At 35.9% G+C, this 72,089-nt stretch overlaps 1 protein-coding gene across 1 annotated transcript; it reads left to right on the top strand.

The window, feature by feature from the left end:
- The first annotated feature begins 48,902 nt into the window (after positions 1-48,902).
- LOC108472124 (uncharacterized) lies at positions 48,903-49,313 on the top strand. The gene has a single exon (XM_017773637.1). The coding sequence runs from the start codon at positions 48,903-48,905 to the stop codon at positions 49,311-49,313; it is 411 nt and encodes a 136-aa protein (XP_017629126.1).
- The last annotated feature ends 22,776 nt before the right edge of the window (positions 49,314-72,089 follow it).

Raw genomic sequence — 72,089 nt, 5'->3', positions numbered from 1 at the left:
GGGGTTACCTGCACGGATAAAGTTAAGGGGTGAGTTTGGAAAACTCAGTGTGTAAAATAACCCAACCATAGTCCAGATCAGTTCAAACCACAGAAACAGATTAAGTTGGGCCTTAGCCCTATACAGAATTCAGAATGAAGCCCATAGGCCCATAATAGAAATAGAACAGATATATCTTGTATGCAGAAAACCCAACCCATATCCATCTGTATACACCCCCATGCCAACCTTACACCATGTGGGGAGACTACTCGACCCACCCATCCGCTACACGTCACAAAATTTGTAGCATGGCTGCCAGAATAGATCTTGTGACAGAGTCACCAGACACAGATATTGTGGCAGAGCCACCAGAAACAGATATTTGTGGCAGAGCCACCAGATCAGATATTTATGGCAGAGCCACCAGAACGCTTCCTCCATCAATATAACCCATATCCCATGCAACATATATACATGTCATGGCATACAACAAATAGAATCAGAATATCATGTATTTCAGTCAAAATTAACCCTAGGGGTATAATGGTAATTTTACACCTAGGGATAAAATGGTAATTTTCATACTTAGGGTTATTTTAGTAAATTTAACTATTTTAGGGTTGACACTCATATTACAGCCATTAACACATTAACAGAAACACTTACCGAGCGTTTTTACCGAATTGAGCCCGTTGGCCCATTAACCCGATTTCGGCCCATTAAGCCCAAATATACCGAAGTGCACGAAATAGCGCACTCTGCAATCATACTGCTTGTGATTACCAAAATTAACAACCAAACCATCTCACGAGCGCTCGCACGCTCGCAAGTTCACAAAATGCCTGCTTTTCGACATTTCGGCTTTTTGACTTTTGCTGATCTAGTCTATGAGTGGGTGTCGTTTACACACCCGATTTGCAACAACTGCTATCGAAATCTCCCACGATATCCTACAATCGTCACTAGACATATCAAATCCAAAATACAATGGCAACCATCATAAACTTACTATAATCGGCCATCAATACCTATGGCCCTTGAGATCCTACCTTTGCCAAACTAGAGACTAGATCTAGATCTAGTCATTCCACTTGTCCAAGCCTTCGATCAAAAGCCTCTGGATCACACTAACACCAAAACAAATCAATTGTTACAACCCTTAGAGCCTTAAGCTCCAATCGACCGCCTCCCTATGCCTTTAGGGATTTTGGCTTTTCTAAAACCCAAAATAAAGAATAGATTTGAGTATCTACCTCAGGTTCTTTCAACCAAAACGATTCCACTTCAATTTCTACTTAGATCTGATGCAGATGCAGCCCTTAAACACTAGCAGAAATCGAATCTTAGAGATCTAAAGATTCGACTATATGTCCCTAAAAACTATGGTGTTCTCGGCTTTTGGAACTGTGAAGAGAAAGATGATTTGGTATGGTGGTTTTTGCAGTGGTATCGCCGACAGGGGTTGAGGTTTAGAGGATGTGAAAATCGGCCAAAAGAGATGAAGAAAATAGGAGGATTTTGACTAGAAGAAATCAGTACAAGAAACAACTTTTAGGATTTTGGCTTTTATGGCAATCGGCTATAGAGATTTAGAAAAGAATGGGAATGAAAGAGGAGATGAGTAGAATGGTAGGAATGTTTCGGCCAGAGAAGAAAAGAAGGAGAAAAAATAAAATAGAAGAAGAGAGGAGAAGAGAAGAAAGAATTCGACACTCAGGAGATCTGACTTTGTGTTTTTCGGCTTTTTGCGACATTGAGAAGAGAATAGAATGAAAGTGAAGGCTCTAGGTGGGTAACCCTAATTCGGCAAAACAAAAAGAAAATAAAGCTTGCCCTAATGGCCATTCAGACCCACGGCCTAACCTTCCTAAAGCCCTAGCCAAATTTCCACTGAAGCTTTATCACATGCCCAACATATGCACACAAAAATAAAAGTAACAACATGTTTACCTTGTGACTTGAACTCTGGCTCCCCCTAATCATCCACACGTCACTCTCCAAACACTTAGGTGGTGCCACATGCCACTTTACCACAGATCTTTTTGTGTCCTATTTTACCACCTCAATTTTAAAAGCCTATATCGCTAGAACCCTCTCTCTAAAATTAAAATTCAGGAATTGCCTCGAATTAAATTTACTCTTGGGCCTTTTAAAGGCCCACCAACATACTCAGACCCACACCAGATAATCGAAACACAGTATTTCTAAAATTCATTGAAAATTACAGAAATCCTAAAAATCCCGAAAATTGGGGCGTTACAATTGTACGTTTCTTAAAGAAATTTCATCCTCGAAATTTACCTGATTCAAACAGATGAGGGTATTGTTGTCGCATCGCCTCTTCTAGCTCCCAAGTAGCTTCTTCTCTGCCATGATTACTCCAAAGCACTTTTACCAAGGGAACTGACTTCCTTCTTAGAACCTTAACATCACGATCCAGTATCTGCACAGGCTCTTCCTCGAAAGTCAAATTAGGCCGCACTTTAATCTCTGCAACCGGCACGACATGAGTAGGGTCAGAACGATATCGCCTTAACATGGAGACGTGGAAAACATCGTGAATCCTGTCTAACTCCGGAGGTAATTCCAATTGGTAAGCCACAGGACCTACTCGCTTAAGAACCCGATAAGGCCCAATGTACTGCGAACTCAACTTGCCCTTCTTGCCAAACCTTAATATCTTCTTCCAAGGTGAAACCTTCAAGAAGACCATCTCATCTACTGAATACTCAATCTCCTTACGCTTCAAATCTGCATACGACTAGGTGATACTCAATTGAACAGTCATAATCCTTAAGCAACTTTATCCATCTCCGTTGCCTAAGGTTAAACTCCTTCTGAGTTAGCAAGTACTTGAGACTTTTATGATCCGTGTATATGACACACCTTTCTCCGTACAGGTAGTGTCTCCAAATCTTAAGTGCAAAGATTACTGCTACCAATTCAAGGTCATGAGTAGAATAGTTCACCTCGTGAGGCTTAAGCTATCGCGATGCATAAGCAACCACCTTACCCTCTTGCATCAACACACAGCCCAAACCCACATGTGATGCGTCACTATACAAGATAAAATCCTTCCTAGACTCAGGCTAAATTAATACAGGTGCCTCAGTCAGAACTTCCTTCAACTTCTCAAAAGCTTCCTGTTGCTTATCGGTCCAAACAAACGGTGCTTCTTTTCTTATAAGCTTTGTCAAAGGTGCTGCTAACACAGAAAAACCTTCTACAAACCTTCCGTAATACCCTGCCAAACCCAGGAAACTATGAATTTCCGACATTGACCTAGGTGGCTTCCACTCCAGAATAGCTTCAATCTTTCGAGGGTCCACCTTGATCTCCTCAACAAAGACAACATGACCTAGGAAGGTTACCTCCTTCAACCAGAATTCACACTTACTGAATTTCGCATAAAGTTCCCTCTCCCTCAATACTCGTAGCACAATGCGAGATGTTCATCATGTTTCTCTTCAGTTTCAAAATACACAAGAATATCGTCAATAAAAATGACCACGAATCGATCCAAGAATAGTTGGAATACCCGATTCATCAGATCCATAAATGCTGCAGGAGCGTTCGTCAACCCAAATGGCATAACCAAAAACTCGTAATGACCATACCGAGTCCTGAATGCCGTCTTATGAATATCTACCTCATTGACCCTTAATTGATGATATCTAGATCAAAGATCAATCTTGGAAAATACCGAAGCTCCTCTAAGTTAGTCAAACAAGTCGTCGATTCTTGGCAGAGGGTACTTATGCTTAATCGCCAGTTTGTTCAACTGCCGATAATCGATGCACATCCGTATCGTCCCATCCTTCTTTTTTCACAAACAACACCGGTGCTCCCCATGGGGACACACTCGGCCTAAAAAAGCCTCTATCCAACAACTCTTGAATCTGTGCTTTCAGCTCTACTAACTCCTTTGGTGCCATCCTGTATGGTGCGATGGACACTGGTGCCGTTCCAGGCAACAAGTCAATTCTAAACTCGACTTCTCGGTTCGGAGGCAATCCCGAGAGCTCTTCAGGAAAAACATCTTCGAACTCCTTAATGGTTCTAACTTTATCCACCGTCAGACCTTCAGTCTCCGACTGACTCGCAAATGCCAGATAAGCCTCACAACCCTTACGAATCCACTTCTCGGCTCTTAATGTCGACACCAAATTGGACAAATAATCCCTTCGCTCACCTATCATCATAACCTCCTCACCCTCAGCGGTATTTAACACCATACGCTTAGCTGTACAGTCCAGAGTTGCCCTATGCTTAACAAGCCAATCCATCGCCAGAATGAGGTCGAATTCTTTGAACGGTAACTACATCAAGTCTCCAGAGAAAATCTTTCCTTGAGTTTCTAAAGGCACGTCTCTATACAGTTTGTCTACCTTAACCGAGTGGCCTAAAGGACTTAGTACAGATACCCTACTCACAGTCTCCTCAGAGTGCACACACAACGACCCAGATATGGCACATGCAACATACAAATGAGTAGATCCAATATCTATCAAAGCAGTGTACGGCATGTTAGAAATCAAGAACGTACCAGTTATGACGTCGGGTGCATCACCCTCCTCTCGAAGACGAGCTGCATACACCAACGCTGGCTGTCGAGCCTCAGCATTTCTGACCCCTCTGCCGGGTACTCCTCGACCCCGACCATTTCTATTACCGCCCCTACCTTGTTCATGTCTTCTCAGTGGTTGTGGTCCACCTCTCACCGGTTGAGCAACCCTCCATTCTGCAACTTGAACCTGATCTATTTTCTGCGGACAGTCTTTTACTTTATACTCCATAGATCTGCACCGAAAACAAGCATCAGAACGTTTCCTACTCTCGCCTAGATGTACCTTACCACAGCCCCCACAAACTTGTGGTCTAACAACATTCATCGAAACTGTCCGAACTGGCTCTTCTACTCTTGCCCTTTTAGCACTCCTATTTGCACCACCCGAGGGTCCCGAATCCCTCAAAAATCGGTTCCGATCCTTTTCACGATTCTGTCTTTCAGTACGCTTCACCTCCTCAGCTATCTTAGCTTTCTCCACCAAAGCAGCAAAGTCTCGCTCCCTCTATGGAGCAATTAGCACCCTAAGTTCATCTCTAAGACCATCTTCGAAGCGCACACTACGTTCATACTCCGTAGCAACTATCCTAACAAAGATACCGGCTCAAATTTCGTAAACTCAAATTTCATACTCAAAGAACTGTCTCACCTCCTTAAACCAGATGAAATTCTTTCTGCATGGCCCACATAACTTGCCCCAACATACTTTCCTTGAAGACCGCCTTAAATGCTCCCAAGTCACCCCACATAGGTCCCATCTCTCATAGTAAGCCATCACTGATAAGCCTCATCCCGTAGCAATGATATGGCTCTCTTCAGCTTCTGCTCTACGGAATAGTCTAAGTCGTCTATAATCCGTTCCGTAGCCTCTAACCAATACTCAGCCACATTCGGGGCTACACCAGATATGCCCCTAAAGATCTTCGCCCCATTAGCCCGAAGTCGTTCGGAAATAGATCATCGAATTTCGTTACCTGTACTTGCCCCGGTAACCCTTTCTAAAACACGAAGCATTGCCTGAGATAGAGCATCATCCCCGGCACCTCGATCACTAGACTCCACTTCTGTTGTCGGTGGTACCGGTGCATCTGCCGCCGGCATATGTCCTGAAGATGAAGACCTAGCCCGTGTACTACCTTAGCCACGTCCACAGCCCCTTCTATGAGCTACTCTCATACTCATGTTGTATTATCTGATTACAAATTTTATGTATCAATTAAATATTTCAGTGTTTATTATAGATGTTTTATGAACAAACAGTAATTTAGAGTTTTGGTTTTCGCGAAATCATAGCCTAGCTACAGTCTTTAGTCTACTTATCCAAAAATTTCTACAGTTCCATCTTCACCCTAACTAGAGTATCATAATAAGGTTTCAGTACAGGCATATAGCTGATTATTCAGAAATATTCAGAAGAATTCAAAATGATACTTACAGACTTGGGCCGGAGATTCGGTGCGCCATTTACTCAGAATCAAATTTTAGAAAACCGGATATGCTACCCTTGAAATCATTTATTTGTGTGAAAAAAATCTAAAACTTTTTTTTTGAAACCCATTTCACAGCCGAGTTGTTGCAACTTGGCTCTAATACCACTAAATGTAACACCCCAAACTCGGCCCAAACGTTACGGTCGAATCCGGTGTGTCACATTGAAGCATTACTGTATAGGTCATGTCTTATCTAAAATCTTTCTTAGTGATTTAAAGGGTATTTTCGTTATAGATTAAAGTGAATGGAAGCTGTGGACCAGATAGGATGACGAAAAAAGAGGAGGTGAATCTATTAGACTGTTTAAGTACCAAGCTCTCCACGGATCCACTACAAGACATGCACACAACCATTGCCACACTTTAACTGAATGATTATTCAGGAAAAACCATTTCATTTTAAGCCTTTGAAAACACTTATTAATTTTTGAAAACGTTTTCATTTTTGAAGCTTTGTCTTGTTTCACGATATTTTGGAATCAGGTAATCTCTTTTAAAAACGCGCCCTAGAGCTATTCAATTTCACACATTTAAATCCATATCATGCCTAAGCTAATAATCATACTAAAGCAATTAAAAATAATTAAAGCGATCTTATTACAACTTAAAACCCAAAGCAATTAAAGTAAACGAAACTAATCTAGTCATAAGAAGAAAATTGAGCTTGCAAAACATGTGGCCACTCCGAATCCCTCTCAGCTCCAAGTCCACTATGGTTAGGGGTTACCTACACGGATAAAATTAAGGGGTGAGTTTGGAAAACTCAGTGTGTAAAATAACCCAACCATAGTCCAGATCAGTTCAAACCACAGAAACAGATTGAGTTGGGCCTTAGCCCTATACAGAATTCAGAATGAAGCCCATAGGCCCATAATAGAAACAGAACAGATATATCTTGTATGCAGAAAACCCAACCCATATCCATCCGTGCCAACCTTACACCATGTGGGGAGACTACTCGACCCACTCATCCGCTACACGTCACAAAATTTGTAGCATGACTGCCAGAATAGATCTTGTGACAGAGTCACCAGATACAGATATTGTGGCAGAGTTGTAACAGCCCGATTTAGACCCCAATTGGAATGGTGGTTTTGGGACCACGAATTCGAGTTAGAAAAATATTTAAAAATTATTTTCTGTGTTTATTTTGTGTGAATTGATATCTGTGAAATTTTCGTGATTTAATTTTATCGTTTGAGTGTCCAATTAAATAAAAGGGCTTAATCGCATAAAATGAAAATTTAGTGGTTTTTCTAAAAAGGGCTAAATTGTACTTGGATTTTTAAATGAAAGCCTTAAAGTTGCAATAAGCCCAAAATTAAGTGTAATGGACTGTATTAGACATAGATTATGAAATTTCATTATTATTTCATTAAGGGTAAAATGGGAAATGAAATATAATGTTATAATATAACATATTATAACATAAAAATAAACCCATAGTCATCATATTTCATCTTCTAATTGTGAAAACCAAAGAGAAGAATAATAACCTAGGGTTCGGCCATCTATTTAGCTCAATCAAGGTTCGTTTTCTTGTCGGTTTTTGATAATTTCTACGTTTTTAAGATCGTTGCTTAGTAATCTTCAAGACCCATGCTTTAATTTTTGATTTTGATGAATATTTTGAGTTGTGCCATTGTTGATAGCTTGTGATTTTTTTTGTTTGATGATAAAATATGAAAGATATGTTTTAGATTAACATGTTTTGTATTGGAGTTTTTGATGATTTTGAGTAATTAGGACTAAATTGAAAAAATAATAATTTGAGGGACTAAAATGTGAAATAAATGAAATATATGGACTTGTATGAACAATAGGGATATTCGGCCAAACATGGGTAATTGGAAATTTTGTGTATTTTGTGTTTTGTGCAATAGGGATTAAATTGTAAAAATTGTAAATGTCAGGGTAAAATGGTAATTTTCCCATTTATGTGTTTTTGGACTAAATTGAATGAAAATATGTTTGAATGAGCTTAAATTGAATATGTTTAGATCAAGAACCAAAGAAATCGAATTTGGATCGGGGAAAAATGAAAGTTGTCGACTAGCTGCCTGATTTTGTTTTGTATCATCCGAGGTAAGTTTATAAGCAGATAGACGCGTTTATTGATAATTTAATGTTATATATACATGCTGCTATTGATAAACCGTAAATTATACATAATTTTTACCCCATGTTTAATTCATTTTATAGATGATTTCTCATTAGAATTGGTAAATTCGATGCTCCTAGTGCTTTAATTTCATGTTTTGTACTCAGGAGAGCACCAAGAGTCAAAAGGAGCCAAAAACCAGCCAAAAAGGAACAAAACAAACCAAATCGAAAAGATGACACGGCCTAAGCCTTGCCACACGGGCAGCTCACATGCCCGTGTCTTTCGAGGGTGTCGACCAAGGCTTTCACGATTCACACGGCCTGACTATTGACCCAAACGACCATTTGCAATTCAACGGATCGAACACTGCCTGGCAATCATGTCACACGACCGTGTCACACGAGCGTGTCCCTACCGAGCCCAAGTTAAGTTCAGTTCAGAAAAGGCCACTTTTAAGGGTTTCTAGGCATTCCAAAGCCTATAAATACACACTAGAGGGGGAGGAAAAGGAGACAGAGGAGGGGGTAAGGAATTACCCCAAGGAAGCCGATTGATCCATCTCAGAAGTCAGATTCGTCATCAAGACTGAAGATCTCTCCTCAATTTCCCTTCAGGAGTTTTGGGTTTTCTTTATGTTTTGTATTCTTTATTCTTCGAAGATGTTTTTTTATTTAGTTATGAACTAAACCCCTAAATACCTAAGGGGAATGAAACCTAAGACGAATCTTGTTATTATTTTCTGAATCGTATGATAAATATTTAACTTGTTCTTAATTATGTGTTCTTAATTCTTATTTTGATATCCCAGGATACTGATTCAAGACAAGCTCTTATTCAGAGAAGGAATAGACCCTGTCTAAGAGTACATTTGTCATAATTAAGCAGAGTTGATTGCACGCCTAGAAATAGGGTGACAAGATTTTGCCGAATTAGGGTGAAACCTAATAAGGGGATCCATAGATCGAGTTAATGCAACCCTAGGGTGTTAATTAGAGAAAAGTCTCAGTTATTCAATCTAGGGATTAGACATTATTAGTCTTGAATAAGGATAATAACATAACTTAGGGATCTCTATGGAACCAGTTGAATGAATAAATCGTCCGATTCGGAGCTAGAATAACAAGTAAAGTCTAGGTGGATTTTTCCTTAGGTATTGTCTCAAGTCAATCGATTTTCCAAAAAACAATTCTTCAATTCTTTTCTCTGTGCGTTCTTAGTTTAAATAATTAGTTAATTAAAACAAACCCTTTTATTCTTAGGCTAGATAATAAAAAGATGGTTATTACTAGTACTTTTGGTTCCCTTAGGTACGATATCTCGGTCTTGCCATTACTATACTATTGTTCGATAGGTGCGCTTGCCTTTTCGTCGTGATAATAGTTAGTCTAGGTTTAATCTTCATTATAAATATTTATTACTTGTTACGAATCACGCGATCAGTTATGAAATGTTAGAATTAAAATACACTATGGCCGAATATGTTTAAATTTGGCTATGACACTTTCGAGTTTGATTTGACTGAGATACGATGTCCGAAAGCCCCGTATTAACCTTAGGAATAGCTAGGATACATATGTCATGACATAGTATTCCGATATATGTGTGCGAGTAAGTCCATGACATCAATTTGTGGTTACATGTATGACCACATCTGGGACGTTGGCATTGTACGACTTATGTGAAGTTTTCGAGTGTCCTGTCCAATTTTGAATAGTTCATCGAGCAAAGATAAGTCGAGTTCAAGTGTGTAAATCGTGCTAAATGGCCAGGTATGAGTTAGTTCGATAATTACTAAAAATAAGGTAAGTGTATTCGGCCTATTGCACATTATTGAATGAGTCTTAATTTTATGTATGTATGTTTATGTGTATTCGACCAAAAGACTAATCTATGTACATGAGATTATATTTTGATCTTTGAGTTTATATATTTATAAGGATGTGAACTAGGTACTTAATGAATATTCCGCATTGAAGGTTAAATAATAATTTGTTAATTTTGGCCATATAAATATTTGGTTAAGATGATAATATAATTGTATAAAATGTATATGATTATATGTATGTAACATGAATGTGTAAGTGCCTGGATTTAAATGCGAATTGATATAGTAATCTAGTTTAATTTAGCTAAGTTAAATGAGTCATTGAGTTGTTTATTTGCTTATGACTTACTAAGCTTTGATAGCTTACTTTCTGTGTTATGTTTACTTTGTTTTATAGATTTTGAAGTCAAGCTACAAGTTCGAGGGATCGTCAACAAAGTCTATCACACTATAGATCGTTTTTGGTACATTATAAGTTTGAACTTGGTTTTATGGCATGTATAAGCTAGGTTATGTCTAGTTAAATTTGAAGTTGTGTATATATATTAAGCCATGTGAAAATGGCTAATATGTTAAGTGATTATATGAAACTTTAGGCATGTTTATAGGTGTTATATGCTATGAAAATGGTTGGTAATTTTGGATGTGTATGTTTGATGGATTCGACTATGGATAAAAGTATATGTGAATTTTGTTGATATATTTTGTTAAGATGTTATTATGTGATTTGGTGATAAGAAATATTCAATTAAATTTGAACATGGTTGGAGATTAATTTGGTATGTATATTATATGATGTGTTTTATACTTATGATTGGTTTAATAATTTTAAATATATATATGTCCATTCGAATGTGCAATAATCTTTATATTTGGGTTGTAATGAAAATGTATAAGTATAATTTGTCTAGTGAACTGAGCTTGACTTGGTAATGAGGTAAATTGATGAACACGTGGTTGACTGGGTAGTGGTTAGTTTGATACGATTTGTTTGGTAAGATGGAAGCATGTTTTATGAATGAATGGTTGGTTAATTAAGCTAGCATAATGTGTATAATATTCAAGGTTAAATAATTATGAAATGGTATATTTAGTTAAGGTATCATTACGTGTGGTATAATCTTGTGTGATTAAATTGATAGTTGAATAGATGAGAAGTGAATTGGTCATGTATATGTAATTTAACATAATGTTTAGATATAATTCTTAGTTTGTGAATTATAATATGACACAAATTGTTATTTGTGTCCGAAAATGGTTAATGGTGATATGATGATTTGTGTTTAAACGTAGTAAAATATGGTTGTGCTTATTATATGTTAGGTTGTATATTAATCCGTAAATATGACTTGCCATAATGTTTTGTTTAGATATGATTATATATATATATATATACATACATACATCCAAGTGGATGTTTTAATTTTGCATTAATATACGAAATAGGTAAATTCATATTAACTATTATATTAACGCTGCATAAGTGATTGGTAAGTTTAATTTTGCAATTTGTTTTGGTTAATGTATAATTTATACCTATGCTAAAGCCCTATAATGATTGGCTACTATTTCAATTAATGAAGTAGGTGATTTGTTATATATTTGTATATATATATATATATATTTGTTTTGATATATGTTAGATGAAATTTTGAATTGTGAAAGGTAATGAATGTCTGCATGAACTGTGATATGATCGATAATACCTCAAAACCCTAATTTGGCGACAGATACGGGTTAGGGGTGTTACTTGGCATTTATAGGCTCTTGTGCTATTTTGGTTAATGTTTGGCTTATGTAAATATTATGTGTAACACCCCTTACTCGCATTCGATGCCGGAACAGGGTACGAGGTGTTACTGGACATAAATTGACACAATCATACAAAACCGAGATAGGAATTTCCATCTAAATTTAAAAATTTTCATTCACATGCATATCGTTCCTTATTTGGGCCCTCGAGGCCCAAAACATTCATTGGGTGTGGTTCGAGACTGAACCGAGAACTTTCAGAGCTCTCATATCACTTAGAAAATTTTTCATCAAAACAGGAGTCACATGCCAGTGTGGGTAGGCTGTATGGTCACAGACGCCCGTGTCCTCAGCCCATGTAACTCTTTGTTTATGACATCATCAACACAATTAGGGTCACACAGCAAGTCACATGCCTGTGTGCTTAGGCCGTGTGGCAAATTAAATTCCAAAAATCAGGTGCAGACTTCACCCGGCCAGGGCACACACCCATGTTGTAACACCCCGAACCCGAGACCATCGCCGGTGTCGGACACGAGGGGTTAACAAGCCAAGTTCACTTGCTTTGCCCATCCATTTGACATTTTCACTCAGGCTGGAAAACTGCGTCACTGTCGCCTTAAAAATCATATCTCGAGTTTCAAAACTCGGAAACTGGTTTCGTAAATTTTCCCTGAATTTAGACTCATATATCCATCCATGGATTTATTTCTAGAATTTTTGGTTGGGCCAATTGGTACAGTTTATTAGTTAAAGTCACCCATATTACAGGGATTGACTGCTCTGACCTTCGCGCGGTATAACTTGAATATCTCTCTGTACAGGGCTTTAATGCTGGTGTCGTTTATTTCTAATGAAACTAGACTCAAAATGGAATCTGTACATATAAGGTATGTCTCCTAATTATTTTTGGATAATTTATAGTAAATTTTTAAAGTTGCGACAGGGAACCCAGAAACCGTTCTGGCCCTGTCTCACAATAGCTTTAATATCTCTTAACATGTAACTCCTATGACCATTTCGTTTCTTCCATATGAAAATAGACTCATCAAGGTTCATTTACATAGCTTATTCACTATTTAATTCCATTCCTACGAATTTTGGTGATTTTTCACATTCACGTCACTGCAGCTGGCAGCATCTGTTTTAAGGTAGGTCTTACCTATTTGGTAGTCACCATGAACCAACTAGTCTTGCCATACATAGGTTCATATATGATCATTTTAACCATGCCAATGGCTGATCATATGACCAACATTCCCATTTCAAGCCATAACCACATCATGACACCAAATATATACATACAAACCACAATTAGTCTAAGTTCATGCTTCCTTTTTGAGCCATTTTCGCATGGCCGTACATATATACATCACAACATATTTAACCAACAAGGGTAGTCCTATACATGCCACTTCAAGTTCAACCAAAATTTATACCAAAATGGAGGCTTGATAGTGTGGATGACTTGACTTCAACGATCCCAAATCCGATTGCTTGAGCGAAATCTAGAAAACCGAGAGCCAAAGCAACGGGTAAGCATTTTATGCTTAGTAAGTCTCAAGGAATATAATCAACTCTAATTACAGCAATACATTCACATAGCCAAATGCATCATTTCATTAATACACATTCTTACTTCACACTTCATCATTGTATAATTTCACAAAGTATCAATCAATTCAATAACTGAAATTCATTAGTCGATTGAGCGAATGTTGCTCAAACATGTCGACTTTCCAATGCACATATAACGTACCTTATCCTTTGGGCTTTTCGAGTGTACTAATTGAATTCATTACAGCAACCAACACTCACCTCCAGCCCAAGATTCTTAGGAATATAACCGGATATAATCACGCACAAATGCCTTGGTCTTAGCCCGGATAGAATAACTCGCATACGAATGCCTTGGTCTTAGCCCGGATATAGCCACTAGCACAATTGCCTTGGTCTTAACCGGATATAATTTCCAGCATAATTGTCTTCGGGCTTAGCCGGATATTATTCAATTTCTCATGTACACATACATCAATAATCATTGGACATACATATTTCATTTTCGTTACTAAGGCTCAAACGCACACATATATTCACAAGCATATTCGCCTTGGACTTAGCCCGGGTATCATTCAATTTCTACACACATAAATCAATAATCATACACATCCATACTTCATCTCACATAATTCAAGTAAGGTCACTTCTTGAGGACTTACCTCGGATGTTGTCGAACGGCTTTTTCGGCTATTCGATCACCTTTTCCTTCCCTTGTCCAATTGTGGCCCTCTTAGCTCTTGAGCTAATTCAAACAAATTCAATTTATTAAAACCTCATTGTGCTTGCTTATGGCGAATATGACAAGGAGTTTTAAATGGTCATATGGCCACTCTTTAGCTTGAATACACAATGGTCATGCACATTTTATACTACATCAAGCAATTCAATACAATTTATTTGAGCATCAAGGAAAAGCTAAGGCCTTCAATAGGCTACCCAAGGCCGAATATTCATGTACATGTTGAGGTCAATTTTGCACTTAATACCTCACAAAAACAGCATGCATTTTACTAGTTAATGCTTTGCACATTGTGGCCCAAAACTTATAATATAGCATCAAGCACTTATATGTGTGCTAGGTTAATTGTGCTTGCAATTTCACAAGCATTCTTCCACATCTTCTTCTTTAAACCAATATATTCATCACTTACTTCATAGCCAAAACATCATGTGCAAACATATATATACAATATGAGCATGGCCGAATTTCAAGATGTTCATAGCCATCCAAAAATACAAATTTTAACTAACATGCAAGAAGCATGAACCATGTTCATGAATGCATCATGGCGAATATGAAAATCATGCTCCATTCAACTTCAATCATGGTTAAACACAAAAGAAAACTCAAAATCTTACTCAAGAGTAGACAATCCATCATTGCATGCATCATCATCAAGCTTCACACTTAGCATGCAATGGCTTTATCACCATAACAACTTTGGCCAAATACCATTTCCATGGCATAACAAGGATTTGAGCCATGGCTAACATGCACATCAAATTAGCAACCAAACCATGCATGAAACTCCCAACACAACCTCATACATACCTTAATCTTGATGTAAACTTAGCCAAATCTCCTTCTAGGTCTCTTCCAACCCAAGCATGAAGCAAAAATCCTCCCCTTTTCCCTTAGTATTTTCGCCAAGAAGATGAGAAAGGATGAACAAATTTTCTTTTCTTTCCTTAGGACATTCGCCAAGCCTATGGAGAAGAATGAACACTTTTTTTTTTTCATACTCTTATTTTATCATTTCTAACATCATCCATTAGTAAAACATGTTGGGAACATGTTTCCCCTTGCCCATAATTTGTCATGGCCGGCCATCCACCTTAGGGAATGGGATAATTGACAATGCAACTCCATTTATTTCACTTCATGCATTATTAGGCCACTTAAAAATACACCTATCACATTTTCAAGTCCTAGCACATGGGTCCTTTCTTATAAATTAGCACCTAATTAATAAAAATCGAGACACGAAATATTTACGCATACCAATTCCACATACAATAAGCACGGAATATAACACTTAATTATTCTTGTGACTCGGTTTCGTGGTCCCGAAACCACTCTCCGACTAGGGTCACATTAGGGGTGTCACACATGTTATGAGGCCATGTCCTTCACACGGCTGAGACACACGGTTGTGTCTATGCCCGTGTGTTTACTACTGAGCATTCTGTTTGGACTAATTAGGGTGTAAGGGATACACAGCCAGATCACATGCTCGTGGGGGCAGACCGTCTGTCACACACGGCCTAGACACATGCCCATGTGTCTACCCATGTGGACAACTATAAGGCTATTTTCAATCCTTTTGCCACCCTTAGACACTCACATACTTAGACATATTTCATGGCACACAACATGTCACATTTTGACAGTCAATCATTCCTAATCAAGACTAATTCATGCCCATGTAATGCTGCCTTTTCACATACTCAAATTAACAAGCTTACTTAAGGCATTCCACACCAATTTCATATCAAAGCCATATTATTAATCTACTCTCAATTCACACATTTAAACCATGATCATAGTCATATCAATTTGTCATCATTCATTCATCATACTTGCATGCCATATAACACCATTTATCATTATCAAGATTTTGACACATGCAAGCATAAGTAATTAGGTTTTCAACCCAATAATCAATATGAGCCACATCTCATGGCCTTATACAAATTGGACCATAAACCATTCTAGGCTAACACATTTGGCCCTATTAACAATGACATAATTAATCAAAAGAAAAATTCCCTATACATTCCATAAACTTGAAATACTTGTATTCACTTATACCCAATGATAGCTTGATAGTTTGATGGCATCTTTGGCAGCCTCCAACCCGAGCTAGCTAAATTAACCTATAAGAGATGGAAAAGAAAAGGGCAGTAAGCTTAAAGCTTAGTAAATTCATATGAAAATAATAAACAACTATTAACATTCATTTACTTTATTCATCCATAAGGGTACTATTATTACAATTTGCATTAAATCTAATGATTTCCACTTATTCATTCATAGTGCTTACTCATTTAACTTATAAACACCATTTACATGCCTTGGCATTAGCCTAGCCACCATGGGCTCTCCATTATAACATATCACATTAATTAACAAGTTATCTCCATCCTCTTAATCACATGCACATTATTTGTGAGTAATCATAATTTCAACATATAGTTCAACCACCTTTCACTTGTCTAAGCTCGTATCTTACTATATTCTCATAATGACTTTATTCGACGATTATGCCTGTCTTTTCTTTCTTCATATCCAATGAAACACAATTTAAATAAATGAACTGTACTATATCACAAAACAAAACAATTAGGCTCACAAGCCCATCACATGATCATTATCAAAACTTATCATGCAACCATTCATCATAAATGTAGATCATTTGTCACAAGGTTGTCAATGTTTCACAAGCATAACTTATTCTTGTACATTTTTACCATGAATCATCATATACCAAATTCACTTTACATGAGTTCTGTATACATACTTGTACCACTCGAAATGTAGCCTCATACTTTCTCGTTCTTAACATACCCGTTGAAATACAATTTAAGCACAAAAACATATTAGATCACATTTCAATTCGGCTCAAAAACCTAACACGTAATCATCATTTATATTTATCATATATCCAACATCACAAGTATGTACACTATCAATTACAATGGATAATAAACAATTATTTCCACAATAATCATGAATTTAGAATTATAGGCTTATGTACATGCCTGTTCACTCGTAGTAATTTCATTCTCATACTCATATTTGATTTTCTTGTTGAACCACATGGAATGGAATACTATCAGATACATGGAAAGCTTGCACATAGTGCTTTATATGTAGCGACATGCTACCTCATGTCACATATCACACATAATCTCATGAGCTCATAATCACATAGTTCCTAGTGACATGGCACATTGTATCCTAAATTATTCCTAAGGTTTAAACGGGATTTTTCTCGATATCACATATTCGTCGAACTCATTCACAATGTCATTCTCATTGACCATAATATCGTTCATACACTCATTATAAAAATCAAACATAGAAATTCATACATTGATAGGGCATTAAAATATAATACAATATTGCATTATTTACACATGAACTTACCTTGACACCAAAAATGGTAAAGAGGGACCTAACTGTCAATTACTCATTTTCCCTCGTTCTAGGCCCGAATCTCATTTTCTTTGATCTATAACATCACATTTAGCCCACTTGTTACTCACATTATTCAATGTGACCCAAAATTCATACTATGGTAAAATTACATTTTTCCTCTAAAGTTTGACATATTTACATTTTTGCCCCTTCATACCGTTTTCTAAAATGTCCAAATGTTTTCGATTCAGTCCTAGACTGTTTCTTTAGTATTTTTAGGGCCTTGAGGGCTCGATTAAGGAACATTATTGATGTATTTGAATGAAATTTTAGTATGTTTGTATTAATGTATAATTTGAATGGTTTTTCTATTCTATTTGTCTGATAATACTCTGTAACCTTGTTTTAGTGATGTAATACGGGTTAGGGGTATTACATTTAGTGGTATCAGAGCTATGGTTTTGTTGATTCTCGGACTAAACATAGTGTGTGAAATGCCTAAAATAACATGCTATATAAATCTGCAATAGTGTGATGTGTTTGATTCGATCTAACTTTCATTTTCTTATAGATTGTAAAGATGTAAGACGGATTTGATCGTGCTGACAATGATGAGGTTCACAGTAATGTACCGACTTCTGATCATGGGACGAGTAGTAATGTTCTAATTCCTCCGATTCAAAAATATGAGCTTAAAAATATGTTCTTTGGGTATATGAACCAGTGGTTCAGCGAATTTATGCAAATGAAAAATCTGGCTTAACGATCTCCACCCCATATTGTACCCTCTATTATACCACCTATTGTACCTCCACTTACACCTCTACCTCATTTAGTGATTGAACCTAGTCTACGTATTCAGATTGGGAAACATAGAAAGTGTGGTGCTGAAGAATTTTAGGGCAGATCAGAGGATGATTCAGTTAAAGTTGAGTATTGGCTTCAGAATATCTTACGGTTTTTTGAAGAAATGGCTTGTTCTCTTGATGACTCTCTTATATATGTTGTTTCATTATTAAAAGAGGAAGCGTATAATTGGTAGTTTACAATTGTAGCTGTGGTTCCTAAAGAGAAAATTTCCTAGGAATTCTTTCAGACAGAGTTTAAAAAGAAGTATGTTGGGAAAAGATATCTAGACAAGAAAAAGGGAGAATTTCTTAAGTTACGTTAGGGAAATAGATTGGTAGCTGAATACGAGAGAGAATTTGTGTATCTCAGTAAATATGCCCGAGAAATTATGCCTACTGAATAAGTGATGTGTATCTTGTAACAACCCGATTTTGGGTCTAGTCGAAACAGTGGTCTCGGGACCACAAATCTAACGCTAAAAAAAATTATTTTTATTATACTTTTATGGTCTACAATTTTATGGAATGATTTCTTGAAAATTTCGTTCAAAAATTTTGACATTTGGGCACTCAAATTGGTCAAAAGGACTAAATTGCAAAAAGTGCAAAACTTGAGTTCTATAAGATAGAGGTGTCTAATTGTTATGAAATTTTAAATTTGAGGTCCTTAAATGGTAATTATATCATTGGTTAAGTTAGTGGACAAAAATGAACATGGTTATGTATGTTTCTAAAGTTTTTCATTAAGGGCATTTTAATAATTTGGTAATTAAATGAATTAAAAAGCCAAAATAAAAGCCAAATTTTTTGTCCATCTACCTCCCATGGCCGAATGTACTAAGAAGAAACCATGGCAAGGGTTTTTCAAGCTTTCAAGCTCGATTGTAAGTCCATTCTAGCCCTGTTTTTAATGATTCTTATGTTTTAAAAATCCTTGTAACATGATCTATCTATTTCTACCACTAATTTAAGAAATAATTGAAGTCTAAAATTTTACCCATGATGGATATTTGTGTATTTTGATGTCTAATGGTATAAAATGTATGTTTGGTGTATGATAAACGACTTTTGCTAAGTGATTTTTTGATAAAAATGCCAAAAAAGGACTTATTTGTAAAAAATTGTAAAGTAGCTGTTAAAATGCTAATAAAAGAAAAATGTGGGCTGCTATAAGCATGTATAAGGTTCTGCTAGGCATGAGTATTGAAGAAGTTGAGTATATTTCATTTTACAAGCCTAGAGACTAAAATGTAAAAATGTCAAAGTTTAGGGGAAAATATAATTTTTTCCATAATGTGATTTTGGGCTGATTTAAATAGTATAATGATTAAATAAGTTAAATGTGATATTATAGATCAAGAAAAACAAGGTTCGAAATTAGAACGAGGGAAAAAACGAGTATTTGACGGTTAGGTCCTATCCGCTATTTTTATGCTGAGGTAAGTTCATATGTAAATAATGAATTGTTTTAATTATGTTTTAGATGCTTTATTATTGTATGAATTGTGATTGACCCTTTGACGTATTCGAAAAAGTTTCAACAAGCGTGAAATCCGGTTAAACCTTAGGAATAGATAGGATACAAATGTCAAGACATTAGGGTTACTAAGATTACGTGTAAGACCATTTGTGTAAGACCATAGCTGGGCTATTGGCATCAATACGAGATTTCATGTAAGACCACATCTGGAATATGGCATTGGTATGATACTATGTGTACGAGATTCCTAAGTATCCTTTAGTATTCCAAGTGGTTCAACAGGAAATTCAACGGGTAATTTAATGGGTATGTCAAAGAAAGGAAAGAGCATGTAAGTATTATGAATTAGTATAGGTATGTGCATAAAGTCTATAAGCATTGACTTCATGATATTGTGAATTCATGGTTTCCACGAGAATGTTTTTGTGAAAACCTTGTGATTATTGGTCTATATTTGTGATGTACGAAATACATGGTAAATTCGGTTGGCGATTGTGTAATTGGTTTTTAGGCCAAATTGAGTTATGATATAACATGTTTTATTCACACAAATTGTGATTTATCAGATATGAGAAAAAGGAATGATTGGCATAATTGCCTATTAAAATGGTATGGAAGTATGGGAAGATAAGAGCTTTAACAATTGAAAGATGTTAAAATATATGCTTGAAAAGTGAATACTCATAATTAATGTGTATGTTTATTATGAGGTTTGAAATGATTGGTTGATTATGGTAATCGATTATAATGGAGAGATTATGGTTGTTAGGCTAAAGTCAAGACATGTTAAATTATGCTTGCAAATTGATATAGCAAACAATGTGACTGAATAATTTATAACTATTAGATTTATAACAATTTATACTATTTTGCTTTGTATTTATATTGTAGACTTGGTAAATGATTGGTAAGAGTTGCTTATTATGTTCATACGGACTTACTAAGCTATATAACTTACCCCCTTTTCTTTCCCATGTTTTATAGTGCCGTCAAGCTAGCTCGGGTTGGAGATCACTGGAGATCCTATCACACTATCAAGCTATTATTTTGGGTATTGATGAATTCAAGTATTTTGAGTTATGGCATGTATAGGGACTTTTTCATTTTGTTATATGCGTCATATGATTCTAACCAATGTAATGGATTGTAATTGTCAAAGGCTTATTTTTCTATTTGACCATGTAAGTTGGCTTATAGTGGCAACATGGTTGTAAGCCTAAGTATATTCATATATGTGTCAATGTCTATGTTGATATAATCATGGTATGCTTGGTGAATGTGAAATATTTTGAAATGTGATTTATGGCATGATTGTGTAATGTTTGGAATTGTGATCTATTGATGATATGAGGAATTTGAGTATGATTTGGTAACTAGATAGTAATTGAATGAAGCCTTATGAATGTGAGATTTGCATGTTTGATTTTGGGCTTAATAAATGTAGTGTGTAACACCCCCTAACCCTTTTCCGACATCGAAATAGGATTACAGAGTATTACTGGTACTATAGTTTATAACACGAATCAAATAAAATTAAACATTGTATAGTTTAGTAAAATAATTATTAACCCTTTTTATGTACATTCGAGGCCCATAGAAGATGTTTAGAACAAATCGAAATTCAATCAAAAGCTTATAAACTTTTTTCATAAAATTTCCAAATTTTCTCTTAATGAACAGTACCACACACCCGTGTGGTTTAGAGACATGCCCGTGTGTCTCTATGACACGCCCGTGTTGTCACCCCATGTGACTCATACGGCTAGAACACCCCCGTTTCCCCTACCCGTGTACTTTTTTGACTTGTTACTCATGAACAATTTAATTTTACATGGCCAAGACACACGCCCGTGTGCTTAGCTCGTGTGGATTTATATTCAATTCGAGCCTAGTGCAGTATTCACACGGCTAGGCACATGCTTGTGTACTGTGGCCTTGTACTTCACACTGCTGAGATACACACCCGTGTCTCTGCCCGTGTGGCCATACCTGAGCATTCTTTTTACCAAATTTTAGATACAGGGGACATAAGGTCTACTCACATGCCCGTCTAAGGGCCGTGTGTCTCACACGGTCTGATCATACGTCCGTGTGCCAGGTCGTGTGGACTCAAAATGAACCTTATAGTTCAAGTTTACCAACCTTGCAAACTTCCATAACAAGCAATTTAAAATTCAATCTTTCAACCAATTCAAATCATGATTAAATACATCCATTTCACATTAAAATTATCAATGTTACGATCTAATCTGAGTATATTAATAAGTGTTTAACATAAAACCTTCAGACAATATACTATGGTATCATTCAAAAATCAATTCAATTTAAATTATGAAAAGACCATATTATATTGCATAGGTCTATATATATATGTAATAATAACTTTCATACTCAAAATAACCTCAAAAAATAACCTAGGTACATGCCATATCTCAAAATAAGATACATCACCAAATATTTGAGTCTGGGCTTGGCTTGGATGCTGAGTTGTTAGCCACTTTCATACCTAACCTGCTCACGGAAATAAATCGTATGCTGAGTATGCACTCAATGGTATTTCTATAAACCAACACCTAAAACAAATATTATTATCACAAAATGCATTTATGTTATTAACTTCAAATCTAACAACATTATTTATATTCAAAGTTCTTTCTTAGTGAAACATTTAGTTCAATAAAATATCAATCAATAACAGTAGATTTTCAGTACAGTAGCATAGTCATTCAGTTGTCCAGTATAGTAAATTTACCCTTATTAACATAATTCGGACTTTTGCAAATACACGGATCCAACCAACACACCAATAAGGCACATTGTGCCTCATCGGCTTTGCCGAAGTATACAGTAGCAGTACGATACATAATACCTCATCGGATTAAACTGAAGTAACAAGTAACAGTACGACACACAAAGTGCCTCATCACAAAGTTGAAGTAACAGTACGAAACTATTAGTGCCTCATCGACTCAAGGTCGAAGTATCCCTATACACTTCCAATCCTATGGCATGCCAATTATATCCAACCTAGCCCGACACTGTTAATAGGGTATTCAATTCACTATCAATTTTCAGATAACAGTCAATTCACACTTCGATTCAATATTCATAACTTATTTCGATCCAATACAAAAATTGCAATTCTTACCTCTATCTCTCTTACCATACACATTAAATAATAAAAGCAACAATTAATTATTAGGTTCGATTTATAGAAATACAAACCGTAATTCTCAGTTTACTCTTCGTCAACCTTCTCTTTTCCTTTCTTTTTCGATTTCTCCGGTACTATGTTAGCTACGGAAATTAAACAATTCATCCTATTAATACAATAATAATTCAAAATAAATAATTAAATTTCTATTCAATTCAAATATCAATTTTCAATTTTAATCCTAATTAACATTTTTACTTCTATCACTCAATTCATACTTTATCTTTATTCAATTTTCTATCATATTCACATTACCCATTAAATATTCATGTAAAACCCTAACCTCAAATTTCTTTCAATTTAATCCCTCAAACATAAAACTTATAGCTTCTTTTACAATTTAATCCTTTAATCAATTCTAACTTGAAATTTATTCAATTAAATCCCTAATTCAACAATTTGTTCAACATAACCCATGTCTAAAAATCATCTAACTTTCAAAATTTCCACTTACATCAAGTAATATTTGTCTCTAGGACTCCAAAAACATCAAAATTATAAAGAACGGGACTTAATTGACTTACCAAATTAAGCTTGAAGCTTCAAATCCCTAATCTTCCCTTTTCTTTTATTTCTTTTTTCCTTTCTCCTATTTCGTTTTCACTTCCTTTTCTTTTTCTTTCTTTCTTTCTTTTATATTTTATTATATACTTTATTATTATTATATTATATTATTTTAATATATACATTATTATATTAATTTCTTAAATACTAATTATATAATATATGTATATTATACATACACATGGAGTAATATTTTCCATATATTTTTATGGGTTATTTACTAATTTAGTCCCTTCACTTTTCTTTAGTCTATAATTAAACTTTTATACTATATTCAATCTAGTCCTTACACTAAATTATCCTTAATTCAAGCTAATTCACTTGACTAAAATCTAATTAATCACTCAACTAGCTTTGTAAATATTTCTAACCCGATTTTTTGAAATAGTAAGCCAAAAACACGATTTCCAATACTCGAAAATTTCAAGTCATTACATAGTGAATATCTTAGATAAAGATATAAAGTCGGTAGGTTTTAACCATGAATGTGGATGTTTTGGTTGCCTAAGTATGTATTGTTTTGTGCCTTTGAATTGGGGTAAGTGTATGTGTGAATAAGGCTTGGCAGATGGTACACGGGTAGACACATAAGCGTGTGCTAGGCCATTTGTGACACATGGTCAGCCCCATGGGTGTGTGATCTGGCCGTGTGTCCCCTGCACCTAAATTGTTGCAAAACAGAATGCTCAGTATCAAGCACACAGACATGAGACACAGCCGTGTGTCTCAGCCGTGTAAAGGACGCGGTCTCAGGACACAAGCATGTGTCTTGGCCATATGACTTCAATTTATTCTTGGGTGACAAACAGAGAGTTACGTAGGTTAGGGACACAGGCGTGTGTGACCACACGGCCTACCCACACGGGCATGTCTTAAGCCACATGGGTGTGTGACCCCTGTTTTAGCAAAAACTCTCTAAGTGTCGTAAAATTTTCTAAAGTTCTCAGTTTAGTCCCGAACCACTTCCAAAGCATGTTTGGGGCCTCGTAGGCTTGTTTTAGGGATGATGTGATTGATTGTTAAGAAGTTTTAATTTGGTGCCAAATTTACAACTCGGAATGTATGTTTGCTTGTGTTTACATCCGGTAATATCTCGTACCCTGTTCCAGCGTCGAATACGGGTAAGGGTGTTACATTTAGTGGTATCAGAGCTATAGTTTAGTTGATTCTCAGACTAGCCTAGCATGTGTGAGAGTCTTACTATACATGCCATATATAACCTGTGATAGTGTGATATCTCCCGGCTCTGATGAAATTGTTTTGTTGAGACAGAGATGCTTTCCAACTGAGCTGCTTTCGAAAATGCTGAAAGTGATACTAAGATATTTGAAAATGTGTTTGTGATGAGTCGAAACTTGGAAAGATATAAATAAGAGTTCATATGTATGTGATGATGTACAAAATGAAATAACCATAAGTTGAGAAATATGGGCAAAATGTCATTGTTCCGGTTGAACATTGTGTTTCGATGGATTATGGTGATTTTATGAAACGAAATGAAAATTTATATTGTGATAAGCATCTATTTATGTGCCTGACTTGTTTGATTAAGTGAATGCGATAAGTAAACTTTGTAACACCCCTAACCCATATCCGTTGCCGGAATGGGGTTACGAGGTATTACCGGACGAGACACAAAATTTCAAACATTCACAATACACATATGTTATATTCACATAACTAAAACATAAATCTGTTTAAACATTAAACACATAATTTAAATCATAATACAAATATCAATAAAAATTCAAAGTCATATAAAATATATAGGTATTGGCTTTTGAAAACATAATCAATATACATTCGTATATTATACCATATCACTTTATATCATAGTATAATGTTCATTATCATAAAAGATAATAGCTAGCATTACAACATGGCCAAATATACTTCTTTTACATTGCAATTTCATGCGATATTACCATATTAATATGGACCATTTTTAACACAATTACCAAATCTAAACATACAAAATTTATATGCATAATACTAACCATTTAAAATCATCTATTCGATCATTAATACACATACAAATAATTCATACAATTTCTATATGACTTAATAAACCAAATTCATAAATATTAATGCCAAATCAAAACATGCCGATTTCACAAGTTTTACATCATACCAAAATATCATACACAGGACCAATTCTTCTCTTATCTATTTGACTAGCAAAAATTAACTTATACACATTCATTAATTTTCAATTAACAAACGAATCTATATAGCCATTTCACATACAATATATACTCATTATTTTACCTCTTACTAAGCCAAATTATAAAATCATACTTGACGTTTCTCATTACTGAAACATATAACCAACACCTCAATCATATATACCTTGAGGTAATATATATATCAAACCAATACATCATATGCCTAAATATATTTATGCAAGTGTCGAATCATCAATCAAACATATTCATTACCCAAATTCAACATTTAGCCGAATACACTCGTCAACCAATTTAAACCATTACTATCAAATACACGACACAAACGAATCATTTTAACCATGAGTAACATAACAAACATAATTCATACTTATGCATATAGCATGGCCGATTCAAACAAACCACATCCAAAATCACCAACCATTTTCAATGCATATAACACATACTGCAACACCCCGAACCCGAGACCATCACCGGTGTCGGACACGAGGGGTTAACGAGACAAATCCTCTTAAAGTACCGACCAATTTGGCATTTCCAGACAGGCTGGAAAACTGCGTCACTGTCGCCTTAAAAATCATATCTCGAGTTTCAAAACTCGGAAACTGATTCCGTAAATTTTCCCTGAATTTAGACTCATATATCCATCCATGGATTTATTTCTAGTATTTTTGGTAAGGCCAATTGGTACAGTTTATTAGTTAAAGTCACCCATGTTACAGGGGTCAACTACACTGACCTTCGCGCGTTACAACTTGAATATCTATCTGTACAGGGCTTTAATACTGGTACCGTTTGTTTCTAATGAAACTAGACTCAAAATGGAATCTGCACATATAAGGCATGACTACTAATTCTTTCTGGATAATTTATAGTAAATTTTCAAAGTCGTGACAGGGGACCCAGAAACCGTTCTGGCCCTGTCTCACAAGAACTTTAATATCTCTCGGTATACTGTTCATATGATCGTTTCGTTACTTTCATATGAAAATAGACTCGTCAAGGTTCGTTTACATAACTTATTCACTATTTAATACCATTCTTACAAATTTTGGCGATTTTTCAAATCCGCACCACTGCTGCTGCCAGCATCTATTTTCAAGGTAAACTTTACCTATCTTGTGGTTTCCATGGGCCAACTATAATTTTGACATACATAGGTCCACATATGATCATATTTAGCCATTCCAATGGCTGATCATGTGACCAACACTCTCATTCCAAACCATAATCACATCATGAAACCAAATATAATTACAAGCACAAATGGTCAAATTCCATCCTCCACTTTTACGAACCATTTTCGCATGGCCGCATACATATACATCACAAAGAACTTAAAACAATCGAGGGTAGTCCTATACATGCCATATCCAAAGTTCAACCAAAAGAGTACCAAAAGGGGTTTGATAGTGTGGATGACTTCACTTCAATGATCCCGAATCCGATCGCTAACGAGCAAAATCTATAAAACAGAGAAACAAAGGAACGGAGTAAGCAATTTATGCTTAGTAAGTTTGAGCCATAATTTACACACAACCAAAGCATAGCATTCAAGTAGCTAAACAATAATTCATATGCACAATTTCTCAATGACATGCTTACTTCACAATCCCAACTCTTATATTCATACACAAATAACGGCTTAGTTAAGGCCGATAACTCATTTATCATTGGAGCAAATATTCATACGCACTTACTCCTAGTGTGCAAAGCACACACAACACATACCTTGTTGTTGGGAATTTCACAAGTGCATTAACTGAAAATTTTCCAGCAAGCTTATAATTTTCAAATCACATACCTTCGAGTTTAACCGGATATAGCTACTGTTCAAATGCCTTCGGACATAGCCCGTTATGGTAACCCGCACAAATGCCTTCGGGACTTAACCCGGATATCACAACTCGCACAATTGCCTTCGGGCTTAGCCCGGATATCATAGCTCGCACCATTGCCTTCGGGCTTAGCCCGGATATCATAATTCGCACATTTGCCTTCGGGCTTAGCCCGGATATCACAATTCGCACATTCATACACATCTTTGTTTCAATATCATAACAAAGCTTTTATGCACAATTCACTTAATAAGAAATATCATTTCGGCTCAATGGCCACATACAAGGGCACAATTTCGATTGCATATTACTTCATCCAATCGAATCAAAATCTAAGTTCCGATACTCGAAAACTTACCTTGGACGTGGTCGAACGATTTCGACGACTATTCGACGACTTTTTCCTTCCCCTTATCGGATTTAGCTCCCCTTTGCTCTTGAGCTTAATCTTGATGCAAGTATAGCCAACCTCTTCCTAATCCTCTTCCAAAACAAACATGAAGCAAAATTCCTTCCTTCCTCTAGTATTTTTGGTCAAGAGGAATGAAAAGATGGATGAACAATTTTTTTCTTTTCTCTTCCACAATGCACGGCAATGGGGGTTTCACTCACACACACACATTTTTTTTCTTTCTTTATTACCCATACTTATTTGTTTATTGTTTCTCCCTAATGCACCAACAAAACATGTTTCATGACATGTTTAGCCCATGATTCCTTGTCATGGCCGCCACTACAACTTGGGGGAATTTGACATGCAAGTCCTCCCCTTTGACTACATGCACTATTAGGTCCTTATAGATTAGCCTTTCACTTTTCAAAAGTGTCACACAAGTCCTACTAACTGAATTCACATGCAATCGGCTAAATCGGAACTTGAAGTTTTCACACATTCATAATTACATATTCTAGACAATAAATATTACATTCAAACATTTCGGTGACTCGGTTTAGAGGTCCCGAAACCACTTCCCGACTAGGGTCAAATTTTGGGCTGTCACAACTCTCCCCCACTTAAGAAATTTTCGTCCCCGAAAATCTTACCGGTAAATAGGGTTGGGTATCGCTCTTTCATAGAGTTCTCGGTTTCCCAAGTAGCTTCTTCTATCCCGTGTTTGAGCCATAACACTTTCACTAGCGGAACCCGTTTGTTTCGCAACTCTTTCACTTCACGTGATAGGATACGAATCGGTTCTTCCTCATAACTCATATTGGCTTGAATTTCAACCTCTGATGGACTAATCACGTGCGATGGATCGATCTATAGCGTCGAAGCATCGAAACATGAAAGACATCGTGAATCTTTTCGAGTTCGGGGCAAAATCAAATGATATGCAATCGGACCGACTCGCTTCGGATATCTCATATGGCCCAATGAACCTCGGGCTCAACTTGCCCTTACGGCCGAATCGAGTATCTTTTTCCAAGGCGAAACCTTGAGAAACACTTTATCCCCACCGATGCTCGATGTCTTTACGCTTCAGATCCGCGTCACGACTTCGACGATCGGAGGCTATCTTCGACTTTCACGGATTACTTTCACTTTCTGCTCAAAGATCTCTAATCAAATCCACCCGAAAATTTTGCTTTCACCGAGCTCACCCAAAACAATGGTGTACGGCATTTACGAATCGTACAAGGCCTCGTAAGGTGCCATCTTAATACTTGATTGAAAACTATTGTTGTGCGAATTCAATCAAAGGCAAATACCGTTCCAATGAACCACCGAACTCGAGGATGCAACATCTCAACATATCCTCAAGTATTTGAATTATCCGCCGGATTGACCATCGGTTTGGGGTGAAAGGCGGTGCTGAAATGCAACTTGGTACCCAAAGCTTCTTGCAACTTCTTCCAAAATCGCGAGGTAAATCTCGGATCTCTATCCGACACGATGGAAATAGGCACCCGTGTAATCTCACAATCTGAGAACGATAATTCGGCTAGTTTGTCCATTGAAAATCCGACGTCACGGGACAAAGTGAGCCGACTTAGTCAATCTATCTACCACGACCCAAACCGCATCCTTCTTACTCACGACAATGGCGGTCCGATACAAAGTCCATTGTGACTCGATCCCATTTCCACTCGGGTATCGTGATTGGCTGAAGTAATCCTGAAGGCACTTGATGTTCCGCTTTCACTTGTTGACATATTAAACATCTCGAAACAAAGTCAGAGATGCCTCGTTTCATACCATGCCACCAAAATCGACGTTTCAAATCGTTGTACATCTTCGTACTCCCCGGGTGGATTGCCATTCGGCTACAATGGGCTTCATTTAGAATTATCGAAATAAGTTCCAAATTCTTTGGAACACACAGACGACTTCTGAACCTCAAGCAATCGTCATCATCGATTTGAAACTCCGATTCCTTGTTCGGAACACACTCAGCCCGTTTTGCAACCTACTCATCGTCGACTTTCTGAGCTTCACGAATTTGACGTATCAATGATGGTTTGGCTTTCAATTCAGCTACTAACACATTGTCGGGTAGAAACGCATAAGTGTACATTCATCGCCATAAAGCAAATAGTGATTTTCGCTTAAGGCGTCGCAACCACATTAGCCTTTCCGGGTGATAATCAATGACAAGCTCATAATCTTTTAACAACTCGAGCCAACGCTTTGCCGTAGATTTAAGTCTCTTTGAGTCATCAAATATTTGAGACTTTTGTGATCCGAAAATACATGGCACTTTTCACCAAATAAGTAGTGTCGCCATATTTTCAAAGCGAACACGATGGCGGCAAGTTCGAGATCATGGGTCAGATAATTTCTCTCATGTGGCTTCAATTGTCTCGACGCATAGGCCACAACTCGACCTTCTTGCATCAATACACAACCTAACCCAAGTATGGATGCGTCACTATAAACGACAAACTCTTTGCCCGATTCGGGTTGCACTAGAATTGGAGCTTCAGTCAAATAAGTTTTTAGTTGGTCGAAACTTTTCTGACATTTCTCCGTCCATTCGAACTTAACACCCTTTTGGAGTAGCTTCGTCATTGGCGTGGCTATCGTCGAGAAACCTTTTACAAATCGTCGGTACTAACCGGCAAGTCCCAAAAAGCTCCGAACCTCAGTAATATTTTTCGGGGGCTTCCAGTTAAGTATAGCTGAAATTTTGTTCGGGTCGACTCGAATACCCGATGCAGATACCACATGCCCCAAGAAGCTAACCTCTCTTAACCAGAACTCACACTTGTTGAACTTAGCATATAACCGCTTATCCCGTAAAATTTGCAAGACTAACCTCGTGTATTCAAAGATGTTCGGTCTCATTTCTTGAATAGACCAAGATGTCATCAATGAACACGACTACGAACCGATCCAAATATGGTCTGAAGATCCGATTCATCAAATCCATAAATACCGCAGGGGCATTAGTAAGCCCAAACGGCATCACTAGGAACTCGTAGTGACCATATCTCATTCTGAAGGCAGTCTTGGGTACGTCCGAATCTCGAATTCAAGAATCGATAATAGCCCGATCTCAAATCTATTTTCGAGAACACCGAGGTTCTTCAGTTGATCGAACAAATCGTCGATACGCGGTAACGGATATTTGTTCTTTATCGTCGCTTTATTAAGCTGACGATAGTCGATGCACAGCCTCATGGTTCCATCCTTCTTTTTCACAAACAACACTGGCGCACCCCAAGGTGAAAAACTCGGACGAGCAAAACCTCTATCCACCAATTCTTGCAACTGAGCTTTCAACTCCTTTAATTCCGTTAGTGCCATACGATACGGAGCTATCGAAATTGGAGTGGTACCGGTACCAATTCGATGCCAAACTCTATTTCCGAACAGTGGTAAACCCGCAATTCTTCGTGGAAAACATCCGGTATTCACAAACCACCGCACAGATTTGGGTTTCTTTTTGACTCATTGTCATCGAGCACATACGCAAGGTACGCCGCACCCTTTTCTTACATATTTCGGGCCAACATTGCGATATTACGGTGGCAACCCTTTAAGTCCGTAGACTCAACCCGAATTATCTCGTTATTCGCGCACTCGGTCGATAGTCTTGCTTTTGCAATTTACAACCGCATCGTGCATGGTCAACCAATCCAAACCAAGAATAACGTCGAATTCGTCCGAACGGCAAAAGCATCAAGTCCGCCGGAAAACAAGAACCTCCAAATACTAGGGGACTTTTCTTACACACTTTGTTGACAAACACGTAATGACCCAAGGGTTTGACACCAATTACAAACTCGAGAGACTCAATAGGCAATGTCTTCTTGGATGCTAAGGTTTCGCATATATAAGAATGAGTAGAACCAGGTCAATCAAAGCAATCACATTAGTATCGAAAAGAGTGAAAGTACCGTAATGACATCCGGTGAGGCAAAGATCCTCGCGTGATATGGCATAAGTCCTAGCAGAGCACGAGCCTCGGGTCTTGTTGTAGCATCTCGACCCTCTCGACCGCCACTAGCATTGCCCGTATTTGGATGGCCTACTTGAGCGAAGGTAGCACCGGGTTTCCATTCGACTTACATTTTGTTCAAGCAACCTCGGCAATCCTTGATAAAGTGGTCGGCCGATCCACACTTATAGCAGGAGGGATCACGGAACCTCAGCTCCCGAATGCCATTTGCCACAATGTCGACACTCCATTCGGTTTCGACGATCATTCCCAACACCGGAGACCGAAGTGCCTCATATACCCATTGGGGTCGATCACGATCTCGCCTAAAAGGCCCAAAGCGCCTCTAGACCGGCTCACATCTTCTCGAAATCTCTTCGATGCTGTTGAAGAGACTTTCCGAGGACCTCTTCAAATTCTCCGGTTCCCACATCAACTTTTGTTTCTCCTTTCTAAGCTCTTCGACTTTACAAGCTCGCTCGACAAGTACTACGAACTCTCGATTTCGAGAATGCCAACGAACATCCTTATATCATCATTCAGCCCATCCTCGGCGCTTTACATAATAGCTTCGGACGAAACACATTCCCGGCGTATCTCATCGAGTCTAACAAATTTTCGCTCGTAGTCGAATCGACATAGAGCCTTGCTTAAGATAAAGAAATTCCTTTCGTTTTTGGTCGATGAATCTCTGACTGATATACTTCTTTCGGAACTCGGTTTGGAAGAATTCCCAAGTTACTTGCTCTCTAGGCACAACAGAAGTCAGAGTACTCCACCAATAGTAGGCGGAATCGCGTAGCATGGAGATAGTACACTTTAAGCATTCATCGGGTGTACAAGATAGCTCATCGAGCACCCGGATAGTGTTGTCCAACCAAAATTCAGCTTGCTCGGCATCATCGTCATCCGTAGCTTTAAATTCAGTGGCCCCATGTTTTCGAATCCTGTCGACTGGGGGCTTACTTGACCTTATTTGGTCAGTTACCGGAGGTATTGTAGGTGCGGGGGTTGCATTAGTCGGGAATGGAGGTTGTGGAACAGCCGTGTTAGTTCAAATGTATTGGTTGAACCAATCATTCATCACGCTATAAAAAGCTTAACTAGCCTCATCATTTGGATTGCTGGCAATAGGTTGAGAGTCCGCCGGCACTGTCCCTTACGCGGGAGCAGGCGCCACACTCTCCACATCATCAGCTATTGCTCTGTTGGGATCGGGATCCATTGCTATAAACAAACACAAATTCAAATTGTCAGAAATCTCCACACTATCAATTTATCACTTAATGGCATGTATAGCTAGACCCCAAACATATTACGGTAGTCCTAGGATCGACTAAACTGTAGCTATGATACCAATAAAATTGTAACACCCTGAACCCGAGACCATCGCCGGTGTCGGACACGAGGGGTTAACGAGACAAATCCTCTTAAAGTACCGACCAATTTGGCATTTCCAGACAGGCTGGAAAACTGCGTCACTGTCGTCTTAAAAATCATATCTCGAGTTTCAAAACTCGGAAACTGATTCCGTAAATTTTCCCTGAATTTAGACTCATATATTCATCCATGGATTTATTTCTAGAATTTTTGGTCGGGCCAATTGGTACAGTTTATTAGTTAAAATCACCCATGTTACAGGGGTCGACTACGCTGACCTTCGCGCGTTACAACTTGAATATCTATCTGTACAGGGCTTTAATACTGGTACCGTTTGTTTCTAATGAAACTAGACTCAAAATGGAATCTGCACATATAAGGCATGACTTCTAATGCTTTCTGGATAATTTATAGTAAATTTTCAAAGTCGCTACAGGGGACCCAGAAACCGTTCTGGCCCTGTCTCACGAGAACTTTAATATCTCTCGGTATACTGTTCATATGATCGTTTCGTTACTTTCATATGAAAATAGACTCGTCAAGGTTCGTTTACATAACTTATTCACTATTTAATACCATTCCTAAAAATTTTGGCGATTTTTCAAATCTGCACCACTGCTGCTGCCAGCATCTATTTTCAAGGTAAACTTTACCTATCTTGTGGTTTCCATGGGCCAACTATAATTTTGACATACATAGGTCCACATATGATCATATTTAGCCATTCCAATGGCTGATCATGTGACCAACACTCTCATTCCAAACCATAATCACATCATGAAACCAAATATAATTACAAGCACAAATGGTCAAATTCCATCCTCCACTTTTACGAACCATTTTCGCATGGCCGTACACATATACATCACAAAGAACTTAAAAACAATCGAGGGTAGTCCTATACATGCCATATCCAAAGTTCAACCAAAAGAGTACCAAAAAGGGGGTTTGATAGTGTGGATGACTTCACTTCAATGATCCCGAATCCGATCGCTAACGAGCAAAATCTATAAAACAGAGAAACAAAGGAACGGAGTAAGCAATTTATGCTTAGTAAGTTTCGAGCCATAATTTACACACAACCAAAGCATAGCATTCAAGTAGTTAAACAATAATTCATATGCACAATTTCTCAATGACATGCTTACTTCACAATCCCAACTCTTATATTCATACACAAATAACGGCTTAGTTAAGGCTGATAACTCGTTTATCATTGGAGCAAATATTCATACGCACTTACTCCTAGTGTGCAAAGCACACACACACATACCTTGTTGTTGGGAATTTCACAAGTGCATTAACTGAAAATTTTCCAGCAAGCTTATAATTTTCAAATCACATACCTTCGAGTTTAACCGGATATAGCTACTGCTCAAACGCCTTCGGACATAGCCCGTTATGGTAACCCGCACAAATGCCTTCGGGACTTAACCCGGATATCACAACTCGCACAATTGCCTTCGGGCTTAGCCCGGATATCACAATTCGCACATTCATACACATCTTTGTTTCAATATCATAACAAAGCTTTTATGCACAATTCACTTAATAAGAAATATCATTTCGGTTCAATGGCCACATACAAGGGCACAATTTCGATTGCTTATTACTTCATCCAATCGAATCAAAATCTAAGTTCCGATACTCGAAAACTTACCTTGGACGTGGTCGAACGATTTCGACGACTATTCGACGACTTTTTCCTTCCCCTTATCGGATTTAGCTCCCCTTTGCTCTTGAGCTTAATCTTGATGCAAGTATAGCCAACCTCTTCCTAATCCTCTTCCAAAACAAACATGAAGCAAAATTCCTTCCTTCCTCTAGTATTTTTGGTCAAGAGGGAATGAAAAGATGGATGAACAATTTTTTTTTCTTTTCTCTTCCACAATGCACGGCAATGGGGGGTTTCACTCACACACACACATTTTTTTTTCTTTCTTTATTACCCATACTTATTTGTTTATTGTTTCTCCCTAATGCACCAACAAAACATGTTTCATGACATGTTTAGCCCATGATTCCTTGTCATGGCCGGCCACTACAACTTGGGGGAATTTGACATGCAAGTCCTCCCCTTTGACTACATGCACTATTAGGTCCTTATAGATTAGCCTTTCACTTTTCAAAAGTGTCACACAAGTCCTACTAACTGAATTCACATGCAATCGGCTAAATCGGAACTTGAAATTTTCACACATTCATAATTACATATTCTACACAATAAATATTACATTCAAACATTTCGGTGGCTCAGTTTAGAGGTCCCGAAACCACTTCCCGACTAGGGTCAAATTTTGGGCTGTCACACATACAAACTTGACTAAAGTTTCATATACTCACATAACATACTAGCCATTTTCGCATGGCTTAATATATACACAACGTCAAACTTAACCAAATATAATCTAGCCTATACATGCCATAGGTTCAAGTTCAAACTTATAAAATACCAAAAACGGTCGATAGTGTGATAGACTTTGTTGACGATCCCCAAGCTCATAACTAGCCTCCAAAATCTATAAAATAGAAACAAACATAAACACACACATTAAGCTATCATAGCTTAGTAAGTCATAAGCAAACTAATAACTCAATGACAATATCAACTCAATTTAACCAAATCAATTTATGCTTTTATAATCACATTTAATTTCAAGCTCACAATTTCATATATAACATATACTTTCATATATAAGTTTTACCTTGGCCGAATATACATGTATCTATTATCAAAGTAACAATCAATTTCAAAACCATAGTAGCATTATATAACCGAATATACACACTCATAAGCATATACTCTTAAATCAAACTTTAATATCTCATACTTATTTATATATCATGTGGCCGATTATACTTTACCAATACACATATGTATTTACATTAGCATAAGGTATAATTTTGCATCACATTTCAAATAACCAACTTACCTTATTTTCAAATAAGTAATCAAGTATTTCATACCTGATCACTTAGCTCGATTTACACATTTGATCACAACTTATATTGCCCGTTGAACCATTCGAAATTGAATAGGATACTCGGATAATCACACATATCATACAATGCCAACGTCCCAGACATGGTCTTACATGCTATCACATATCGATGCCACTGTTCCAGACAGGGTCTTACACGAATCAAATACGATGCCGATGTCCCAGATATGGTCTTACACATAACCACATATATCGATGCCAATGTCCCAGACAAGGTCTTACACAAGAACACATATTAGAAATCCTATGTCATGACATATGTATCCTAGCTATTCTTAAGATTCGTACGGGGCTTTGGGACGTCGTAACTCGGTCGAATCGAACTCGTACACATAGCTTTCAAGCATATTCACATTCGGCTTTCATATATACATATTCACACAATTCATTTTAGCATATAAAACTCATATTTATTTAAATTTAAAAACATCTATTTGCTTATAAACTTACCTCGGACAACGATAATTGAAACAGGACGACTAATCGACAACTTTAGTTTTCCCCTGATCCAAATCTGATCTCTTTGGTTCTTGATCTAAACATATTCAAATTAAACTTATTCAAACATAATTTCCTCCAATTTAATCCAAAAACACATAAATGAGAAAATTACGATTTTACCCTTGATGTTTTACACTTTTTTACAATTTAGTCCAAATTGCACAAAACACAAAACATGCAAAATTTGCACACACCATGCTTAGGCCGAATCTTCCTTATGCTTATACAAGTCCATACATTTCATTTATTTTACATTTTAGTCCCTCAATTTATTATTTTTACAATTTAGCCCTAATTACTCAAATTTATCAAAAATTCCAATACAAAACATATTAATCCAAAATATATCTTTCAAAATTCATCAACTAACATCACAAAAATCAAATATTCATCAATGGAATAACTAAAAATATTCATCAAAATTAGAAATTCAAGCTTGGGCTTTGTTCATTACACTGCAACGATCTCAAAAATGTAAAAATTATCAAAAACCGAGCTAGTTACATACCTTAATTAAGCTTAAAAATCGCCAAACCTATGGAAACCTTATTTCTTTTCTTTTCTTTGATGTTTTGATCAAAGAAAAAAGATGAACATATGGCTTTTAAATTTTTATGTTTTATTTTATACATATTATTACGTATTTTACTAAATTAACCTTTATAAAATAATTATACAAACATTATATTCATGGCCTTAACCGTCCATGATTTATAAATATGGTCTAATTTCAACATAAATACCTCATGCAATAAAGACAACAATAATTCGACCCTTACAAATTAAACCATCAAATTTTCATTTTATACGACTAAGCCCTTTTATTAAATTGGGCACTCAAACGACAAAATTAAAATACGAAAATTTTACAGATATAAATTCACACATAATAAACATAGAAAATAATTTTTAAATATTTTTTTGACTCAGATTCTTGGTCCCAAAACCACCGTTCCAAATAGGGTCTAAATCGGGCTGTTACAAACTTACTCGAAATTTATGGAATGTATGTATAAGTGTACTTGTTTGAATAAGATAACTGGAAAGTTCATGTGATATAAATATGCATGTTAATTTGCTTGAAGTAAATTGTATAACTATGATGATATTATGATGATGATGAATGTTAAGTCACATGTGTGAATGTATGAGAAACGAGTTAGATGCTTTACGACCTCACCCCCTTACTAATGTGGCATTTTATAGTGAAATTTCACAAGATTTATGTTGAATGAGCTCACAAGTGAGAGACTAAAGAGTTTAGTAACAAAATAACTAATAATGTGGACAGAGTTGAGAATAGTTTGGCAAGTTTTGGAAAAGATGCCAGGTTATTCTAAAGATCATTTGGATTTCGCAATGTCACGGTTAAAGAAAAAGTTAGTCTCAGCTAATCGACTCATTCAGGTATGATGTTTAAAGTATGTATTTGCTGGAATTTCTTCCGGATTGATTTTCGTCAGTGAATGGAATAATATGAGATTAGTGATGACAGAATTAGTCAGAGAAATGATTTTTGAATCATAAAGAAGTTTGAGTCTAACAGTTGTAATTGAATAGAATATAATGATCTCTTTTGGGTATTGTATTCACTTATCTTCAGAGATATATGTGATTGTTCATTTTCTGATGAAATTTTTATCGTATAAGAATGATAGCTGATTATAATATTGGATGAAAGCACTGTTGGTCTAGTTGGTTGATGATTAATATATCTTATCTCTCTCTTTGGGGTTTTATTCTATTATGTTTAGACTAAAAGCTGATGGTGAAAATTTATGTGAGGCTATCCTTCTGTTTCTACTTGATGTTGTTTTGTTTTATATATATACTTGGAAAATATATTATCTCTGTTACTATTGATTCTAGAGCGCGTAAATATTATTTTTCTTTTGGTTTTCTCTAAGAAATTATCAAGATCTTTATTAGTTTTTTTATGAATTATATTCTTGGACTTGCCAGTATGGTATTGCATCTTTGATTTATTTATCTTGGTCTTCTTATCACCCTTATTTCGTAAATTATCAATCATGGCTCGTCTTTAAAGTGTGTTCTTTAGCTTATGATAATTATGTCTATTATGGGTGTATTTCTGGTTCGATCATAAGAACGTGGTGATTTTGGTATCAGGATTTCTTTAATTTAGAAGGGATTGACATCGAAAAAGGTATAGATAGTGGAAGCTCAAGCTCAAATTGTATGATGATTTCCTTTTCTCAGGTAAGTTTGATTAAGGTCGATGAGTTCAATTAGGATATTTTGTTTCCTTGAGCTAATACAGTTGTAAAGATCCTTGATTAGCATGTTAAGGGAATTATAAAAGATTGTGCGTTTGAGTTGTTTAACAACATGAAGAAAGGAGTATTTTGATATGCTATTATTTGATAGTTGAGATCGACTCAGTTGTTTTTATCTGATTGAGCTGGTCAATTGAAAGGTAATTTGAGTCATATGGATTTAAGTTTATCCTCAAATAAGCAAATAAAACCTTGTACATTCCTGAGTGAATAGAAGGACAGTTTGAAAGAAGAATTCATATTTTAGAAAGTATGATACAGAGGTATACCTATTAGATTTTTTCTAATTAAATGATGTTATTATGATTTAAAGTTGTTTTGATTGATAAAGTTATCACATTTGTGAAAGTTTGAATGGTCCGTTGCATGTTAGCAAAGTTGAAAACAATTGAAGGTTATATTAATTGAAGCACTGGTTCTCGATTCTATTTGAATTGAGTAAAGAATTCGTAATTTTTCAGTGATGCACTATCGAACGGATTGGAATGTATTTTAATACAAGAATGTGAAGTGACAGTTTATACTTTCTGATGATTAAAATCTCATTAAAAGAATTGTCCGATGGGATATTTAGAGTTGGCCACTATTATGTCTGTGTTGAGAGTTGATGACATTGTTTGTTTGATAAAGGACGTCATATGCTTCTTGATTCCAAGAGTATAAAGTATCTAATGTTACAGAAAAATCTGAAATTTAGACAACATTGATGGCCTGAACTATTGAAAGATTGTGGGTAGTTATCAATTAACCTTTGGGGAGGTAGATATAATTACAGATGATTGAATGGAAAGCCTTTGATCATTTTGTGAATGTTGATTACAAGATTAATCTTATTTGATGGAAGTCTGAATCTAACTAAATTAAAAAGCTAAAACGATATTTTCTTTGCAAGATTGAAAATATTACGAATGTGATAGTGAGTGGTAAACTAAACAAGTACGGTGTGAGACGACTCTTGATTCTGATTTCTGTTATTACTACTCTGAGATAGAATTCATGCAATGAATTATCCAGAGCTTATACAGAAAATGTTGTACGAGACTCAGTAGAAGCTCGTTTGTTCATTCAGAGAGTAATTCAGATCTTTGACGATATGCTTCAACACTGTGTTTCAGAGTTCAAAGGTGATTGAAAAGAGATATACGAGGTGGAATTGATTTGTGATTCTGAGGAAAAAGGTGAAAGTGATTCATGAAAGTTGAAAACAACTTCCGACTGACATAAATAGTATATAGATTTGAAAATTTTAAGATATTGGATTTTAGATCGATGACAGAGTGTTTCTGGAAGTATTACCCTCGAAGAGGACTCTTTGATGAGGTAGAGGAAATTTCGAGGACATTACCCTAATCTCTTTTCTGGTAAGATTTCCGGGGATGAAAATCCCTAAGGGGGGAGAGTTGCAATAGCCCAATTTTGAGTCTAATCGGAACAGTGGTTTCGAGACCACAAATCTGACACAGAAAAATATTTAGTTTTATTATATTTTTATGGTATACAGTTTTATGCAATAATTTCATGAAAATTTTGTTCAAAACTTTTGATGTTTGGGCACTCAACAAAAGGACTAAATTGCAAAAAGTGCAAAACTTTGGTTCTATAAGCTAGAGGTGTCTAATTGTTACAAAATTTTAAATTTGACGTCCTTAAATGGTAGTTAGACCATTGTTTAAGTTGGTGGTAAAAAATGGACATGGTTAGGTATGTTTCTAAAGTTTTTCATTAAGGGCATTTTAGTAATTTGGTAATTAAATGCAATAAAAAGCCAAAATAAAAGCCACATATTTTGTCCATCTTCCTCCCATAGCCAAATGTACCAAGAAGAAACCATGGCTAGGGTTTTTCAAGCTTCCAAGCGCGATTGAAAGTCCGTTCTAGCCCCGTTTTTAATGATTCTTATGTTTTTAAAATCCTTGTAACATGATCTATCTATTTCTACCACTAATTTAAGAAATAGTCGAAGTCTAAAATTTTACCCATGATGGATATTTGTGTATTTTGATGTCTAATGGTAGAAAATGTATGTTTGGTGTTTCATAAACAACTTTTGCTAAATGATTTTCGATGAAAATGCCAAAAAAGGACTTATTTGTAAAAAGTTGTAAAGTAGCTGTTAAAAAGTGAATAAAAGAAAATTATGGGCTTCTATAAGCATGTATAAGGTTCGGCTAGGCATGGGTATTGAAGAAGTTGAGTACATTTCATTTTACGAGCCTAGGGACTAAAATGTAAAATTGTCAAAGTTTAGGGGAAAAATTTAATTTTTTCCATAATGTGATTTTGGGCTGATTTGAATAGTATAATGATTAAATAATTAAATGTGATATTATAGATCAAGAAAAACGAGGTTCGAAATTAGAACGAGGGAAAAAAATGAGAATTTGACGGTTACGTCCTATCCGTCATTTTTACGTTGAGGTAAGTTCGTATGTAAATAATGAATTGTTTTAATTATGTTTTAAATGCTTTATTATTGTATGAATTGTGATTGACCCTTGGACGTATTCGATAAAGTTTTGAAAAGCATGAAATTCAGGTTGAACCTTAGGAATAGATAGGATACAAATGTCATGACATTAGGGTTACTGAGATTACGTGTAAGACCATATCTGGGATATGGCATCAATATGAGACTCGTGTAAGACCATAGCTGGGCTATTGGCATCGATACGAGATTTCATGTAAGACCATATCTAGGATATGGCATTGGTATGGTACTGTGTGTATAAGACTCCTGAGTATACTTTAGTATTCCAAGTGGTTCAACGGGAAATTCAATGGGTAATTTAATGGGTATGTCAGAGAAGAGAAAGAGCATGTAAGTATTACGAATTAGTACAAGTATGTATATAAAGTTTATAAGCATTGACTTCATGATATTGTGAATTCATGGTTTCCATTAGAATATTTTTGTGAAAGCCTTGTGATTATTGCTCTATATTTATGATGTACGAAATACATGGTAACTTCGGTTGGCGATTGTGAAATTGGTTTTCAGGCCAAATTGAGTTATGATATAGCATGTTTTATTCACACAAATTGTGATTTATTGGATATGAGAAAAAAAGAATGATTGGCATAATTGCCTATTAAAATGACTAGGGAAGTATGGGAAGATATGAGCTTTAACAATTGAAAGATGTTAAAATATATGCTTGAAAAGTGAATAGTCATAACTAATGTGTATGTTTATTATGAGGTTTGAAATGATTGGTTGATTGTTGTAATCGATTATAATGGAGAGATTACGGTTGTTAGGTTGAAGTCAAGACGTGTTAAATTATGCTTGCAAATTGATATAGAAAACAATGTGACTGAATAATTTATAACTATGAGGTTTATAGCAATTTATACTATTTTGTTTTGTGTTTATATTGTAAACTTGGTAAATGATTGGTAAGAATTGATTATTATGTTCATACGGACTTACTAAGCTATATAGCTTACCCCCTTTCCTTTCCCATGTTTTATAGTGCCGTCAAGCTAGCTCGTGTTGGAGGTTTTCGGAGATCCTATCACACTATCAAGCTATCATTTTGGGTATTGATGAATTCTAGTATTTTGAGTTATGGCATGTATAGGGACTTGGTCATTTTATTATATACATCATATGATTCTAGCCAATGTAATGGCTTGTAATCGTCAAAGGCTTGTTTTGCTATTTGGCCATGTAAGTTGGCTTATAGTGGCAACATGTTTGTAAGCCTAAATATATTCATATATGTGTCAATGTTTATGGTGATATGATCATGCTATGCTTGGTGAATGTGAAATATTTGGAAATGTGATTTATCACATGATTGTGTGATGTTTGGAATTGTGATCTATTGATGAGATGAGGAATTTGAGTATAATTTGGTAACTAGATAGTAATTGAATCAAGCCTAATGAACGTGAGATTTGTATGTTTGATTTTGGGCTTAATAAATGTAGTGAATATGTTAGATAAAGATATAAAGTCGATAGGTTTTAACCATGAATGTGGATGTTTTGGTTGCCTAAGTATGAATTGTTTTGTGCCTTTGAATTGGGGTAAGTGTATGTGTGAATAAGGGTGGAAAATGGCTTGGTAAATAGCCTTATTATTGTCCACACAGGTAAACACACGGACATGTGTCTAGGCTGTGTGTGACACACGGTCAGCCCCATGGGCGTGTGATCCGGCCATGTGTCCCCTGCACCTAAATTGTTGCAAAACAGAATGCTCAGTATCAAACACACAGACATGGGACACTACTGTGTGTCTCAACCGTGTGAAGGACACGGCCCTGGGACACGGGTGTGTGTCTTTACCGTGTGACTTCAATTTGTTCTTGGGTGACAAACAACGAGTTACACGGGTTAGGGACACAGGTGTGTGTGACCACATGGGCTGCCCACTCAGGTGTGTCCTAAGCCACATGGGCGTGTAACCTCTGTTTTAGCAAAAATTCTCTAAGTGTTGTAAAATTTTCTAAAGTTCTCGGTTTAGTCCCAAACCACTTCCAAAACATGTTTTGGGCCTCGTAGGCTCGTTTTAGGGACAATGTGATTGATTGTTAAGAATTTTTAATTTTGGTGCCAAATTTACAACTCGGAATGTATGTTTGCTTGTGTTTACGTCCAGTAATGCCTCGTACCTTGTAATAGCCAGATTTTGGGCCTAGTCAGAACAGTGGTTTCAGAACCACTAACCTGAGGTCAGATAAATTATTTTTTATTTAATTTTATGTGTTATAGCTTGTTTATATGAGTACATGAAAATTTTGGTGAAATAATTCTAGCGATTGCATGCTTAATTGCGAAAAAGGACTAAATCGCATAAAGAGAAAAAGTTTTGTTTTTCTAGAAAATAGTGTTAAATAGCTAGGGAATCATAATTAGGGGTCTTTAAAGGGAAAATAGACCCATTTCAATATAGGTGGTCAGCCATAGGGACAAATATGAATAAAAAAAATCAAATTTGGTGAAGTTGGTAGCCTATTTTGACTAGAAAATAAGATTAAATAAAACAAAAGACTTCATATTTTTCACCCCTTCTTTCACCACCGAAAATTTCAACCATTTTAGGGGTTTTGGAGCTTCAAAATTTCAGCCACTCTTTACCCTTACAAGTAAGTGATTTTGATGGCCTTTCTTAATAATTTTTGTACTTTGAGGACCCTTGTAGCATAATCTAGCTAATGAGTGGACTATTTTGTAAAATGGTTGAAAGTATAGGGTTTTTCCATGAGATTTTTCATGTTTTTTGCTGAATTTTTATGGAAGAAAATGAATCATGGTTGTTAAACAAACAACTTTTGTGAAGTAGTTTTCATGAAAATCCTAACTAAGGACCATTTTGCATAAGTTATAAATTATGTGGTAAATGTGTGAAATGATGGGAATTGTGGGTTTCTTCTAGTATAAAAAGAATTCTTCTAGGCTTGGTTAGTGAGAAAATTTGATAAAAATCAATTTATGAGCCTAAGGGTAAAATTGTAATTTTGTGAATGTCTAGGGACAAAATGGTCATTTTGCCAAAATATGATTTATGAAATGCATTCCTTAATATGATGATTAAATTAGTGAATTTTTATCATTTTAGATCAAGAAATATGAAATTTGGACCTAGACCGGGGAAAGGCCAAGCTAGTAGACTAAAGCCAATTAGTCGACCACTTTTTGTATATCGAGGTAAGTTGTACGTAAGTAAGGTAACTTTATCGTTATTATGTGTTGAATGATTTATTTTTCATAATATGATTATGAATAATGTATGATGAAATTAATGCGGTAAATTCCCAGTTGAACCTAGGAATAGATTGGATATCCATGACATGACATTTGGGTGATATGTGTGCCAGTCTAAGACCATGTCTGGGACATGGCATTGGCCACATTATGAGAGCTAGTGTAAGACCATGTCTGGGACATGACATTGGCCTCGGCATGTGAGCCAGTGTAAGACCCTTTTTGGAACATGGCATCAGCAACTCACCCTCTTGTGTAGAGCTTGTCAGATATCCTTTAGAATTCCAAATGGTTTCACGGGTTATTTTAAAAGCTTATGACAATGATATGGAATGATATAATCATGTTGTGAGTGGTACAGGTTCTTATTCGAAACCCATGAAATATGAGTCTAGTTATGTTTCCTTGATGGTAATAATGGCATGAGTAAGTTCTAGCAATGAAAATGATCTTGGGATGATATAGAAATCTTTTGTTTATACTTGTGATATATATAAGCATGTAGTGATATTTACCCATGTTCACTCAAGAATGTTATGTTCATTTATAATATGCATGGTTGATGTTTTTACTTATTTATATGCAACTTACTAAGCTTTATATTTACTCCCTCTCCTTTTCATTTTCCTATAGTGCCACCAAGCTAGTCTCGGGGATCAAGGGACGTCGGAGGCATCGATCACACTATCACCTGAAGCTTTGGTATAGCTAGTTTAATATTTTGATTTTGGCATGTATAGGAACTTGAATCTTTTATTTAGTATCTTGTTAGTTTAGCCACAAGAGTTGGCTCATATGATGGATGTGATATTCATTTTTTATAGGCTATTAATGTTGGCTAATATTAATTATTATTAAATGCATTTGATGCAAATTTCTTATGGTTGTGGTTGTTTTGGTTATATGTGTTATGCTTGGATTGGATTTGGTTGATTTTGTGTAGGTTGGTGCAAGTAAGGGTGGTAAAAAAGCTTGGTAAATAGCCTTGTTTTTGTCCACACAGGCAGACAGACGGGCATGTGTCTACACCATGTGTGACACATGGTCTGTCCACGGACGTGTAGTCCATCCGTGTGTCCCCTGCACCTCAATTTTTCAAGTCAGTATGCATGGTAGTAAACACACGGGCATAGACACAGCCGTGTGGAGGACACGGCCTAACACACAGGCATGTGCCTTGGTCGTGTGCCCTTAATTGGTTGATGATGTCAAAAATAGAATGTCAAGGTTTTTGTACACGGGCTGAGACACAGGCGTGTCATGGCCATGTGAGAAACACGGGTATGTGCCACGCCATGTGAAAACCCCTGTAGGTTCGAATCGAAAAATAAATCCACACGGGTTAGGGACACAGGCATGTCTAGATATGCCCAGGCCGTGTGAGCTACACGAGCCTTCAGCACGATCATGTTAAGATGACACTTATCCACACGAGCGCGTGCCCTATTTACCTTGAAATTTTTTAAAGATTTCTAAAGTACTCAGTTAAGTCCCGAATCTTTGAAGCGTGTTTTGGGCCTCGTGGGCTCGTATTAGGGACTTTATGTTTGGTTTTCAAAAATTTTTAATTTGGACTAAAATTTATGGCACGAAAATGTTTGTAAGCATGTGTTTAAGTATGGTAACACCCCGTATCTTGTTCTAGCATTGAACTCGGGTAAGGGGTGTTACATACCTTATTCCGGCGTCGAATATAGGTAAGGGGTGTTACATATCCAGTTTGAAGACGGCCTGAATGATGAAATCTGAATGATGATCGGAGGTAATTGAATACGAGAATTTATTGTCTTATCTGATCGTGCACAGAAAATGGAAGAAGTGTACAACCACAAGATACAATGAGATAGACGGATTCGAGAATTTCACAAGAGATGTTCTTCCAAGTCATTTTATGTATTACCGAAAAAAATGACTAAAGATTATTTTAGCCGAGCTACCTTAGTGTCTGAGCATTCGAACAGAAACAAGAGAATTCAACATGATTTCAGAGTACCTACTGAACCAACTGATAGTGTGGGAAGTGTACAAAATGCTTCGAAGTCTAATTGTAGATATACTACAAAATATCATCTTAGCGAGTGTAGAGGTAAATCGGGAGCCTGTTATAGATGTGGATCGATTGATCATTTTATTCAGAATTGTCTTAAATCGTCAGAAGAGGATGAAGATTAGAAAGAAACGCAAATGTCTTCCTCTCAGAAAAGTAGATGTCCAGGCCAGAATAGTGCTTCTTGGACTACTCATACGTCAATGAAAGACACTGTCATTCAGTCAGAGGCTACAACACCTGTTCGCACCTATGCCATTCAAGCTTAGGAGGAAGCTAGTGCTCCTAATGTGATTGCTGGTATTCTATCTCTTTGATGTAATTGTGTATGCATTGATTGACCTTGTTCAACTCATTCTTATATTTGCATTGCATTAGTAATGGAAAAGAAGTTACCTGTTGAATCTACTAATTATGATTTTCAAGTTACTAATCCACTAGGTCAGAATGTGATAGTTAACTTAGTTTTTCGTAATTGTCCATTGAAAGTTAGGGGCTGTGAATTCCTTGCTGATTTGATGTTATTACCCTTTCGGGAATTTGATGTTATTCTGGATATGGATTGGTTATCGTTGCATGATGCTGTGGTAAACTATAGACAAAAATGGATTGATTTGAAATGCTAGATAGGAGAGATGATTTCAGTTGAGTCTAAAAGTCCGAAAGATGTTGTTAGAATTATTTTATCTTTTACTACTCAAAGATTGATACAAAAAGGTAGCGAAGCATTTCTAGCATATATTCTTGATACTAGAGATTCAGAATCGAAGCTTGACGAGTTACCAGTTGTTAGTGAGTTCGCTGATGTATTTCCTAAAGAGTTGTCGTGTATACCTCCTAATCGTGAAGTTGATTTTGTGATAGATTTGGTTCCTAGAATTGCACCGATATTAATATCACTGTACCGTATAGCACCAGCTAAATTAAAAGAATTAAAATCACAATTGTAAGAGTTATTAGACCGAGGGTTTATTCGATCGAGCGTGTCTTCCTAGGGTGCATCTATATTATTTGTGAAAAAGAAAGACAGTTCTTTGAAATTGTATATAGATTACAGATAGTTGAACAGAGTCACAATAAAAAATAAATATCCTTTGCCATGTATCGATGATTTGTTAGACCAATTAAAAGGTGCTATAATGTTCTTGAAAATAGATCTCAGATCAGGGTATTATTAATTGAAGGTTAAAGACTGAGATGTGTCAAAGATTGCTTTCAGAATTCATTACGATCATTATGAGTTTCTGGTAATGCCATTTGGTTTGACTAATGCCCCTGCTACTTTTATGGATTTAATGAATTGAGTTTTTCAACCTCATTTGGATAGATTCATTATTGTGTTTATTAATAATATATTGATATATTCCAAGATAGAATCCGAGCATGCTCAACATCTGAGAATCGTACAATAGACTTTGAGAGAAAACCAGTTGTACGCAAAATTTAGTAAATATGAATTTTGGCTTTGCGAGGTTGGAATTTTGGGTCACATAGTATCAGTTGACGGGATTCAAGTTGATTTGAGTAAAGTTTCTGCTGTGATGAATTAGAAAATTCCAAAAAATGTTTCAAAAGTGTGAAGTTTTCTAAGTTTAGCAGGTTACTATCAATGTTTTGTTAAAAAAAATTCAATTATTACTTCGTTATGACCAGATTATGACAGAAAAATGTTGAGTTTGTTTGGTCCAATAAGTGCCAACAGAGTTTTGATCAGTTGAAGAACATGTTGACGGAAGCACCAGTATTGACTCAGCTTGAATCTGGAGTAGCATATGTTGTTTATAGTGATACATCTCTCAACAGTTTGGGTTGTGTGCTTATGCAGGCAAGGAAAGTAGTAGCTTATGCTTCTAGTCAGTTAAAGTCGCATGAAAAGAATTATCCTACTCATGATCTCGAGTTGGCTGCGATTGTTTTCACTTTGAAGATTTGGAGACATTATCTATACGGTGAGAAATGTCACGTGTTCATAAATCACAAAAGTTTAAAGTATTTGATAACTCAAAAAGAATTGAATTTGAGACTGGTGGTTAATGCTACTGAAAGATTACAATCTGGTTATTGATTATCATCCGGGAAAGGCTAATGTAGTTGCAGATGCACTCAATCGAAAGTCATCATTGTTTGCACTTCGAGCGTTAAACGCTCATTTAGTTCTAAATGAAGATGGTTATGTATTAGCAGAGTTGAGAACGAAACCCATGTTTCTTCAACGAATTCGAGAATTGAAAAATGAATATCTGAAGTTGGTGTTGAAACGACAGATGGTTCAGAATAATTTGAGTTCAGAGTATAGTGTTGATGATAGTGGTACATTGCGTTATCGTAACAGAATTTGCGTTCCGAGTAATTTAGATTTGAAAAATGATATTCTTTCTGAAGCTCATAGTAGTACATATTCTATTCATCTAGGTAGCACGAAGATGTATTGCGACTTGAAATAGATGTACTGATGGCTAGGTATGAAACGAGAAATTTGTGAATTTGTAGCTAAATGTATGATTTGTCAGCAGGTGAAAGCAAAACATCAAGTACCGTCAGGTTTACTACAACCTGTTATGATTCATGAATGAAAGTGGGAGCGAGTTAGGATGGATTTCATATCTGGATTACCTGTAACTTCGAGAAAGAAAGATTCGATCTAGGAGATTGTGACATATTGACTAAATCGGCACATTTTATTCTAGTCAGAACATTTCTCACTTGAAAGATTAGCAGAACTATATGTATTTGAGATTGTGAGATTGCACGGAGTTCTGACATCTATTATTTTAGATCAAGATTTAAGATTTACATCGAGATTTTGGAGCAAACTTCATGAGGCTCTAAGCACTAAGCTTAGTTTCAGCACAACATTTCATCCTTAGATTGACGGGCAATCAGAACGAGTGATTCAGATTCTGGAAGATATGTTGAGATGTTGTATACTCGAATTTGAAGGCAACTGGGAAAAGTACCTAATGTTAGCTAAATTCGCATATAATAACAATTATCAATCCAGTACAAAAATGGCACCATTTGAAGCTCTTTATGAGAGAAAGTGCAAAACACCATTGTATTGGTTAGAATTAAGTGAATATAAAATGGTGGGACTTGATTTGATCCGAGAAACAGAAGACAAAGTTTGAATTATTCGGGATAGTTTGAAAGTTGTATCTAATCGTCAGAAATCATACGTGGATATGAAAAGAAAAGATATAGAATTTGTTGTTGGTGATTAGGTATTCTTAAAAGTCTTTCCATGGAAGAAAGTGTTACGGTTCAGCAGGAAAGGAAAGTTGAGTCTGAGATTTATCGGACCGTACGAGATTGTTGAAAAAATCAGTCTTGTAGCTTAGTGATTAGCTTTTCCCTCTGAACTTGATAAAATACATAATGTGCTTCACGTATCGATGCTGAGACGGTACAAATCTGATCCTTCACATATGATTCCTCGTAGTGATTTTGACCTATAGGCAGTTTCACGTATTCGGAGGAACTAATGAGAATTTTAGCTCGGGAAGTCAAAGAAATGAGGAAAACGAGTCCTATTAGTAAAAGTCTTGTGGCATCGTCATTGTAACACCCTTAACCCGTATCCGTTGCCAGATTGGGGTTATAAGGTATTACTGGACATAACACAATTTGATAAATTACTCAATTCAAAAATACTTATATAGAGATCTAATACTTAACTTATAACCCGATACAATTCATTTCATATTCAAATGGAATATCTGAACTCAACATTCAAAGCATACTAATAGTTTATAAATAAATGGATCTTTCAACTTGCAAATTTATAAAGTTACATATCATCATATTCATATAAGTAGCATATATCTCAATGTCCCATTCATTTCAATGCTAACCAAAATTTGTATACCATTCTCCAAAAACAAGCATATTAAATAATAAACATATACCAAAATAAATTCTAGTCATATGAATATATATAGTCAATACTTTTTAATACCAAAACATGATATAAAATATACTTTTCAAAGATAATTTAATCATCGATTATGGATACACACACACACATATATATATATATATATATATATATATTCAAAACACAACTTCCATGAACCTTATTTAAAAGAAACATACAATATATCTCCCATCATATTCGGTCATTATAATATGTCCTTTATTACCAACTCATTTATAGCACATTAACCTAACATAATAACCTAAATTTCATGTATAACTTTTCCTATACAAACCACGTCCAAGTTGAGCAAACATATTTATACTTGTATTATGACCATTTCATTTATCAACCAATCTCAATATGCAAACACACAACACAAGTTCTAATCATCCAAGGTATAAGGCATAATATCTAAAATAGACTCAAACCATTATTTAACCAAAACATACTCAAGCATAGAGATTAAGCCATTTTCGCATAGCCTTTATACATAAACCAAAATACAGCATTCCAAAACGCATTTCAGCCTATACATGCCATAATTCCAAAATGTAACATAAAATACCGAAGACGGTTGATAGTGTGATAGACTTTGCTGACGATCCCCGAGCTTGTAACATGAATCTAAAATCTATAAAACGGAATGAACATGAAAACACAAAGTAAGCTATAATAGCTTAGTAAGTCATAAGCAAATAAACATCCCAATGATATAATCAACTCATTTTAAGCTAGTCCAAATTTCATTATCATTATCAAGCTTAACCTCAAACCTACAAATGAGATAAATAACACATTTTCATACACATAATCTACCTTGGCCGAATGTTCACTTAATCAATTTGACCTAATATTATTCAACTTTCAAAGCCAAAATGTCTTAATATAATCAAACATATACAGACACATTTATATAAACTCAAGAACCATAATATAGCATCATGTACATATACCACTTACATGGCAGAATATACATGATCACTTATATGCACATATCCAAGAATCAATTCTACAATATTCATACTATTTATTTACAATGCCGAATACACATACTAAATTCACATGTAATCTTTATTTGTATCACACAAATTTAGTAACAAAACCTTATCTCAAGTAAACAGCAAGCTAACTCATACTTGATCATTTAGCTCATTTAACATATTCAATTACCACATCAACATAAAGTCTTTTAGGCATAGACTTATAATAATTCACTGGCATAAAGCCTGCTAGGCCTAAGCCTGTATTTCACACCGGCACAAGGCCTGCTAGACATCAAAGTCTGATCCTATACTCCGGCAATAAGCCTGCTAGGCATAAGCTCGATTTAATTCACCAACACAAGGCTTGCTAGGCTCAAAGCCCAAATATCACTATTATAAAGTTGTATCACTATTATAAAGTTGTCTCATAAACAATTCATATATCAAAAATTTCAGATATTCCATATAGCTCATACGGACTTTCAAATGTTATAACTCAGTTGAATTAAACTCAAATACATTATTTCCATGCTTAATCATATTTGGCTAACTTTACTCTAAATCTATGAATTCTAAATCAGCATATTAAACTAAGTTACATTCAAAATTAACGATGTTTAATTACTTAAAAACTTACCTCGGATATCGACGAACAGTATTAATCGATTATTCGACTATTTTGGTATTTCCCTGATCCAAATCCGATTTTCTCTTTTCTTGATCTAAATTAATATAAATTAAACTTATAAAATCAAATATTCAATCAAATTCATCCAAAAACACACAAATGCCGAATCACACTTTTACCCCTGATATTTCACATTTTTCACAATTTAGTCCCTATTGCATAAAAAACAAAATATGCAAAATCTCACAACGACATAGCTAGGCTGAATCTTTCTTATATTCATACTAGTCCATATATTTCATTTATTTCAAATTTTAGTCCCTGAATTTATTATTTTTACAATTTATTCCTAATTACTCAAAATCATCAAAAACTCCAATACAAAACATGTTAATCTAAAACATATTTTTCATATTTCATCATCAAAAAACAAAAATCACAAGCTCTCATCAATGACATAACTCAAAATATTCATCAAAATAAAAAATTTAAGCATGGGTCGGATAGTACTTGAAGCAACGATCTCAAAAACGTAAAAATTATCAAAAACTGAAACCAAACTAACCTTAAATCAAGCTTGAGAAATGGCTGAATATCACAAAGCTTTTGTTTCTTTTTATTTTTGGTCAAGATATGAACATATGAACATGACTTTAATTATGTTATAATATATCATTTATATTATTTACCTATTTACATATTTAACCTTTTAAAATTAATAACAAAATCATGCATAATAAGGGTACATTCGGCCATCACTTAGTCTAAAGGTTTATTTGCAACGTAAATGCTTCAACTTACCAAGCCATTAACAATTCGATCCTTATAAAATAAACTATCAAATTTTCAATTTACATGATTAAATCCTTTTACTTAATCAGACACTCAAACGTCCATATTAAATTACGAAAATTTCACAGGTATAAATTCATACAAAATAAACACATAAAATAATTTTTAAATATTTTCTGACTCAGATTCGTGGTCCCAAAACCACCGTTCCGAATAGGGTCTAAATCGGGCTGTTACAGTCATGGTGTAAAAAAAGCTACCTGGGAAATCGATGAATCAATAAAACTACAATATCCGAATATATTTTCAGCTAACTATTTCAAGGACGAAATTTCCTAAGGGGGAGAGTTGTAACAGCTCGATTGTCAGTGGTGACAGAATAGTGGTTTTGGGACCACAAATTTTCGACGCATCGAGTCATAAATATTGTTTTTAGAATATTTATAGAGTCATTATAGTTGTATTAAAATTTGGTTTAGAAATATTAACGTTTAGATAGTTAATTAAAAGAAAAGGACTAAATTGAAAAAGGTGCAAAATTTGGTAAATCTTGAATTCCATAGATTTAATAGCTTAATATTGAAACAAGAAAGGGCATAAACAATAATTAGCCCATTTGATTATTAATGGACCATAATGGGTTTTTAAATTATTATTTTTTGAAGGTATTAATTAAGGGTAATTAGGTAATTTGGTAAAAAAATTAATGTTTAATAAACAAAAGTTAAAATTATCATCTTTTTCATCTTCTTACCAAAACCAAAAGGAATTTTCACCATTTTTGGATGTTTTGCAATTTTTTAAGCTTAGAAGCTTGTATATCAAAATCCGTTAATACTCGTAGAAAAGGAAAAATAGCGGAATAGTCCCTAAACTTCTGCAATAACTACAATTCAATCCAGGTAAGTTCGTACGGTTAAAAAATAACATTTGTATTAATTAGTGATTGGTATTATATATATATACCCTAATGTTGGAAATGAACTATTGTTTGAATTATAATATTGAATTTGATATTGGTTTGAATTGAACGCGGGATTTGAGTACATTCGTGTTTCAGTGTATGACGAGGGTTTGGAGTGGAGATGGTATTGGAGGGAGACATCGGCATATTACCCAAGTAACCCAAGGTTCAAAATTTGTTGTGAATTCTCACGTTTTACTTTTTGTTTGGCGTGATTCGAGTGGATCAGGTCCTACAAGCTTCTATTGGCTAATTCGGGAGGATCAGCTCTATGAGCTTCTGTTGACAATATACTCTTACCCGTAAGTCATTCTTCGAATGAAAAATCTCGGTAAGGTAATCTGTTTAATGAATTTGAAAGATATGTTTTTTTTTTGCGAATGTATTTATCGATTGAAGTTGTGAATAGCAGGGAGTTCTCTTGGATGATTATTATTATTTGAATTAATATAATTAGTTCGGTAAGATTTATCGTTTAACTCATCGAACTTACTAAGCTTCATTAAGCTTATTTGTGTGGTTTAATGTCATTGTAGATTTCGAAAGGTCGGACGATCGAATCGACACTCAAGTTACACGATGTAGCTTATCTCGGTAATTTTTGAAACTCTTAATTCGAATTATATCGCATGCATAGGCTCTTGTGCTATTTTGGTTAATGTTTGGCTTATTTAAATATTATGAATGATATTTTGTACAAATAACCAATTTGTAAATTGTATGAGAATGAGGTATAATTGTTATGCTAGTATGTGTGGCATATATATATTTGAATTGTTGTGATTGTGATAACTTTGTTAGGTCCATTGATTTGGTATTGCTTGAATGAGTTGATGGATTGAATTAATATGTATTTTGTGGTAAAGTTGTATATAATTGTAGTACCAATGAAGGTACATTGGTTAGGCACATATTAGGTTCGTTTTGATGTGTTTTTTACCCAATTAATGTCATTTTGATTTGGTATTTTGGTGAGTATTTGAGTTTCTTAAGGTCCAAGCAATTTGAAATGCTAAACTTGTGTTTTAAGGTTCATTTTGAGGCCACACGGCCTGAGACACGGGCGTGTGTCTCAGCCATGTATGGTATACGGCCATGCGAAACGGCTTTGTGTCCCCTGTAGATTCAAAGCATACAAGTCAGGCAGTTAAACGACCTAGCACACGGCCTGGTACATGGGCGTGTGAGTTCATTTCAAGGGGTATACGGCCTGGCACAGGGTCGTATGGCTTGGTCGTGTGACCCAAGTTAGTGAGTTACATGGGCATGGACACAGGCTGGGACACAGCTGTGTGTCCCTATTTCGAATGTCCACACAGTCGTGTAACCCCTGCAGACCATATTTTTCAACTTTTGCCTAAAATTTCCAAATGTTTTCGATTCAATCCCAGATTGTTTCTTTAGTATTTTTAGGGCCTCGAGGGCTTGATTAAGGAACCTTATGGATGTATTTTGAAAGAAATTTGAGTATGTTTATATTAATGTATGATTTGAATGGTTTTTCTATTCCGTTTGTCTAGTAATGCTCTGTAACCTTGTTTAGGCGACGTAATATGGGTTAGGGGTGTTACAGTGGGTATGTCAAGAGGCGGTCACCAACCAAGTAGAAAAAATAAATAAAGATTACGTCTCAACCTCTAACTATGACACTTCTATAATGTTTTACAAATAGTAATCATGTACATTTTTTTATTGATGTTATAGTTCGATGCTCGGTGTTGTCCTTCCTAATAATGTTATCTCTAAGTTTCGAATCGGTGTTCTTTTTCTTCTTATTCATTACTCATTTATTTTTGGTTAAAATATGTCTTAAGTCTTTGTACTCGTGGTAAATTTGGAAGTTAGACTATGTATTTTAATTTTTAGGAATTTAGTTCCCTACTTTTTAGATTTCAAATTCAAGTCCAATTGTTAACACTATTAAGATTATTCTTTTAAATTCAAGTTTATTATAATGTTATTTTTTAGTTACATTTCTATCAAGTGAGCATTTTTTCTATTTCAAAATGTCACACCAACAAATTTAACAAAAATTAATAGCATTAACAATTGGACTTGAATTTTGAAATCTGAAAGTAGAGGACTAAATTCTTGAAAATAAAAATATAGAGATTAAATTTCAAATTAATGAAAAGCATAGGGACCTAAGGCATATTTTAATCTTTATTTTTATAGATAAATACAAATAATAGGAAAATTATTTGATTCATCGCTAATAGAGTGTTTTAGACTTAACAAGTGAATTAAGAATTTGACAAGTGTACCATCGGATATAGTAAAAAAAAAAAAAGCTAATTACATAAATTAATATGACACTTGTCACATGCTCAACTCGCTTGTGAGTCTAAAAACGCCACTAATGATGTATCAAATAATTACCCTAAATAATAATTGATATTATAATTAAACTACTTTTAAGATTTATAATTAATTAGAAATTATTTAATTGCATTAATTTTATAAAATGCAATAAATATATAATAATTTCTATACTAATTTAAATTATTTTTAGTAATTAAATTATTAAAATATATTCATTTATATTAAATTTATAAAATTCTTTTTCTTTTCTTTTAAATTTATGAACAATTTCTATAAGACATGAAATGTAAAAATTTATTTACCATACTAAATTAATAATACTTTATTTTTAATAATTAAATTATTGTAAATAAAATTTATACTGATTTATTTAAGTTTTACCTATTTTATTTATGTTTATTTATAAATAGACGAAAAGAGAAATGTAAGAAGAAAACAATATATGTGTTTAAGTAATTTTATAAGTTTTATAACTGTATGTAGTTTAAAAAGGGTTAATTCACAATTAGCCCTTAGCTTTAATTCAATATGCAATGTAGTACCTGTTGAAATAGCATAATCTCACATCTAAAAGATACAAGATTGTGGAGAGTTTATGCTATTATAAATAGGGTTGTTTCTCCACCTTTGAATCATCCCAAAATTGTCATTTTCTTGATAAGGTAAATTTTCTCTTCTTTTTTTTTTTATTCTTCACTTGTATTTTTTATAATGAAATATATTTGGTAGTGTTCGATGATGTAGGCATAATTTGTCAAACCTTGCGAACTTTCGGGTGTTCTCTATTGTTTTTATTTATCTTTCAATATTTTGTAAAGTATAATTGTAGTGATATATTATGCTATTAAATTACATTGTAGGAGATTCGATCTAGAAGGTGGATTTTAAGTAGGACCGTTTGTGACCTATCTAATCTTTCTTGGGAATTAAACTTAGTGTGGTTTTCCAGTACAATTATTTACTACTTTTTATCATATTCACACAACAAGGGGTATCAGAGCCGAAGGTTATTCGGAGTATGCTCTATGGTTGCAGTTTAAACTGATCTCCCACATTAGCAAAGATTTCCTTGAGCATATTGAAATATTATAGCTGAAATGGTGGACAATCCAAGATAATCCACATCTACAATAGCAATAGCCCCAACATCGTCCATATGGATGAGATTGGTAGTGGAGATCTTCGATGGCACGGGTCATTTCAGTATATGGCAAAGTGAGGTTCTAGATGTTCTCTTTCAGAAATGTCTAGACATGGGGTACAATTCAATCGTGCATTTCTTTTGAGTAGAGGTATGCTTTCTTAAATGAAACTTCTGCAAATAAGTTGTTATTGGCACTAGAAGAAACTTTTTTGAAGAAAAACAGTCAAAATAAGCTCCACATAAGGAAAAAGTTATTTTGTTTCACTTATGTTATGGGTACCACTATGAATAATCACATCACTAGAATGTAACACACCAAACCTGGCCTAGACGTTATTGCTGAATCTGGTGATGTCACATGATAGCATGTTGAAACTATGTTATTACGATAAAACCGTTTTCATTTGTTTACTCTTGTTGATTCCAAAATCGCTTACCTATTTAATCGATTGTTTTTAAAACACAATTCATTGCCGAAGCTTTTAAAAATCATTTATTTTATGAAAAACCAAGTTAGTTAGGTAAAATCGTCCATCTTAGGAAAACCCCTTAGTTTTAGAAAAAATCGTTTGTTCGTTAAGGTTGTACCATTATTAAATCCACGAAAACAGCCCAAAATCCAAAATAGAAACAACCAGTCCGAAAAGTCCATTTTACATCAAAAATAACCCAAAAAATAATTAAGAAATAATTACCAAAACTGAAATTTAAAACAGTATAAAATACATGTGGCCACAGTCGAGTCCTCTGCCACACCGATTTGTCAGGTCTAGGGCTTACCTGTGCATATTAAACAGAGAAGGGTGAGTTTACGTAAACTTAGTGTGTAATCCCATAGAAAACAACAACAATAAATGCAGTGCACAATCAAATCAGTCTTGGGCCTAAGCCCCTTTTCAGTTGCAGTAACGGTTCGGCCTTAGCCCAACCCAGTATCAGTGTCAGTATGCATAAGGGCCTTAGCCCATCACAGTATCAGTAACAGATATACAGTAGAAAGTCCTACCCAACCAACCTCTACACTCCATCTCCGTCTAACCCTACACTCCATTTGGGGATTAAATCAACCCACACATCCCTACACTCTAAGTAGTCTTGAATGCAAAGACAATCTGATGAGTTTGCAAATGAAATGGCAAGATATTAGGCTTAAAGCCTTTCAGTACACTTCCTCCAAATATCATCATCCTAACCCAATGCAATGCAAACATTAGCCATATATATACATACATATATCAGTAATCATGCATAATTTATCATGCATCACATACATTCAGATCATACATTTAGGGGTCTAGGTAACTTTTACCGACCGTACAGTAGGTTCGCAGTCGTCTTGGGTGACCTGCGCAACCCTATGAATCATTTTAGACAAATGGGCTCACACGGCATGTGGCTCACCTGTGTGGGCCCACACACCCGTGTGGCCCATACGGCCTAAATTTTCCTTGGTCGTATGGATCACATAGCCTGGCCCAAAATAACACAAGCCCTGTGGTTTTCACATGTAGGTCCACACGCTTGTATGGCCCACACAGCCCAAATCAGTCTAACCCGTGTGCGCACGGCCTACCTGGCCATCACACGGCCGTGTCTTGTACGCACACTCTAGCCTCGTCGATCACAGGCCCGTGTTATGGCACATGGCCTACCACACGCATGACCACATGCCCATGTGGAGTCGACAGTGAGGTTTTTGGCTTTCGTTGAAACCCCATTTTTTGAGTTTTCAGGTATACACCTAGTATCGTTTCGCTGTAAAAACTATCCTGAGCCTTCCTGAACCTAAAATCAACATTTCAACACCCAAAATCAGTAACACTAACATGACTCAGTCAAAATTATTTCGTAACCAAAACCTCACAACATCTCACATGCTCGTGAAAACTTACCGTTATTGATCTGAACCCAAAGCAATTAGATCATTGCAGGAACCCCAGCCAAATCCTGACCTTTGCCTAAATCGACAATAATAAAACTAGCCCTTCATCAATCAGTAATTCGAAATGCGTTAAGGTTTAAGAAAACTACTTACCAAACGATGAAATCAGAAGATGCGCAAACGGAGACGAATTGAACTGAAACCAAAATGATGAAGAAGAAGAGAGAAATAGGAGATTCAGCAGTGAGAAAAGAAAAGAAAAGACTAGAATAACCGTCAAAACTTGAGAGAGTGTTTTTGTAAAAAGAAAGGATGACAACTTCTGATAACCCCTAATCCCTTATTTTTTTGCACTAACCCCCACTCCAGTCTTTAAAAGTTATCAGAATACTTTCAGTCAACCGCTCAATAATAATAATACTCATGCCAACGCAGGGATTCAAACATCTGACCAACAGTTAACTAACACTCTACTTAACCACCAGACCAGCAAGCCCATTCTGTTAATTACTTGCAACCTTCTAATTAAAAGCCTACTAACTAGAGATAGGGCTTAACTCATAAAAATACTAAAATTTGACCATGGCAGGGCTTGAACTTAGGACCTCTCACACACACCCAGAACACTTAACCACTGAAGCAGATATACAATTGTGTCAAATTTATCCAGAAACAAAAATATAAATTTTGGGGCATTACAACTTTACCCCATAAAAGAAAATTTCATCCCACAAATTTACCTGATCAGAATAGATGAGGATACTGCTAGCGCATTGCATCCTCAGGCTCCCACGTAGCCTCCTCAGTGCTATGATTCCGCCACATCACCTTCATTAAAGGAATAGATTTCCTCCTCATAAATTTTACATCGCGATCCAAAATCTAAACCAGCACCTCCTCAAAGGTTAGATCTGGCCTAACCTCAATCTACTCCATAGGAACAATGTGAGTAGGATCAGAGCGATAGCACCATAGCATAGAAACGTAAAACACGTCATGGATATGATCTAACTCAAGAGGTAGCTCCAACTGATAAGCGATAGGTCCCACTCACTTTAGAATTTGGTAAAACCCAATAAACCTAGGGCTCAGCTTGCCCTTCCGACCAAACCATAGAACCTTCTTCCACGGAGAGACATTAAGAAACACAAAGTCCCCCACAAAATACTTATTCTCACACCCTTTCAGATCTGTATAAGACTTCTATCTGTCCGATATCGCCTTCAGTCGATCCCAAATCAATCTGATGTTATCCTCAGTTTTAGAAACCAACTCAAGACCCAGAACATGTCGTTCACCCAACTTAGTCCAGCATAAGGGAGTGCGACACTTACAACCATACAGAGCCTCGTAAGGTGCCATCTGAATGCTAGACTAGAAACTGTTATTATAAGCAAACTCCACTAGCGACAGATACTCCTCCCAACTGCCTTGGAAATCGATAACACAACTCCTCAACATATCCTCTAGTATCTAAATCACCCTCTCTAATTGACCATCGGTCTGAGGATGGAACGTAGTATTGAAGTCCAACCTTGAACCCAGAGCCTCATGTAGCTTTTTCCAGAACTGAGATGTGAAGCGGGGATCCCTATCAAAGATGATTGAAACCGGTACCCCATGCAGTTTCACTATCTTAGAAATATAAAGCTTCGCCAGCTTCTACAGAGAATAATCTATCCTAACCGATATGAAGTACACAGACTTGGTTAATCGATCCATCATGACCTATACTGAATCCTTCTTAGTGGGTGTTAAAGGCAACCCACTAATGAAATCCATCGTTACTCACTCTCATTTCCATAATGGAATCTTAACCAGTTGTAGCAAACCTGAAGGTAACTGATTCTCAGCCTTAACTTGCTGGCATGTCAGACATCTATCCACAAAGTCAGTAACCTCTCACTTCAACCCTGGCCACCAATACAACTTTTGAAGATCTTGGTACATCTTATTTCCACCAAGGTACATAGCGTAAGGGCTACTATGCACCTCTCTCAGTATAGACTATCTCAAATCAGAATCATTCGGCACACATATCCAGTCTCGAAAATACAATACCCCCTCAGAGTTCAACCCAAAGTTCGTAGTGCTACCACTCTCAATTTGTCGAAACCGAAGACCCAAAGATTAATCCTCTAACTTCTTAACCTTAATCTGCTCGATCCAAGTCGGTTTAACTTGTAGCTTAGCCAATAAACTCCCATCGTCGAATAGGCTAAGTCGAGCGAACATCGCGCTCAGATCAGTCATAGCCCTAAGGCTCAATGCATCGGCCACCATATTGGCCTTGCCTAGATGGTACTCAATGGTACAATCGTAATCCTTGAGCAGCTCAATCCATCTACGCTGCCTAAAATTTAACTCTTTCTGAGTAAGGAGATACTTGATGCTCTTGTGATCAGTGTAGATGGTACACTTCTCACCGTACAGATAATGCCTCTAGATTTCCAGTGCAAATACCATGTGGGCCAATTCCAATTCATGCATTGGGTAGTTCACCTCATACGTCTTAAGCTAACAAGATGTATATACTACCACCTTACCATTTTGCATCGCTATAAACTATGAACTCCTTTCCAGGTTCAGGCTGTATCAGAATAGGAGCCTCAGTCAGTACAGTCCTGAACTTCTCGAAGCTCTCTTACTGCATATCAGTCTAGACAAACAGTACACCCTTAAGTAACAACTTAGTTAAGGGTGTCGCAATCAGTGAGAAACCTTCTACAAACCGTCCAGATAGGGCTAAAAAACTCGGTTCATCAGATCCATAAAAGCTGCTAATGCATTAGTCAATCCAAATGGTATCACTAGGAACTCGTAGTGACCATAACGAGTCTTAGACGTCGTCTTATGAACATCAGCCTCCTTAACTCTCAACTGATGGTACCCAGACTGTAGATCAATCTTAGAGAATACAGAATCCTCTCGAAACTGGTCGAACAAATCATTAATCCTCAGTAGTTGATACACATTCGCATGGATCCATCCTTCTTTTTTACAAAAAGTACTGTTGCTCCCTACGGAGACACACTAGGGCAGATGAACCCACGATCCAATAATTCCTGAATCTGAGCCTTAAGCTCCGTAAAATCCTTCGGTGCCATTCAGTAAGGAGTGATGGACACCAGAACTGTACTAGGAAGGAGCCTTATTCTAAACTCCACTTCACGGTTTGAAGGTAACCTCAGTAGCTCTTCAAAGAAGACGTCCAAAAAATCCTTTACCATTCTAATGTTCTTAACAGTAGAGTCATCAGAATCAGAAACACTTACGTAGGCCAAAAATGCCTCACATCCCTTGGAAACCAACTTCTCCGCCACTAGCGCAGAGATCACATTAGATAAATAATTTCGACGCTTTCGAACTATAACCACCTTATTATCCTCCTCAGTTCTCAAGATGACCCTCTTCGTTGCACAGTCCAAACTTACTCGGTGCTTCACCAGCCAATCTATCCCCAATATTGTATTGAACTCCCCAAACGGAAGCTCCATCAAATCAGCTAGAAATATCATCCCTTTGAACATCTAAAGGAACATCTCTATACAGTTTGCTAACTCTAACCGATTGCCCCAGCGGGCTCAGCACAGTCACCTTACTAGAAGCATTCTCAACCGAAATCTTCAGATTTTTGGAAACAGAACAGACCACATAGGAATACGTAGATCCTATATCTATCAATCCAGTGTAAGGCACATCATAAATAAGAAACATACCCGTGATGATGTCTGGAGCATCTCTGTCCTCTTGACAACATGCAGCATATACAAGAGCAGGCTGTCTCGCCTTAGTCTGTCCAACACCTCTGTCCGGTGCTCTCTATCCACAATCCATGCCATTACCACCCCTAGCCTGACCACGGCCTCTCAGTGGCTGCTGGACTACCCCTTGTGGCTGTACAATACCAGTACCCGGAGCTTGCATCTGATCGGCCCTCAGCAGACACTATCTAATACGGTGCTCCAATGACCCACACCTTAGACACGCCCCAGTTTTCCTCCAACATTCTTCTTGATGGCATCTGCCATAATCGGCATATAGCTGTAATCCAGAAGCAGTAACAGGGGGCCCAACTCTAACTAACCCATCACATTTATCCTTTTTCTTAGGCCTCTGTACAGAACTTGAGGGTTCCGAATCCCTCTTATGCTTACCTCTCTCACGGTCTCTATTTTGGCACTCAGCGCGCTTAACGTCCTCAGCAATCTTAGCTTTTTCCACTAGTACTGCAAACTCTCGCTCCCTCTGTGGAGCAATCAGAACCCTCAGATTATCCCTCAGCTCATCCTCAAATCGTACATGCCTCTCGAGCATAGCGACTCAGTCTCAGGAATTTGGCCTCATACTTGGCCACAAATCAGTCTCCCTAAGTAAGGTTCAGAAACTCACGTCTCCTAGCATCAACATAACTAGCTCCCACATATTTCCCCTAGAAGGCAGCCTTAAAGAACTCTCAGGTCAAACGTTCGGGCTGGGAGCCTTCCTTAACCGTTAGCCACCACTGATAAGCCTCATCCCGCAGCAGTGAGACTGCACCCTTTAATTTCTGCTCAGGGGTGTAATCTAGATCATCCATGATCCTCTTCGTGGCCTTAATCCAGTATTCAGCCACAGTAGGGGCGACCCCAGTGACACCCCTAAAGAGCTCAGCTCTATTGGACCGGAGTCGTTCCGTAACTGACCCTCGACCTCCAGATCCAATATTGGGTCCAGCGACCCTTTCCAATAATCTTAGCATACCCTGGGGACAATGCGTCGTCCCCAGCCATATGATCTTGAGACCCAGTCTCAGTAGCAGGCGACACTGGCGTCTCACTTGTGTCCAAATTAGGTATGCTGCCAAATGACAAGGACTCAGCTCGAGCCCCTCTACGACCACTTCCACGGCCTCTAGTACCCTATCTGTGAATACCTTGTGCGCTCATTTCTAGTCAAATTTATCTGTATTATGAATTTTATGAATCAATTACAATTTCAGTATTTATTAACAGATGTTTTATGTAAACAGTTTCAGTAAATCAAGGTGATTTTCGTAAATCGCAGTCTCTATAGTTTTGCTACAATCTCATTTTACTACAATTTCAGTATACACTTAACTAAAGTGTTTTAGAATTGACTATTGATAACAGTTTATTATAATACTTACAGAATCGATGCTGGAGACTCGGTGTACCATATTCTCGGTCAGATTACTTCAAATCCTTTGAAAATCAATTCTTAAAATCCAATTTTTAAAACTTAGATCCACAACTGAGTTTTGTAACCTGGCTTTGATACCACTAAATGTAACACCCCAAACTCAGCCTAGACGTTATGGTCGAATTTGGTGATGTCACATGATAGCGTGTTGAAACTAAATTGTTACGATAAAACTGTTCTCATTTATTTACTCTTGTTGATTCTAAAACCGCTTACCTATTTAATCGATTGTTTTTAAAACACAATTTGTTACGAAAGCTTTTCAAAATCATTTATTTTATGAAAAACCAAGTTAGTCAGGTAAAATCGTCCGTCTTAGGAAAACCCCTTAATTTTAGAGAAAATCGTTTGTTCGTTGAGGTTGTGCAGTTATTAAATCCACGTAAATAGTCTAGAATCCAAAATAAAAGCAACCAATCCGAAAAGTCCATTTTACATCAAAAATAACCCAGAAAATAATTAAGAAATAATTACCAAAACTAAAATTTAAAACAATATACAATAAGTGTGGCCACCCTCGAGTCCTCCGCCACACTGATCTGTAACGTCTGGGGATTACCTGTGCACATTAAACGGAGAGGGGTGAGTTTACGTAAACTCAGTGTGTAATCCCACAGAAAATAACAACAGTAAATGCAGTGCACAATCAAATCAGTCTTGTGCCAAACCCCTTTTTAATTTTAGTAACGGTTTAGCCTTAGCCCAATCCGGTATCAGTGTTAGTATGCATAAGGGCCTTAGCCCATCACAAGATTAGTAACAGATATACAGTATAAAGTCCTACCCAACTAGTCTCTATACTCCATCTTCGTAGTATGCATAAGGGCCTTAGCCCATCACAATATTAGTAACAGATATACAGTATAAAGTCCTACCCAACTAGTCTCTATACTCCATCTTCGTCCAACCCTACATTCCATGTGGGGATTAAATTAACCCACACATCCCTACACTCTAGGTAGTACCGAATGCGGCACAATATAGTAGTTTGCAGTTAGGCTGGCAGTATATTAGGCTTAAAGCCTTTTAGTACACTTTCTCCAAATATCATCATCCCAACCCAATGCAATTTATGCAACCATCAGTCATACATATACATATATATATATCAGTAATCATGCATAATTTATCATGCATCACATACACTCAGATCATACATTTAGGGGTCTAGGTAACGCTTACCGACCCTACAGTACGTTCGCAGTCGTCTTGGGAGACTCGCACAACCCTATAAATCATTCTAGATTAATGGGCTCACTTTCCTATGTGGCTTGCTCATGTGGGCCCACATGCTCTTGTGACCTACACAGCCTAAATTTGCCTTGGTCGTATGGATCACACGGCTTGGCCCAAAATACCACATACCCGTGTGGCCCACACGGCCCAAATCAGTCTAGATCGTGTGTCGCAAACAGTCTACCAGGCCATTACATGGTCGTATCTTGTGCGTACGGCTTGACCTCGTCAATCACACGCTCGTGTTATGGGACACGGCCTACCACACGGGCGACCAGACACCTGTGTGGCGTCGACAGTGAGGTTTTTGGCTTTTGCCAAAACCTCATTTTCTGCATTTTTGGGTACACACCTGGTGTCGTTTCGTTGAGAAAACTATCCCGAGCCTTCCTAAACCTAAAATTGACATTTCAACGCCTGAAATCAGTAACACTAACGTGACTCAATCAAAATTATTTCGTAACCAAAACCTCACAACATCCCAAACGCTCGCAAAAACTTACCATTATTGATCCAAACCCAAAACAATTAGATCGTTGCAAGAACCCCAGCCAAATCTTGACCTTCACCTAAATCGACAATAATAAAACCAGCCCTTCATCAATCATTAATTCGAAAAGCATTAAGGTTTAATAAAAATACTACCGAATGATAAAATCAGAATGAGTACAAATGGAGATGAATTGAACTGAAATCAAAACAACAAAGAAGAAGACAGAAATAGGACATTCGGCAGTGAGAAAAAAAAGAAAAGACTAGAATAGTCGTCAAAACTTGAGAGAGAGTTTTTTGCAAAAAGAAAGGATGACAACTTCTGATAACCCCAATCCCTTATATTTCTCCACTAACCCCCACTTCCAGTCTTTGAAAGCTATCAGAATTCTTTCAGTCAACCGCTCAAAAATAATAATACCTATGCCAACACAGAGATTTGAACACATGACCAACAGTCAACTAACACTCCACTTAACCACCAAACTAGCAGGCTCATTCTATTAATTACTTGCAACGTTCTAATTAAAAGCCTACTGACTAGAGATGGGGTTTAACTCATAAAAATACTAAAATTTTCCCAATGCAGGGCTTGAACTTGGGACCTCACACGCATATCCAGAACACTTAACCACTGAAGCAGATACACAGTTGTGTCAAATTTATCCAGAAACAAAAATATAAATTTTGGGGCGTTACATTTTTAATCAATTAGTCATTAATCTGGTGAATATGGATAAACCTTTCAAAGATAAAGATTTGGCTTTGATGTTGTTGGGGTCACTTCCTTAAGAGTTTGAATTCCTTAAAACTACTCTACTTCACAAGAAGGCCAATGTATCTCTTCATGAAATGCGTGCAGCTTTATATAGTTATGAACTAAGAAAGAAGGAAAAGAAAGGAAAATTAACTGGAGATACAGAAGCTTTGGTAGTCCAAGATTGTTTACACACTCGGAGTATAGTATAGAAGGGGATATTCAAGTCAAAGGGGAAACTAAGTAAAGATGAGTGTATTTTCTATCGAGAAATAGGACACTAGAAGAAGGATTACCCAAATTTGAAAAATAAGGGTAAATATTATAAAAGGAAAGTTGTAACAGAATTAAATGTAGCTGAGTGTGATGATAACAACTTAGATCTCTCACTTGTTACATCAGTAACTATCCATTTTGATATATAGATATTGGATTCAGCTTGTAACTATCATATGTGTCCTAATTTAGAGTGGTTCTTTGATTTTAAAGAACTAAAGGGTGGAGATGTCTATATAACAAATAATACTCTTCTTACCACATATGAGTTTGGCTTTGTCCAATTGAGAAATCATGATGAATCAGTCATAACTTTACATGATGTTCATTATGTGTCAAGTCTGATGAAGAATCCCATTTCTGTGGGAACTTTAGAATCAAAAGGTTTCAAAATGAAAGTTAAAGATGTTGTAATGAAGATTATTTCTAGTACATGTGCGGTGATAAATGAGGTTAGCAGGAATAATAATCTGTACCACTATATGGGTAGTACAATTAATGGGACAGTTGTTGCGACATCAAATAAAAATTGAAAGTTAAAAGCACTTAAGCTATGGCATATGCACTTTCTTTGAACTTACTCATAAATCAAGGATTATTGAAAGGAGTAATAACTTATAAACTGGATTTCTAAGAGTATTGCATCAAAGGGAAGCAAAAAAAGGGTGAAGTTTGGAACTGCAACTCATGATAATAAAGGTATCTTGGATTATGTTCACTCAAATATCTGATGTCCGTCTAAAACAAGCTTTTTTGGATAAAAACATTATTATGTAACTTTTATTGATGATTATTCCAGAATAGTGTGTTGTATACAATTAAGACAAATGATAAAGTATTAATAGCTTTCCTTAAGTGGAAGAAGATGATGGAAACTCAAACGGGTAAAAGGATCAAACACCTTCGCACAAACAATAGTGAACTATATAGAAATAATCCATTTGCAAAGATTGGTGAAGATGAGGGTATTATCAAGCACTTCATTTTCAAATCTACACTACAACAGAATGGGGCGGTAAAACACATAAATCAAATGTTGCTGGAGAAATTTCGATGCATGCTATCCAATGCTAGATTGGGTAGAGATTTTTGGGCTGATGCTATAACATATGTATGTTATTCATTAATCGCTTACCATCTACTACAATTGAAGTGAAAACGCCATTAGAGAAATTGAGTGCGAAGCCTGCTACAGATTATGATTCCTTACATGTGTTTAGTTCCACTACATACTATAATTTAAAGAATCAAAGTTGGACCCAAGAGCAAAAACAAAAGCGGTGTTCTTAGGGATCACTTCTGGCATAAAAAGGGTTTTCGCATATGGTGTCTAGAAAAAAAGAAAATTATCTTTAGTAAGAATGTCACCTTTGATGAATCTATAACGTTTTCAAAGGTGCAAAATGGGTAGTTAGATGATACTCATAAGTAAGTGGAGTTTGAAAAAGTGGCGACTCCATCAAATGAATAAGTTAATGATTCTCCTATGGTAAAAGGAAAATCCAGTAGGAAAGCTCTTGTGGAAGAAGGAGACTTCAGTTAAGAGGAGGTTTGGACTTAAGAACTTCCACAACAACTTAAATTAATTGCAACTAATAAGCTAGGGAGAATAATTAGAAAGCCTGCTTGCTTTGATGATATGGTGCCCTATGCTTTCCCAGTTATAGTTGATGACATTCCTACCACTTTTAATGAAGTTGTTCAGAGTCCAGAAGAAGAAAAGTGGAAGATTTCCATGAATGAACAAATGCAATCCCTTCATAAAAATCAGACTTGGAAACTACCTAGTCTACCAAAGGAAAATAAGACAATTGGATGCAAGTAGGTGTTTGCAAAGAAAGAATGATTTCTTGGCCAAGATGATGTTTGCTACAAAGCAATATTGGTGGTGAAAGTTTATGCTTAGAAGGAGGGAATTGATTACAATAAGGTATTTTCTCCAGTTGTGAAACATTCCACTATTAGAATTTTATTGTCTATGGTGGCATAGTTGGATTTGGAACTAGTTCAGTTGGATGTAAAAATTTCTTTTTTACATGGAGACTTGGAAGAGCAAATCTATATGATTCAGTTAGAAGGATTCAAGGTTTATAGAAAAGAAAATTCAGTGCATAAACTTGAAAAGTCATTATATAGTTTAAAATAATCTCCAAGGCAGTGATACAAGCGATTTAACAAGTTTATGACAAAATAGAAGTACACAAGAAGCAAATATGATCATTGTGAGTATTTTCTCAAGCTTTAAAATGGTTCTCTCATATATCTTATTCTTTATGTTGATGATATGTTGATAACTTCCGAAAGTCAAATAGAGGTTGAGAAGCTAAAGACACATTTGAAAAAGGAGTTTGAGATTAAGGATCTAAAAGAAGCAAAAAAAGATTCTTAGCATAGAGATAACTCGAGATAGAAGCTTGAAGAGGTTTTGTTTGACTTAGAAATAATAGTTTAGAAAATTTCTAAAGCGTTTTGTCATGAATGAAAAGTCAAAACCTATTAGCATTCCTCTTGCTCCTCATTTTAAGTTTAATGCCTCTATGTTTCCAATGAATGATGCAAAACGAGAATAAATGTCAAAGATACCATATGCAAATGTTTTTGGTAATTTAATGTATGCTATGGTATGTAAAAGACCTGACATTTCACAAGCAGTTGGGGTCGTAAGTAGGTATATGCATGATCTAGGAAAGGCACATTAGCAAGCTGTGAAATGGATTTTGCGATATATCCAAAAAGCAATGGATATTGGAATTTTTTTGAGTAGGAAGATAATCATAGTGTGGTTAGATATTATGATTCAGACTATGCTGATGATATGGACAAATAATGAATAACTATTGGTTACATGTATACCCTTACATAGGCACAAATAGTTGGAAGCCTATTTAACAATCAACAATTGCTTTATCTTTTATAGAAATGGAGTATATGGCAATCATAGAGGCTGTAAGAGAACTAAATTGGCTTCAAGGGTTTTTAGTCAACTAGATATTAAGTAGAAGCATGTCAAAGTACATTATGATAGTCAGAGCGTTATTCAATTAGCAAATAATCAAGTTTATCATGCAAGGACGAAGGACATTGATGTTTGGTTTCATTTTGTAGGAAAGATTCTAGAAGAAGGTGGAGTAAGGATCTAGAAAATTTCAACCATTAAGAATCATGCCGATATGATGACTAAGGTTGTGACTGCGATCAAGTTCCAACTATGTTTGGACTTGATCAATGTTAAAACTTGAAGGTTGAAATTTAAAGACACTATCAAATGTTATTTTGCAAGGAGATTAAAGATATGGAGATATGCTAAGGTGGAAATTTGTTGAAATAGCACAATCCCACATCTACAGAATACAAGGTTGTGGAGAGTTTGTGCTACTATAAATAGGGGTTGTTTCTCCACCTTTGGATCACCCCAAAAATTTGCTATTTTATTTATAAGGCAATTTTTCTCATCTTATTTATAATTTCTCACCTGTATTTTTTTCAGTGAAATATATTTGGTACTGCCCGATGACGTAGACATAATTTTTCAAACCTCGTTAAATTTTTAGTGTTCTTTATTGTTTTTATTTATCTTTCAATATTTTGTATGGTATAATTATAGTGATATATTGTGCTATTAAATTATAATGTAGGGAGATTTTGTCTAGGAAACTGGGTTTTAAGTGATACCATCTGTAACCCTCCAATCTTTCTTGGGGAATTAAACCTAGTGTGGTTTTCTAGTACAATAATTTACTCTTTATTATCCTATTCGCAAACAACACCTGTAAAAAGAAAATGTTCAATTTAGTATATATACTATTTTGGCATGTACCAATGTGCTCCCAAAGCTTTAACATCATTTGATTTACATGCTGATTGGGTAAAAGTGAAAAAAAAAATGAATGTCACGTGTCTTTGTATGATTGGTTTTAGATTTTGAAAGAAACAATTTTTTTTTGATAGAATGTAAGTATGAAAGATTAGTTGACTTGCAACGCATTTTTGCATGTGATTCAAGTATTTTTGGGTTGAAATATCTCTAGACTGGTGAAAGATTTGCCTTTTAGCTTCAAAATGTAGTTTGAATCACTTTGTTTTGAATTTAGAAGCTCAAGATATAGTCATTTTAGCAAAGACTACGTGAGTAAAATTTTCTAGACATGATTAAAATAGGAATGACGAGTTTTAGACTTTGTTTAGATTTTAAGTCATATTGGGTTCAATTCTAAGGATTAATTTTGATTATATATCAGCCAATAATGTATTTATTAAGTTTTATATTTTAGATTTATTTATTTCAAATTCTCTATATTTTAGATTAATAAGAGTTTGACTAGGTTTATGGAGGTTTATGTTACTTATTCTGAAAGATAGTTGACTAAGTTTAGTTAGGGGTGATCAAAATTCAATTCGACTCAAGAAAATCGAAGAAAGTTCAAAATTCAAATTATTTAAATTGAGTTAATCGAATGAACTCAATTTTTTTAATTTTTTGAGTTCGAATTGAGTTGAGTTTTTGAATCCGAATAATTCAAATACCAAACTATACCATTTTAAATTTTGATTTATATTATTATTTTAATTTTACTAAAACTACCTCGTTTTAGGTTTTTCCCTTCCAAAGTCCTAAACAGCTAAACT

This window comes from Gossypium arboreum, chromosome 6, assembly GCF_025698485.1.
Source record: "Gossypium arboreum isolate Shixiya-1 chromosome 6, ASM2569848v2, whole genome shotgun sequence".
In the NCBI taxonomy this organism is placed as follows: domain Eukaryota; kingdom Viridiplantae; phylum Streptophyta; class Magnoliopsida; order Malvales; family Malvaceae; genus Gossypium; species Gossypium arboreum.
This window is presented reverse-complemented; position numbering and strand designations above follow the sequence as displayed.

Bases quoted from the DNA above. Each gene is read 5' to 3' on its own strand.
- LOC108472124 (XM_017773637.1), top strand. From the start codon at position 48,903: ATGCTACTGAAAGATTACAATCTGGTTATTGATTATCATCCGGGAAAG.